Raw genomic sequence first — 72,089 nt, forward strand, 5'->3', positions numbered from 1 at the left:
CCATTTTATGATCTTTCTTTTCACAGTTGTTAAGTGAATTCAACTCAACAACTCAACAACGATAATCTGTATCAAAACAAAACTGTGTGATTTTACAATACTAGAAAAATTTTCAATCAACTGCACCATGCTCATATGTGCATAAAAATATTTTGATCTTATTATTGAAGTATGATTTGCATATACATTCAGAGATCTTGTTAATGTGAGAACATACACACACACACACACACATATACACATACAGAATACACACACACACACACAAACACACAGAACTGAGGAATCATCAATGCCCTCCGAGCTTGATTGTTGGCTAGCATATTTCATTAGATGACTAGGGTTAGAGTTAGGGTTAAGGTTATTGAGTGTGAGGTTTGCTCCTTGTTTACATATAATATAGCTTGCCCTGCCAGTGTTGATGGGAGTGTAGTTTTGTCCTTGGTAATTATTTGATTAGGAACTACTTAATATTGCCTTCTGCTTGGTTGTTGGTCTGATGTTAATCCCTGCTTATCTGGGTGTTGGTTTCTGGAGAGGATGTTCTGGTTTTTTCTTCTTTTTCTTAACCGTTTTATTTCCTCTTTTGAATGGTGTGTGAATGTAGTTTATTTTTATATACCTATTGATGACTGATTTGTCTGAATGCCAAGCATTCATGAGAGTTAAATATATAATTATTCTGGGAATGTTAAATTATGGTACATTTCCTTGGTACTGGCTGCAATGAATCAAAACATTTCGTCAAAGGAAATAAGGGAGTAGTATACTGTACAGAGCAAGCAATCTTTTGAGGGAGCATACTTACTGTGCATTATCCAGGTGAAGTACAATCCACAGCTGATGATTGATGGAATCACTGGCAAGAGGCTTCATAGCTCAATTTACATATCTCCTCAGGCCCGTCCCAATGAATATTGTAGTGATGCATCGGGGGAAACATATGTTACTAGAAAGATCAACCTGTTCAACGATTGACGAAAAAGACGCATGCATATATGAACACGAAAGTATCTGTGCAATTACACCCTTAATTCATGTTATTAACCCAAAGTGCTTAGAACCTCTTTCTTCGACATAAAAGTTTTCCAGTGTGATTTGCCCAGAAATGAAACAACTTCTTATCCTTAAGAGTTAAAATACATGAACATAACTAAAATAAAATTCGAAGGGGGTGGGGGAGACGAAGAGGATGGCAAGAGATGCGATGCACCTTATGCCGGATTAGTGGGCGACTCGTGCGTACAATGCTCAAACACGGCTAGCAAAGTAAGGTCGGGAGCTCAAGAGCAGCGAAGGCGGCGCCCGTTCAATTGCTTGCTCGGACGCCTTCCCGCTTCGGTACTAACTGGGCTTTGACTTCCACGTCTGGAAACGGGTCGAGCAGAGAGGAAAAGCCTTGGTGTAAATACCGGGAAGGAGGCTCAGAGAAATTGTCTCTGTGTGCAGCTCGACCCCTTCCAGCGAGGGCGGGCGGGCGGAAGGGAGGGAGGCGTGCCGTGTTAGGTGGAGGTGCGAGCGAGCGAGCCGTTTGAGAAGTTGCCGGATGGGCGGGTGCACCACGCAGGGCTTCTCCCCGGGGAACGCCGAGCGAGGGGATGGCTGCTTTCGGGGGAAAGAAAAAAAAACCCAAAACTGAGCCTCAGGCGACCGGCTGAAAAGCTCCGCCGGAGGAGCGGCTGCGAGACAGAGGCGGGGAAGAGCGCCGGGGGGCTGTTCCCCACGTGGCGCTGACGCTGAGCCACTGAATCGCCGAGCCGATCGCGGGCTATAAAGTGAACCGGGAGCCCAGAAGGGCTGAGCTTCAGCCAGAGAGCGAGCGCTGCCTTTCTGGAGGAGGAGGAGGAGGAGGAGGAGGTCCCAACCCTGAGCCCCAAACCGTCTCCGTTTGCAGCCGTTTGCATCGCTACGGCAGCGGCGCCCGGTTGAGGGTGTGCGGCGGGGACCCTCCGCTGCCTCCTGGCGTTTCTTGGCGCAGTTAATTAGCTAAAAACGAGGTTCTTCGTCGCCCCCATGTAGGAGCTGCTCCGCCGGGAGAAGCCAGGCTCCTTCTCCGCCGCCTGCCTTCCCCGGAGGTCCTGTCCTCGCCTTCCCTCTCGCGGAGTGAAGGTAAGAAGCAACTTTTGACTCCCGCTCCGCCTGCCGCGAATGGCCTCTTGAGGAACCCCCCCACCCTCGTCTCGGCTGGACTTTGTGGGGGAAATCTGGGGCAGTGGGGGAAGGAAGGAAGAAAGGGAGAGACCCGGTCGCCCTGCCCGTCGGCGATGACTGAAAGGAAGGCGGGGGGCAGTAATGGAAGCTGAGCCAAGCCGCTTCTCTTGCTTCTGATTGGAATCGGTGGCTTTCCGGTGCCTGCAGAAAGAACCAGCCCCGCTGGAGACAGGTGTGGGATCTCCTCCTCTTCCTCTTCTCAGGGTGTGCTTGCCTTAAGTGACGTCAATGAAGCTGGGTTGATGTTGAAGCTGAAGAGCCAGTAACCAGAGCAAGGGGGATTAACTTCCCTGGCCAGCTGGAACACAGCTACCCACAGCACATGGATGGCAATGGGAGCTTGAATGGAAGTGAGGGCGGGCAGAAAGAGGGCCTTCCTTACCCCTTGCCCACTACCTTAGCCCTCATCTTCCTGGCCACGCTGCTCATGATCTTCACCATTTTTGGCAACATATTAGTCATTATTGCTGTCTTCACCAGCCGGATGCTGAAGGCCCCTCAGAACCTCTTTTTGGTTTCCTTGGCCTCAGCAGACATCCTGGTGGCCACCTTGGTCATTCCCTTCTCTCTCGCCAATGAGGTGATGGGCCAGTGGTATTTTGGCAAGGTGTGGTGCGAGATCTACCTGGCTTTGGATGTACTCTTCTGCACTTCTTCCATTGTGCATCTCTGTGCCATCAGCTTGGATCGCTACTGGTCCATTACACAGGCCATTGAGTACAACCTCAAGCGCACACCACGCCGCATCAAAAGCATCATCTTCCTGGTTTGGGTCATCTCCGCTGTCATCTCTTTCCCACCACTTATCTCCATTATGAAGCAGGGTGAGCCCGGTCAGCTCCACGAACAAACAGAATTGAAACCTGAGAACAAATTGCCCAGCTGCAGTATCAACAAGATGACCTGGTACATCATCAGTTCCAGCATTGGCTCCTTCTTTGCTCCTTGCCTTATCATGATCCTGGTCTACATCCGTATCTACCAGATTGCAAAAAGGAGGTCTCGGGTGCCTCTCAACAAGCAAGGGGAGACTGTAGAGAGCAGACAGAATGGGTTGGATAACAAAGATGATACAGCTGCGATAACCAAGCTCAATGGGGGAAAGGCAACATTGGCAAGAGGAAGCCAAGAATCAGAAGCCAATGGTATAGACCTGGAGGACACGTCTTCTTCAGAACACAATGACACTCCTCAGCCTAGGAAAGGAGACAGGCACCCCAGAAGTAAGGGCAAAACCAAACTCTGCCAAATTAAGCCTGGGGACCATTTGCCTAATCAAGTAGAAGAGGAAAGAAATGCCAAAGCTTCACGATGGAGGGGGAGACAGAACCGGGAAAAGCGCTTCACCTTCGTACTTGCAGTAGTGATTGGAGTTTTTGTTGTCTGCTGGTTTCCTTTCTTCTTCACTTACACATTGACTGCTGTTTGTAGTAGCTGCTATGTTCCCGATACCCTCTTCAAGTTCTTCTTCTGGTTTGGTTATTGCAATAGTTCCCTGAATCCTGTCATCTATACTATCTTCAATCATGACTTTAGGAGGTCCTTTAAAAAAATTCTCTGCAGAATAAACCGGAAAAGAATTGGGTGAAGCGGGGATCTGTTTGCAAGGCAAGTCTTAGGTTCAGCTGTGGTGGGCTATTGGAAGTGGGTGGCACCTTGTCTGATTACTGAGCATTGACTCTTCAAAGGCTTCAGGTGAGATAAAACAATTAAAATATTAGTGCACAACCAGAACCCAAGAGGATATGTGCCCAGGGATGGATCAAAAGTCTTATTTTAGTGTGTTATTTCTATGTATTTCAGCACATTGAACAAATGAGGCTGGGAAAGGAAAATGTAAGTCATATCTTTCAGAAGCACTTTCTTTCTATTTTCCATCTAAGGTCCCTGATGTTGTTATGATATTGCATCTTTGAGATCTGTGCATCTTTAACTTTTGTAGGAAAATTAGCTTTAAACTGTTTTAAATATTTCTTGAGGACACACATACTATATGAAAAGCAAAAGAAAGATACACATTTGAGTGGACCCCTACTGCCATCTCATCGATTTCAAATATTATAGTATTAAATTCCAAAATTTCCAATATGGTTCTGGATGTTGGGATATAACAACTGGTAATATAAGCTTTGACACAATGGCCAGTGTTTGATTGTATTCACTATCTATATTTGTTCCCCCCCCCCCAAAAAAAATCATGTTTGTCTTGTCTTTTTAAAATGCAGTATTGTTAAAAGGCCGTATCTCTTATTCTGTACCAATTGAGAGAATCAAATATGAAGGATTTCACACTTAGAAAAGGAACTGTGAAAAAGCTGAGCTTTCTAAGACCTCAGTGGTTTAAGAGAAAGTATTCTTTCTTTGTGATCCTTTCATTGATATGTTCAGTGCAACTTACTTCTTTCTCTAGTTGTAAATAGATACCATAGATGAAATTCTCTGTTTACTTTACAATGCTATTTGATTTACACTGATTTTTTTTTAACATTTTCATTTGTGCTAGCTCTCCTGTACAAAAACATATTTTCATGTACAAGTTCATTTCCCCCCTTTTACCTAATATGAAACCAAACAAATCTTTTCTTCCAACTACAAAATTGGATTATGGAACTCTTGATTAATCACATAATGAATGTTATACATGAGTATAAAGGAGAAAGAAAATGAACAGAATAATTGTAACATGTAAAAAATCATGTTGGTATAGGATAAAATATCTTCGTTAACTATCTTCCTTGTTTTTCCCCCAGAAATACCTATTGCAAGCTAACTTTCTCAGCTCATCAAATAAATATACTGAGTACTATTAAAAGGGAAGCGGAAAACATCAGAATTTTATTTTCAATATTATGACAACATATTATTAAATGTACAATCTATCTGATGATGCTGTAAAAACTCTTCCTTTTAAAGCTGTAAATTCGATAAATTCTTTATGTGAAAATTTTTATATGGATGACAGGGCCTTCTTTAAAAAATGCCACCCTATTCTATGAAACACCATGGATATCCAATCTTCAGACTTGTATGCCTATATTTTGTAATTAAATAATTTTTAAAAAATGAATCTGATACTCCTAGTTAGTCTAAAACTAGAATGCTAATTGAGAAGGGAAAAGAAAATAAGTTATTAGCAACAAAGATATTACTTGTCTAAAAGCTCATTTTTTTAAAAAAGTTAAAAGAGTTAATTGCAAATGTTTGCCTAAAGTGTTTTTAACCCAGACTTTAAAATTTCTTTTTTTAAAGACTCCTTTTCCAGTGCAAGGAAATTCATACTATTTATATGGAGCTGTTTCTAAAATGTGTATTAGTATCCAAGGGCTCAAACAATGGGGGTGTGATGGGGACATGGGGATGAATACACCAGCACACAGTCAAAAATAATGCTGCCATTATAAGTCTATTGCAAAGGTATTGCAATTTAGCAGGATTGAGGCCAGGCCTTATATATGAATCAGGCTGCTTGGTCAATAAACAGTTTTTCCTTGCATTCCGTTTAAAATGAGAGAGTCATTTTCTCCCTGTTGCAAGATAATAAAAGTTCAAAGCCTGTGTGACTTCCCCTATTCGTTGTAATTGGCATTTGAAATGCTGGAATTTTAATACCCACTTCTAACCAGAAAAAAAAAATCAGGACACATAGATAAGAAGAAATTTTTCTTTTGATGGAGGGAATCTGTCTGCATTGTGTTGTATCTTGTATGTCCCCAATTTCATGTTTTCCTGCTATATTTGGACTGAAATTTGCAGAGTTGTTCATGAAGGCTGGGAATTCCAGAGATAAGCCAACACATTTGGAGAAGGCAATTTGGGGAAGTTTGAAGTATTTCTAATGCCTTGAAGGAGCTGAATAAGAGATTTCAGTTAGAAACACCGTAAACAGTTTGTCTTTTCCAGCCTTACAGATTGATTCTATGGTTTGTAACAAGGAATTCAACTGCTAAATTATTTTACATAGTAAACAGGTAGCAGAGTTCCAAATTTACATAGGAAATTAAGAACCATGTTTTCAATATGTTTCCAAATAATACCTTTGCAATGGTCTATCCACAATAGGAAAGGAAATGGCTTCCTTATGATATAAAAAGAATAGCTTAAAATTCAGGCCAGAGTGAAAGGCCAGAATCAATGGCTTAAAACTACAAGGAACTACAGTAGGTTCAGATTAGATGTCAGGTGATTGTCCTCATTACTGTGTTTCCCTGAAAATAAGACAGGTTCTTATTTTCTTTTAACCCCTGAAATAAGCACTTGGCCTTATTTTCGGGGAGGTCTTATTATTTTTGAGGTGCAGGAGGCGGCAAGTGTGGTCATTTCATGGCTGCTGCTGTGTTGCAATATTTTTGGAGAGGGCTTATTTTTGGGGCAGGGATTATTTGAGTCCATGCGCTCAAAAGCCTGATTGGGCTTATTATCCAGGGAGGCCTTATTTTCAGGGAAACATGGTATATGAGCTGTAAGTGAGTGGAGTAAGATGCACGGAAAGTGATAGAATGTGGTAGATAAATAGGCTGGCCTTGAATGACAAAAGGAAGATCTTCAGGTAAATGAAACCTGAGCCCAGACCAAGAAAGTACTTTGAGAAAGTGTCTCAGACAGTGCTCTCCTTGTTAATGTTCATCAAGATGAAAAAGGAAGGTAACACATTCAGACTTAATAAGATACTTTATTGGAACAAGATCTGGGTGGTTTCTGTTTTTTAAGTCTAGCCTATCTGATAGGATTGCCATCATTTCTTCTTTGCCAAAAGTCTTTCAAACAGAAGCTAGATAGTATTCTTTCAAAGATGTTCCAGAGCAGGGCTGTCAAACTCCCAGCTCATGGGCTGGATGCATCACGTTGGCCATGCCTACTCACGGTTTAGTGAAGGGGAAAAAAGTCCTGATATGCTGTGACGATGTGAGTTTGACACGTTCTAGATATTCATACGTTCAGCAGAGTGTTGAATTAGATGTAATGCTTCGATGATAATAAGTAAATACAAGAAAATGAAATATACTCAACTCTTATTTAGCTGGCTGTGTTAATAAAATTGATCAACACTGAGCTCAATTTACACATCTCCTGGTCCTAGGAAAAAAAATGGCTTCTGTACTGCCAGCACTGGGGTGACCTTTTCACTCAGATGAATGGGATTGGCTGTCTCCAAAAACTCATCAAAAAGAAAGCCAGAGAGCCTTCTTATCATCTGAAAAATGACTTAAGATGGAATAAACTGTAAACTTTAGCCATTTGGTCTGAAATAGCACAAGGGAAAAGTTAATTGGCCTTGTAAAAGATCTTGGCTTGAGAATGTGGGTTGCATATTTTCAGGGTTCTGGTATTAAATGTACTGTATGAAACAAGTAAACAAATGCCTTACACTGGAAAAATAAAGTAATTTCTGGAATATCTTTCTAAATCAAAGTTGTATCTGGTATAACAATCCCTGAATACCATGCCATTTGACCTTTTTAAGAAAATGTAACATGTAAACAGAAATAGCCATAATGGATTTATAAATAAATGAATAAAATTGACACCTCTAAAGACACCATCTTTGTCATCTCTGTGTTTGGTTTCAAGACTTAATCAGCAAATGGGAACTGACCTTTTCAAGTACATATTGCCATGGTCCCTTGTATTTAATCATTGTTAAGCCACATGTTAAACAGAACAATGGCTTTATTATGCTCTAAGAAGCTTTTGATATGATTGTGCTTTCTTATAGCAGAGCAAATCCATTCATGTACCTCTTTAAGGCCAAGAGTAAAATCATGTTTGAGGTTTTTGATATTTCTCCCTTTCCAGTTCTGTCCCTTTTTATCATCTCATGAAATACTGTTCTAATCGGGAGTGTACAAACTGTTGAAGGACTGCTGACTAATTAGGTCAAGTGCAAACAGAGATTATTGGCGTAAAGCAATGCTTGTGTCCAGCTAAACGATTGATAGTGTTTAGAAAAGGTAGAACTACAGAACAGATCAGTTATTTCAGTTAGACAACCCCAATTCCGTCCAGATTGTAAGATTTAGCCCAGAAACATTTTATTTGCATGAAAAATGGATAAAAAAATTACAGGCAGTAATTTTTACAATTTGTACTATGTGCTGTCTGTTCCATGTAGTCTCTAGATGCCACTGTGTTACTGGTACTAAACTAATACTTGATTTCTTAATAAGATTTTATATTTAATTAATTAACTGCAAGGAAATGATAGTTCTGTGAAGGGAACTAGGGAACGTATATCCTTAAATCATAATTCCCAATTTACTCATTTATTTAAAACATTTTTACTCTGCTATTTAGCTGAGAAAGGTTTCCAGAACATCTTGTAAAGGTCATTAAGAGAAAAAAAAATCTTGGTCTCAGGCTTAAAGTCTAAAAGTCGTCATGCAAAAATAAAAGGCCTTAACCCTCGAGTAAAAAAAAAAAGAGGAAAAAACTATCTCTACCTATACAGCAGTTTTATAATTTACAAAAGATATAAAATGATCAATTGAAATAAAAAGTGTTCCGTGGAAAGAGGAACAAAAGTCTGTAAAAAGGAACTTCTGAATATATTTCTCTTCTGTTTACAACTTCAAGTTTTTCTCTGTTCTCGAGTGTTCCAAGCTGAGGTTCATTGTCTAGTCAAGCAAGGTACCAGAGATATTTAATCTGCAAATATTTATTACAGGTTTGCAAAGCCAGATCAAGCTCACGTGGGCATGCTCAGTATCATTCCATGGGAAAGGTCGAAACAAAGAAAACAGGAAATAGTTATAATCAAGGGACAAGGAACTGCAGGATTGTAAAATAGGATTGGTTAGAAATTAATTATCAAATTTATAAAAATGCTACTATGCACTTACTATGCTGCTCCTATTAAATGTCACATCCCAACTTCCCTAACTGAAGTCTAACTAATGTCCTCTTGAACCTTAACTGCAAGGCTCAACTCTATTACACAACAGAAACCATTCTTAAAAGCTAGGTAGTTAATAGTGGCTGTGTTTAAAACTCTGGCTATACTCAGGAGCCCTGTGCTAAAACATCTATAATGCTCAAATTGCTTAAATGCTTCCAAGCTGCTCTTTCAGTTGAGCTGATGGAGTCTCTTCCCTCACTGAGTGCTCTCCAAAGAATTGTGTCTGGTAAATCAGTGTAATACCACATATACAGTTGTGGTATAATTATCATAAAGCTCTGCCAGTGAATCTCAGCAAGGGGATTCAGAAGATATTTCTGCCACTCAGAAAATAAAACCTACTTGCCAAATTACTGAACCCATGAAGAAAGTCAGCAGCTGCAATATACTTGTGCTCCCATCTTTGTAAAGTCATCAAAGATATATGCACTGAGCACCATTCTCTGGATTCAGTAGACTCCATCCAGCCAAAATCCACTTAAATCATTGGAATGATTTTGTAGCCAAGGCTGCAGGGTAGCCTTTGGGTTCTAAGCAGGTTTAGCCATTGGGTCAGGAACATAGGTTTAAATCAGTGGTGGGTTTCAAAAATTGTTTGAACCTACTCTGTGGGTGTGGCCTCCTTTGTGGGAGTGGCTTGCTGCCCATGTGACCAGATGGGAGTGGCTTGCCGCTCATGTGACCGGATATGAAGATGCCGACAACATGTATCAGAACCACCTTAAATTACCTCACACACAGCACTGGCATGCATAAGAATATGATGTAAACTTGTTTTTTAAAAGGCATCTTTGGTTTGCGTTAAAACAACTTCAACACACGCAATGTTCTGATTGCACCACAAATGCAGTAGTCATCCTTACCTTTCACAGAGGCACTGAGTTTTATAAATATGAGCATGATAGTGTAGAATAATCATATCCAAGGACCAGTGGTGGGTTTCAAAATTTTTTGGAACCTCTTCTGTAGCTGTGGCCTGCTTTCTGGGTCCACTGGTGGAACCTCTTCTAACCGGTTCGGTAGATTTGATGAACCGGTTCTACTGAATAGGTGCGAACTGGTAGGAACCCACCTCTGGTTTAGATTTGCACTGCTACCATAAATGGTAGGTTTGCAGAATTATAAAAGTCCACTGAAAGCAATGAGGCCCACTTTGAAGAAGGAAGGCCATCTCACCCCCACATTCCTTTATTTCTTTAGAAAAGGTCAGGGAGAGTTAGGGGTACAATTCGGCACCTCAATTTTCTGGAAGCCATCTGGTGAGGTAATTGTATTACAAAAATGGATATGGGGGTTAAACATTTTTTTGAGGTCTTTATTTTGGAATCTTTTCCAAAGTTTTGTATATGCTAATCCCAGTACTATTTCCACTGATAAAAGCCCCCTCAAACCTCCAAAAATGACTGAAATTAGCGTGAATAAGTGATTTTTGACTATTTGAGAGATAAAGGCCTCCACTTACACTGTTGAAATCTGACTGCCAAAATTTGTCAGTGCAATGTCAGGGCACTGCTAAATGAATTAAAATGTGGGGGTATGATTAAATCAGGTTCAAAGTAGCTTTGAAGCTAAAGATTGATACAAGGAAATAAAACAATTATGTTAATGTCACTCCAAACAGCTGTAGTCAGAAAAATGTTTCAGCAATCATCAGATTAAAAAAAAATCTGCTTGGGAAAGGGGGATATGTAACCAATTTAAACATATAAGGTGCCATATGCTAAATAAAATAAAATAAACATATAAGGAAAGGATAAATGGGAGAATAAACAAATCCTTTATTCCAATCCTACTTGAATCTGCACGTTTACAATTCAAAAGATCCTCTCTCTGTCTCCCTCCCTCCATCTCCCTCTTCCCTCTTTTTGAGCAAGGATGAAACAAAGCAAAAACAACAACAATATACTTTACTATAACTGAGACCCAATGTGTTTTGAAGGGACACCCCTTTGTCAGGGATATAGTACAGGCAGATTGCAAATCATGGAAATGCTGAAATTAGATTTCAGGTTCAGTAAGAATAAAGTTTCTTTCCCACTGTTTTATTTCTGGTGTAACTTTGTCTTGTTGCTTCACCAACTTTATCTCTGCTGGCAAAGACTTCAAGTAGGAACATCTAGGAACATCCCATGTTTATGTAGTTGTAGGCTATTTAGAAATAGAGGGGATGAAGCCAGAGTGCTATACTAATATCTGAAACCATCAGAAGTCGGTATATTTGGAGCAATTTTGTCTTAAATTGTCAGACATTACAGCACTTTAATGATTTTGGTCAATCACCTTATGTGCTGACATGTTATAATGAAAGCCAATCTCATGCTTTTGGGGCTGGTATGTCTGCTATGATTTGTACATTTTCACTTACCAATATAACACACAGTGAGGAATCTGACAGTGGCTTTGTTCATGGCAAACTGGATAAGCTTAGCTGGCAATGGAGAGAATGAGTTGAGTTCTAGGAATAATCCATTGTTTTTCTTGTTTATTCATCTTTTGGAAAGTTCAAAGTCCCTGCAGATATTTTTTTTATTACAATCAGCAACATGGCAGGATTCTCAGTTACTGTTTCATTTAATTTTCCACTGAACATCTAATCTATACACTCAATACTTTCCTGGATTAAAGTAGAAGTTTTCCTTCCTTCCTTCCTTCCTTCCTTCCTTCCTTCCTTCCTTCCTTCCTTCCTTCCTTCCTTCCTTCCTTCTTTTCTCCCTCCCTCCCTCCCTCCCTCCCTCCCTCCTCGCTCTCTCCTCCCTTCCCCAAGACAAACATCGGACTGTAGGCAAATTATAGGGGGAAATCTTGCTTCTTTCTTAACTTCACTTGTTCTTCACATGAAATTGAATATCAGCAGTATATAGGCTAACCAAACACGTCATTGAAACTTCATGGGTTTGCTCACTTAGAGTGTTCCCTCCAGGTAGCTTTGAGCTACCATTTGTACAAACACTACAGTTACATGTGAGTTTAAGGATTTTTTTGATTGTATCTGATTCTCCTTGGTATAGTTTGTCTATTCTAAATCGTATGCTACTTGGATCCAGGAATGTGAAAAGCTACTAGACATTGATAATATATTTTTTTAATCACTCTACAGAGCAAAAAATATTTTTAGCAACAGATACTCATTTTAAGAGTCAGCTTGCTGTAATGGTTAAGGCATCAGGTTAGAAACTGGGAGATCCTGAGTTCTAATCCTGCTTTAGCATAAAGCCAATTGGGTGACCTTGGGACAGTCACTTTCAACCCTAAAAAGATGGAAAGAGCAAACCACTTCTAAAAAGCTTGGTATGAAGCTTTTATTGAAGGAGTTCAAAGTGGTGTCAAAGTGGTGCCCACCCACCCTGGCTCTATGGCATCCCATTTAGGCCCTTTTTTCACCAAAATCATATGCGTGGAGGCTGTGTGCATGCGCAGAGGTGGCTGCTCACATTTGCGAACAGTAGCGAAGGTAAGTGTATGCCACCCCTGATCATAAGCCACCAGATTTTATTTGATTCTAACTGATCTTGGTTAAGGTTCTAGAAACAAACAAGCAAACTGTAATATTTTCTGCCAGTCTTTGCACCCATCACAGAACTTTGCAACTATCATAGAAGAGAGAAGAGAAGGAGTTACTCCCTGTTAAAAGGATGTGAACAATTTCTACATGTTGAAATATTTATACATTTTTCCTAAGACATCTGATAGATTGGTGCCTACAGGAAAGCAGGTCAGAGTTCACATTTCAGTATGTACATTCTTTCATACCATCCAGTATCTGTCAGCTTTTTATCATTAAATGGGATTTGATGACTAGATTTCTAATGTCCTGGAGTATACAACAACATTAACACTATCATTTATTTATATAATTTTTATGGTTGCTCTTTTCATTTCTACAATTTTGTGTCATGAACAATAAGATCAGGTTCAGATACAGAAGGTCTAGTCAAGCCTATATTCGAGAATCTAATCAACTAGAGTTCAATACTAAATTGGCCAAATAAGGTTAAATGGAATTCAATAGAAATTGGGTTTAGAATGTTTATGAGGACATAATGACTCAAGGCTGACTACTCTTTTAACTCCATCCCCAGCTCTACCTGCTCTTCTCCTACAGATGGTCAGCATAATAACATTAATAAATGTAGCCAAGATCCTTAAAAAAATATTTATTCATCAAATATAGAAACTGCCCATCTCCTGCACAGAGGAACTCTGGGAGGTATACAAGTCAAATATATCTAAATGCCATATAACCAAACTCATCTAACTTTCTAGCTCTATTCTTGAGGGAATAGCTAAATTTTAAAGCTTTTCAGATTTCCAACAGGATGGGACCTTCCAAATCTCGGGAGAATGATGTTCCACAGTATCTTCCTGAAGAGAGAAAACTAGCAATTCTCTACTTGGCTTTAGCTCCACAAGGTAGATGAGATTTCAGTCTTATGTACGTCAGTACTTCTTTTATCATAAACTATGGTTACAGAATCTTGCAAGTCTGAATGCACTTCCCTTCTCCCTCTGTTATTTTTTTTTGTGAGAGCTAGGGTGGAGCTTGTTCAGATGTTTAATCAGGTTACATCCTGCCTTGGATTCTACTCTTTTATCTGATCATTGTCTTAGTAGTAGCCTTTCCCTGAAAGCCATTTTCTGTCCTTGGATCCTGGGCAAACTGGAATATGTCAGTCCTGCTTTCCCCATTTTTACCAAATAACCTTTGGAAAAAAATCTTCTTCCTGGTGTGGTGACAGAGAGACATATGGTACTGATTCTTGCTGACATTCTGCAAAACAGTCTTAACAGAAGTTAATCTCAATGGCAACATTCACTACTGTCCCAATAAAATAAAATAAACGGCCTGTTCATCATTTTGGTTATAGAAGAAAGGTAGATATTTTTGGAATCCTGAATTTCTACTTGGAATTAGAATAATGGCCAAAGAGGTTAATGAGAGATTTTGAACCAACTGGCAGTGTACATCTAGGTTGGATATATTTTTCAACCAAGATAATATAATGGAAATTGATATGATTTCTGATGAACACTGACAACTTTCATTGTGTGACTTGTGTATGTTATTTTTTGCCATTTATTTATTTATCTATCTATATCCCAACTTTATTATTTTTATAAATAAATTCTTGCCATGGTTGTAGATTACAGAGATTTCTTACTAATAAAATTTCATATTTAATGGAGATTAGCCTACTCAATGTCCAATAGGAAAGGTTAATAACATATTTATGAAATTTAGAGGGCATAAGTGTATTTAGGTAGGCCATCTTTAAATAGGTCTTACCACTTTTAGCTGATGTGATACATAATTTAAGGATATGAATCTGGTTACAAATGAAATGTTTTTGTGTAAGAGTATAACAAAATTTGGACTGCTGAGATTACCTTTTCTGCTTCCTTGTTGCTTGAACAATGCTTTAACGATTTGCTGGAGCTTGAACTGGAGTAGGTAAACAACAGAAGGTTCTGCTATTTTGAATGAAATGTTCCATCAATTTTTTTCTAGGAGATCAGCTTGTTGTAAGCAATGAGGATATGTATACTGCTTTTCTTTCTGGTGGGAAAAATATTTCCAATTATAGGGGGAATAAATTTGGGACAGTGATTTAATTGTCCTAAATTGAATCAGTTTTAACAGACAGATACTAGGATAATTTTATTACAGAAAATTCTCAGTTCCATGCTCACAATGTTTCTTTTCCAGTTTGCCAATATTTTTCAACCCAAAACTGTAAGTCAGTGGGAATTAATTATTGGAGGTATGCTTTTGTTCTGAAGAAAAACTATTGATCCAATTTTATTTTAAGCAAATAAGATCGAGAACTTGAATAATGAAATTCAATAAACAATGTGATTGATGTGAGATTTGCACTTAATTATTTGGGGTCTTGAGACAAGTCTAACATTTCTTTAATGTTAACTCCTATTCCAATTAACACGGACACTTTAAACTGGAATCTCTCAGTGCATTGTAACAATTGAATGATTCACTTTTGCACTAGATTTTGCAATTTAAGTGTAAAATGTGAAATGAATATCCATCATCAGTTCTAAAACACACACACACACACACACACAAACAAGGATCAGTCATAGCAGGCTTCTTCTATCTTTCACTCACTCACTCACTCACTCACTCACTCACTCACTCACTCACTCCTATCTATCTATCTATCTATCTATCTATCTATCTATCTATCTATCTATCATCTATCTATCATCTATCATCTATCATCTATCTATCTATCATCTATCTATCTATCTATCTATCTATCTATCTATCTATCTATCTATCTATCTATCTATCTATCTATCTTTATCCTCCTTTTAAAAATGATCCCAGTTTACATTTTTTTCAAATAAATATGCCATTTTGTGAAGTGTCCTTTGGTATTAATACAGAGTTGAACTAATCATAGGAGTTATAATTAATGTATTAATGTGATGTATAAACTAGCTTTCTCCAGAGACTCTAAGTGCTGCATAAAATCAAAAGTCATCAAAAGCATATTTAAAAGTTTCTGAACCTAATTGCGTATATGCAGCTAGAAATAAACTCCTTTGAACTCAGTGGAGTTTAACATTTAGAAATGAGAAATTATTTATTTATTAAACAAATTTATAAGGCTGCCCAAATCAAACACAAGGGCTCCAGATGGCTTACAGAATTGAAATCCAAAACATAATTCCCCACCATAACACTGTTGCAGATATATTCACACTGATCACTTCATTGGCTTTGTATCGATCAGGTCTGCTAATATTTTCAGAGCCTTCCATAAAAGTAACAAGATAGGGACTAATTTTATTTCTAAGTGAATGATATTCCATAGGGAGGAAGCCATCATAGAGAAGGCCCTTTTTCTTGGTCCCAGCAGGTGTACTTCCTTAATGGATACTTCCACAATATGCTTTGCATTCCTACCCTGGTGGGCTGGGTAGATATAACTAGGGAGAGACAGTCCTTCAAACAACCTGACTCAATATATGGCTTTAAAAATGATAACAAGAACATTGACTGATGTTCAGAAGCAAATCAATAAGCAATGAAATTCTCACAAAAGGGGTGACACAGGCACAAATCTAGGCTTGTGTGAAACTGTGGGTGCTGCATTTTGAACCAACTGAAACATCTGGATACTCTTCTAGTGCAGACCCATGTAGAATGCATTGCAATAATCCAAATGGGAGATGACCGGAGTGTTGGTGACTGTAAGAAGGGCACATTGGTCCAGGAATAAGCATAACTAGTGCAAAACCACACAGTTGGGCAAAAGCCCTGCTGGCCACAACTGCCATTTATGTCTAGAGCTGGTCGCATGAATCCAAGAGAACAATCACACTGTCTGGGGCGGTGCAACCCCATCCATGACTAGAGATGGTAATTCACCAAGAACCAAGGAACCCTGAATGAAGGAGCTCTGTATTTTCTAGGGTTCAGTCAGTTTTAATCTGTTTCTCCCCATTCAATTTTAGCCTGTTGCTCCCTATCTAGACCTCAACAGGAAGAGGGCAGTTGTGTCATCATTTAATTCACCACAGATGTACAATTGAGTATCATTAGCATGATGATGATATTTGACTCTGTACCCATGATCTACCCTAGTGGTTTCATGTAATCATTAAATAGGAACCCTGACCCTGATTCTGCAAATGGGCCAAGGATTGAACTTCTTGCTCCCTTAACAGACAGATAATTGGAGTTGGAAGATCAACACTGAATGAAAACATTCTTGGACAACACCGTGTGTGATAACTTGGCATAATATAAAGGCAGACAGCAAGGAGCTTGAACTAGAGGCTAGTCTTTATTCAGGGCAGCCATCTTAGAAACTACCTTCTGCCTTAGATGACATCATTAAAAAAGTTAACTGCTTCCTAACTTTCTTAAAGAGCCAGGCATAACAATTGAACTTGAAATATAACATAAAACATACACATCATTACATCTCCCTTAAGTATAAAACATCTTTCCAAGTCTTTCCATATTTTGGGTTTAATAGCTCGACCATAGCGAGAGAAAGTTACCGCTGTCTGATCATCAGTAAAATTGCTGTCAGGTTGTGAGTCAGCCCCGGCATTGTCACATGCTGATATGCTTACATTATCCTTGGCTTCTTGGTAGGCTGCATATCCGTGTTCGGGAATTCTGTGCCATCATGCGCTTGCGCTTCATTTTCCTTGTTGTTTACTTCTTCCAACGCAGTATCAGTAGCAGTGTTTGGATGAAGATGACACCTGTTTCTTCTCAATTGCTGTCCACATTCGATTTCAACTACATATGATTTTGGTGAATTGCCTTCTCTGACAATTTGAGCAGGTTCCCATGTTCTCCCAGTAACTCTGTGTCTCACAGCTTGCCCAGCATGAAGAGGCTTGATAGATTTATCAAAATACAGTTTTTGCTTTCTCATATTTATGTTCCTCTGAGCTGTTACCCGCTCATGTGGGATGGAACGAGGCTGAAATTTATGCGGAGCAGTAGGCACTGTAGTCCTCAGTGTTCTCCCCATTAGTAGCTGTGCCGGTGAGCATAAACCCCCAATGGATGTTGCACGATAATTTAATAGGCCTAAATACACATCCTGCCCTGATGATTGTGCTTTCTGTATAATGGCTATGCCAACATACTTCTCTGCTAGGCCATTAGCCTGTGGGTGATAAGGGCTTGTGGGTTTGTGCTTGATTCGCCATTCACGCAGGAAACACTGGAATTCAGCACATGCAAATTGTGGCCCATTGTCAGACACACGTTCTTCACACACTCCATGTCTTGAAAGTAGTGTCTTAAAAGTCCATATGACTGTTGATGCTTTTAGACCTCCCAGCTGCACTAGTTCAAAATATTTGCTGTAGTAGTCTACTATCATCAGGTAGTGGATGTCTTCAAAATGAAAAATATCTGTAGCCAATCTCTGCCATGCCTGTGAAGGAATTCCAGCCTTACATCTGATATTGGCATGTTCACTAGTACTGTATGTACCTGCTCTTCCAACTCAGGTTCATCCCTGGCTTCATGTCCCTATGGAAACACCCCTGGCAATCTGCCATTGGAATTTCCTTCCCAGACTTATGCTTCACTGTGAGATCATACTGCTGTAATTTCATTTACATTCGCAGCAAGTGTGGAGGTGTAGAAGCTAGTGGTTTTTGTAGTATGTACTCCAACGGTTTGTGGTCAGTTTCTACAACTACTGGGCGACCATATATGTACTGATGAAATTTCTCATGTCCATTCACAATGGCCAGCATCTCTTTCTCAATTTGAGCATAATTAGCTTGTGTCGTGGTCAGTGCAAGTGAAGCATATGCCACAGGATGTCCTTGTTGAGTCAGCACAGCACCTAACCCAAACTGGGATGCATCCACTTGAAGCACGGTGTCAGCATTTGCGTCGAAGTATTTCAGTATTGGCCCTAGATGTTTAGTGATCAGTTTCTTCACTTTGTCAAAAGTCCTTTCCATGTTCGCATCCCAACACCAAATGGCATCCTTCTGCAGCGATGCAGGTAACGGTACTGTCTATTGAGCGAGGCCCTTAGATAATTTAGATAGATAGTTGAAAATGCCCAGTAATGTCTCCAGTTCCTTTCTGGAGGCTGGGGCCTTCATGTTAAGAACTGCTGTACTCTTCTTGGAATCAGGCTTCAAGCCCTCTTTGGTTAGTATGTGTCCAAAGCAGGGGTGGGTTCCTCCCGGTTCGCCCTGGTTCGCACGTACTGGTTGGTCAGTGAAACCGGAAGTAATTAACTTCTGGGAACGCCGGTCCCGGTCCTGGCCCCTGTCGCTGCAAAGCGCCCTTTTGCCGGCACATCGCAGCTCGCTCGCTCACTCCCCTGCCCATCTGCACTAAGCCCAGCCTGCCGCTCACTGATTGGCTGGAGTCCAGCCAATCATTGAGTGGGCTGGAGGCGAAGCGAAGCTTTTTTCATGCTTGACCTCCATTTGAAAATTCCCTTTGGCCTTCGCCTTCCAGGAGCTTGCTGCTTCCCCCTCAGGTAAGCAACTAAGCCCCGGTGGCGGGACTTGGGAGGCTTCAGGTGGGTGGCAGCAGCCCAGCTTTCGTGAGGGAAGGCCTTCCCTCGCAAAAGCCGCAGGCTGGCGCATGACACACAGCTGAAGCCGGGTGGGGGGCAGCGGCAGTAGCGGTGGTAGCGGCTGAAGGTGGGGGGTAGCGGCCTAGCTTTCTCAAGGGAAGGCCTCCAGGCCTTCCCTCGCAAAAGCTGCGGGCTCACGTACGCTATGCGGCCGAAGGCGGGTGGGGGCGGCGGCAGCCTAGCTTTCACAAGGGAAGGCCTCCAGGCCTTCCCTTGCGAAACTGCAGCCTGGTGGTGAAGGCAGCCTACCTTTCGCAAGGGAAGCCCCCTGCCCCTCCTCTCCAGCCTCGCCTGGCTGGCTAAGCCTGCCAGGCAACCTGCTTAATGACCCTAGCCTTGTCTGAGGGTCCAGTGTCTTACCTGTTCATGCTGCCTGCCTGCTCCCTGTTGCTTCCATCCGTCGCGACGAGGATCCATCCATCGCATCGGAGTGCTGCTGATTCTGCCTGCTGGTAAGTGACCTGGTTTTTTTCTTTTATTTTTTTAATGTATTTTAAAATAATATTTTATTTAATGCATAGAATTTTTTATAATAGTTTTACTTAAAAGTATTGAGTGTAGAATATTTTAAAATGGTTTACTTTATTTTGGGTAGAATCTTTTTTTAAATTGTCTTAAACTATTTAAAAAATATTCTATCCAAAATAAATTAAAATAAACCATTTTAAAATATTCTACACTCAATACTTTGAAATGTATTGTGCATAGAATTTTTTATAATAGTTTTATTGTAATTTATTGTGTATAGAATATTATTAATGGTTTCATTTTAAGTTATTGTGTGTGGAATAGTTTGAAATTGTTACAGTGTAAATTATTGCTGGTGGATTGAACTAATGGTTACAATATACTATGGCTGGTACAATAATTTAGAATTGTTACTGTGCAAATTATTGCTGGTGTAATACTTAACAATGGTTTTTAAGGATTTCTTTTATTTATAGAATATCTTTTTTTAAAGATGGAGAATTTTATTTTTTAATAAAATATGTTTATAAAATATATTTACTACAAGAAATGTTATTCCTTTTTGCAAATGTTTTTTGTGTGATGCAATATGTTGCTTTTAAGTGTTCAGGTTTATGTGTCTCAAAGTGGCTGCTTTTCTATGGGCAGGCCAGGTTTCTTGCAAGGCAGCTTTGCCAGATTTAGTGTGTTTCAACCTCGTTGTTTAGGTAATTCTGAGGTGGTTGATGGTTCTGTGAGCGCCTGTCCTTTATAATTTTCCACATTGGCTTGATGGTTTTTATTCCAGTGTCTTTGTCTTTCCTGTGCTTAGGCTTAGGGAAAAAAAACTGGTTTCATTGGCAGTCTTTTTTTGGGGGGGGGGATTCTTATTTTTTGGTGTTTTCCTGGCACTGTCATAGTTTGTGTGTGTGTGTGTGTGTGTGTGTGTGTGTGTGTAATGTCCCGCAGTTATCTACGCATTAATAATTATCTAGTAATATTAATAATAACTAGTAATTAGTAATATCTAGTAATAACATCGTCTTGGCCACTCCCACCAGGTCACATGGGTGGCAGGCTGGCAGGCCACTCTCATCTGGTCACATGGGTGACAAGCCACTCCCATCTGGTCACATGGGTGGCAAACCACTCCCACAAAGGAGGCCACACCCACAGAGTAGGTTCGAACAATTTTTGAAACCCACCCCTGGTCCAAAGTATGTCACTTCTCCTACCCCAATTTGCATTTTGTTTGGATTGAGTTTAAGATTTCTCTCATGACATCGATTCAGCAAAGCAGTAAGGTTTCTGTCATGATCTACTTGATCCTTTCCATAGACCAAAAAACCATAAACTATTACTTCAACACCCTGTAGACCAACAATCAGTTCGTGCAATTTCTTTTGAAATATCTCCTGTGTCAATGCTATGCCGAAGGGCACCCTTGTGAAGCGCCATCGCCCCGCAGGGGAGTTGAAAGAAGTGAGGTAACTGCTGGCTTCATCAAGCCACAATTGCCAGTAACCAGACTGGGCATCTAATACACTGAACACTGTTGCTCCTACTAGCTTGTGTGCTATGTTCTCCATGGTGGGGAGTTTGTAGTGTTCTCTCATTATTACTTTGTTCAAATCACATGGGTCAATCCATATGCAAATTGCACCTGTGTTCTTCTTCTCACCACAACCATAGAACTGACCCATTCTGATTTTCTCTGCACTGTGGAGTTTTTTCTCAGGTTGCAGTATGCTTCAAACTTTGCAAACAGTACCTCTGTTTTCTTTTTGTCCTTTGCAGTGATCTCCCCACTTGTTTGCCAGGCTCTGGACACATCGCGTCCTTTCTGTCCCACACATATTAAAAAGTGTGCTGCTTTCTGCTGATTAGTCCATTTGTCTACATCAAGTCCTGCAAACACAAGCTCTATCAGCTCCCTCCACTTTGACCAGTTTTCAAATATGTCCCCTGACTCCAAATCCAGGGAAGGAAAGTTCTTTGTGTTGCTGTTTGCTGCCATGACTCTTCTCACTCCATTCCTGGTGCCATGTGATGATTTAATAGAAATTAAGGCAGACAGCACGGAGCTTGAACTAAAGGCTAGTCTTTATTCAGCGGCAGCCATCTTAGAAACTACCTTCTGCCTTAGATGACATCATTAAAACAGTTAACCGTTTCCTAACCTTCTTAAAAAGCTAGGTATAACAATTGAACTTGAAATATAACATAAAACATACACATCATTACACAGTGCTCTCAACTCCCAGCCTCCAGAGCCATCCCAGAAGATACAAAAGTCAATAACAAAAGTTGCTGAGAGGCCATTTTAGAGCAAAGGCAGGACAGATGCAAGAAGATGCATGATCTCCAATCAGTGGTGGGATTCCCCCAGTTCGCACCTATTAGGGAGAACTGGTTGTTAACTTTCTAAGCAGTTCAGAGAACCGATTGTTGGAAGAAATCTCCTTTTGTTTTTTTTTCCCCACTTTACAGAGCTAACCCTGTAAGGAAGGCAGGAAGGAAACATTCTGGTCATGTTCCTAGCCTAAACTTTATTGCCCTGCTTACAGAAACTGCCTCTCTGTTAACCCTTATTACATTGCAACAGCTAAGGCGAAGCACCCATCGATGTGAGTGATGTTGAGTTGGCCACACTCATCCAATCACATGACCACTGAGCCCCGCCTACCCAGCTGGTCATTAGGGCAGAGAACCGGTTGTTAAATTATTTGCATCCCACCTCTGATCGCCATCCTGCTCCTGCCAAAGATCATTGGAAAACATAAACAATGCCACTTTCAAACCATATCTAGGATTGAATACCAGTTTGAGAAGGTCCAGGTAATCTGTTTCATCCAGGATTATTATGAAGTTGCAGTGAAACCACCTTCTCAATAACTTTTCTGAAAAAGAGGAAGTTGGAGACAGCACAGACATGGTCTATCATAGTGGCATGTAGCAATTTCTTTAGAAGGAGGCAAACCATAGTTTCCTTAAAGCTGCGACACCACTTCCTCATCCAAAATAGCATTTTGGAAGGCTTTTATTAACTGGGGGAGGGGCCATATGTCTAAAACACAAGTGACTGAGCTCTCATTTCCTAGGATCCTGTCCACTTTCATAGGAGCTACATGGTCAAACCACTTTAACCATTTTAACCAACGCATCATAGATTATTAAGCAAGACTCCATGTGATTGCAACTTGCAATTTTCCTGTCTGTGGAGATTCTCAGTGTACCAGGTCATGGTTGTTCCAAAAAAAAAACTTCTTGAGAGATGAAGAAGCTTCTTGCATGAGAAGCAAAACATCTTCAAAGAAAGAAATCAGCAAGTACAGTTGCCTCTTGAAAAAATACCTTTGGGATTGCAATTTTCCTACTGATTTCTAGATGGATTCTGCTTGTCAAAAGTTGGTTGTGAAGGGCATGAATAGTGATCATATGTCTGCAGGACAATGCAATGGTCATAAATATCTGCTGGTTGTAATATATGGCTGCATATATTGCAAATATGAGGAATGATTGCAAATCTGTTTTTCTTAACTATTGTAACTTAAGTCCTAAACAAGGGAGTTGGTTAGAGAAGGCTACCTGCATTATGAGACTTATGAGACTCTTATTTGGAATTGATTTTATAAAACTGAAATGAATCTGCTGCAAATTGTCAAGAAGTAATTAACATATCCTTTACAAACTGGCGTGCCATTTTTCCTGAAGAAGGAGACATATAAAACTTGAATACATCTCTCCTTAATATTAGGGATATTTCACACGTTTTGCTGATCTATTGTCTATGGCCATTTTTGCACAAGGATGACCTGACCACCTGTACTTGTATCTTCCACTCTTACAGGAAATGAACTCTATGTGAGGCTGCCCTTGAGGATAATAGGAAGTCTGAATAGAAATGCAGTATTTTCATCCCTGCACTTCAGTAAACACATTAAGGCAATTGGACCCTGTCCTTGGGTTATCTTTTTCTCCTTTAAATTTTATTTTATTTTATGCCATAATGCATTTAAGTCATGTACATGCTTTAGAAATGAGTGTGGTATTTGCAAGGTTACTATATTCCATGTATTCAGAGTATAAAGAGGAGTGGTTCTGTGGGAGGAAAAACAATAAGGATAACAATAAGAAGGCAACAGCAATCTTTCCGGGGTGGCGGGGGGAAGTAATAAAGTTTTTTGTTTGTTTAAATATCAAAACTAAATTTAACTTGCATACAAAGGTTGACTGTATCCTCAGTCAAGTAGGCTTCTGGAAAATCTTCCCCTGAATTTTCTCATCTGTTTTCAGGAATCTATAGTCCTCTTGTACCTTGCTGCATAGAAGCAGTCTGATTACTTTATACTATTTGTAGATTTATGATTATAGATAGTCCTTAACTTACAACAGTGCATTTAGTGACTGTTCAAAGTTACAACAGCACTGAAAAAAGTGACTTATGACCGTTTTTCACATTTACGACCGTTGCAGCATTGCCATGGTCATGTAATAAAAATTCAGATACCTGGCAAATGACTCATATTTATTATTTACTGATTATATATTTATTTCCTATTTATTGCTGTGTCATGTGTTTGCCTTTTGCAACTTTCTGACAATGGGGAATCCAGATTCATTTTACAACCATGTTACTAATAACTGCAGTGATTCACTTAGCAAATGCGGCAAGAAAGGTTGTAAAATCAGGCAAAATTCACTTCACAAAATGTCTCACTTAGCAACAGAAATGTTGGGCTCAGATATGGTCTTTAAGTCAAGGACTATCTGTATACTTGATGGAGCCAATGAAGAGACAATTACAGAATCTGTTGAAGGACAATTTCCACGTCTTTGAAGGCAACATGGAATGTGTAAAATAAATATAAATTTATGAAATGGAATTCACTGCTAAGAAGGATTGTTTCAAGTAGATTAACATCCGGGCCTTGCTTTTACAAGGAGCAAAGAAACTCTACGCATACGTATGAATCTAAATCTGATCTGCCTTGTACTTTACCCGTGCCTTGAAGCACCTCCAGCTGGTGCCTGACATCCGGAGATGTTCAGAATGATACAGACATTTGAAGCCTCTTTTGGTTGTGCCAGATGTGAATCTATTTAGGAATGTTGGGAGTGAGAGAATTAACAAAGCTGTCACCCTCACCATTAGATATTCTTCTTTAACCCTCAGGCTTAAATTAATGCAGCAGAACATGCCAGTCCTCTTCATCATCATTAGGAAAAAGAGATGCTGCCAAAAATCACTGCACTGGCAGCATCTTTACTTAGTTCGGGTTAAGAAATCTGTGGTTGTTTTGTTTTTAAAGGATTTATACATGATTTGGGACCTTCCTGCCTTTTTTGTAAGTGATTCTCAATACCTGTGATATGCGAGTGCCCTTAGCAATAGAACTATTTCACAAAAATATTGTAAGATATTGTGCAGTACTACACACTTTTGTTGAAATTGTGACGTAGCCAAGAAAGAAACAGCTACATCACACCTAACTCAAGAGGTGCATGGAAGGGAAAAATACCCCCTATGCTAGAATATAGTGTTCTATCTTCTGTATCCATTCCAGGGTCCTTCATGGATGTAATTTTTCTTTTTATTGGTTTTTGTTTTTGTTTTGTCAACTGAATTGCACTTTCTGCTTGGCCCATCTTTGGTACAAGCCACTCACCAGTTCCTGAGTGCAGAATGAGTGATATTGTTTACTTATTCCTAGCTCATTGTAATATATAAATTTCTCTCCCCCCCCCCAATACAGATAATCTGAGCCCCATAGATTAATCTTTCTGTGGGGCTCAGACACATTGATTTTGCACTGATACACAAGCAACGTCAGACATGTCTGATCACAAAATATTAGTTGGTTATGAAAACTGCTAAGCTGTTTTTAATGCTTTGGCTTAAATATGATTTATTTCATACCCAAGCAAAATTATATTGCTTTTATTTAATTTCTTATTTAAAAAAGAAATGAAGATCTTATTGTAATGCAAGTGTTCTATCAAACAAGCAAGACAATGTGTATTCATCTATATTGCTGGATTAAGAAAGGAAACATAGAGGAAAATCTTATAAAGTGAGACATCTAACACACTCATTATGTTAAATCATGTAAAATCAGAGACCACAAATGGTCTTACACCAAGGTATTTTGTTTGATGTATTAGCAATAAAGAGACCTTTAAAATATTATTTATATTTTTCATATTTGTCTTTCCAAACAGGGCAGTTAGAGGGCATATGTTTATTTTGCATTCTGGAAACAATATAATTTCATTAAGTTTACAGTTCATTAATATGCACAGGCAAGTAGTTGGAAATTCACCCTGTGAAATGCTTTGCATTGGTTAATCCTTCTGAAAAAGTTTATGAGAGCTGATAAATACAGAGATTTATTAAGGAGTATTTTAAATGAAAAATATACCATGCTTTGTTGAGCATATGGTTTCACCTGAACAATTCTATTGCATTTCTTTGAAAGCTATACCGTAGATGCTGCATGAAAAATGACATTGGCTATGCTGTATAATCTAGCAAACTGAATGCAAGTTGTTATTTTCTGACATATTCCTAGGAGACCAGCCTCTGATAATAAAATAATAAGATAAAATGTACTCTTCCATAAAAAGGTGATTAGAGAAGCCAAGAAATCCTTGTAAGAGAAAATCTAATAAAATCTAGTAAGATAAGTAATACATAAATTGTATGCCATATACCATGTGTGTTATATTAATTTCTTTTCAAGGACAATCAGAGACACAAGAATTTTCCCTACAATGAAGTCAACAGATTACTTTTACAACTGATAGGATGCCCAGTTCATGGCTAATAGAACAACTGCAGAAATATTTAAAAAGCATGCACAATTGAAACACAGGGAATCTGAAGCTGTCCATAGCTTCAAATTCAGTGCATTTTAATTATGCATGCTTTTAAATATTTATATTAACAAAATGATTTCAATATGCTTAGATTCCTCAAGAAAACAACCACCACCAAAAATGTGTAATTATTTCAGTGCATTTAGATATGCATATGTAAACCAATGCATACTGTGTAGGCAGGAAAATATCCCAGTGTTATGGCTATTAATATTATACAGTGTCTTATATGTATACTTCATACAGTATGTGTATGTATCTGTTTATCTACATGTTTCTCTTTCTCTCTCTGTGCGTGTCTATATGTATTTATATATAAGTGTGTGTATATGTGTACCCATATATGCCTGGTTATTTTATTTCTAAGTTCATACTATTGGGATTTTTATCATGGTTTTACCCTCAGTTGAATATTGAGAACTTTTGCCTTGTAATGATAATTGTGATGATATTTTCATTGACTCCAAAAAGCTCTCAGTGTTTTTCTTTGTAATGTTTTACTAGACAATATAAAGCTTCCTGGTGCATTCATTATTCAGCTCAGGAATGGTTAGTAGAAAGTATATTTGGTTATCAAGTTTTCTGGCAGACAGTTCAATTGCATGGAAGGAGATAAAAAGTCTCTTCTTTATAAATTACACATATTTATCAGAAATGTTGGAGTCCCCCCCCCCCCAAGTCATAAGAGCTCAGGATCACTTTTAGAATGTAGAGGCGGCAGATCTAAAACAAGCAAACAAATCAATTGAGCTCTCATATTGTGAGGTAAATGTTTCTATTCTTATCAAAAAGATTTTTGTATTTTGGGGGTTGAGAAGATAGAAGACCAAAATGATTTATTTTTTTCTGAGTGTACAAGTTCCAGGAATAGACCCAAGAAAAGCTATGTAGCTTCACATCTTTTTCTGTCTCTGTCTTCTTGTTCTTATGGCTTCCTAGAAAGGGAGATAAATGTATTTTCTATGTGTTTGCCCTCCAACATAATCTCTTAATGCTAGGCTTTTCATCAAATTCCTTTACTACCATTTACGTTTCATGGTTCAGTTGAAAATAAGCTATGGTGAATTCCTTTACTTATTTAGCATATTTATGTAACTGTTCATTTCACTAATATGACCCTGAGTAGCATCTAACCAACAAACAATTAAAAATATAACAATCATTCAGCAACAATTACATATAAATAAAAACCAAGATTAAGAAAGATTAACAACAGTCTAAACAGCCACTTTATTGTCTCCCGAAAGGTTGTTGGAAAAACCATGTTTCAAGGGCTTTTCAGAAGGCTAATAGGGATGGACCAACCTCACTTCAGGAGAATAATGTTCCTGAGAGTGGGAGATACAGCAGAAAAGGCATGCCTCCTTCGTTCCATCAGATTGAACTCTTTAGTGAATAGGATCTATGACATAGGTCTCCTGTTGGACTTGTTGGGATGGGTAAATTTAATCAAGAAAAGGTGGCCCATCAGATAACCTAATCCCATGCTATGTCGGTCTTTAAAGGTCAAAACCAGCACCTTGAATTTCATCTGCAAGCAAACTGGCAGCCACTGTAGCTCAAGTAATAGAGGTGTTCCATACTTGTCCATCAGGGAAATGGTATCGGTTTGGACCAGTTCTCCCAAACCAGTAGCAAAAAATTCTATGATTTGCTCAAACCAGTAGTAAAAAAAGGTTCGGACAATCAGCTGTGACAATATTGCATGATTGTCGGAAACATTTTTTTACTTTGGCAGGGTTGATTCACCAGCTCTTTAGCTCCTCCTTGAGGTCTTCCCTGAATTGTCTGGGAGGGGGGGGGCTTCCTTCCTCTTTTCAGGGGTTGGTGGGAAAGATTCCCCATTCAGCCTTGAGAGAAAAGAATCATGTGCTTGCTTGCTTTGAAAGCTTCTCCAAATGGAAAAATACCAAGAGCAAGCACATGCTTCTTTTCTGTCAAGGCTGAATGGGAAATCCTTCCTGCCAACCCATGCAAAAAGGAAGGAAGCCACTCCCCCCAAACAAGCTGGGAAAGACCTCAAGGCTGGGGGGGTTTCACCTATGGAGCTTGGGCACTTTCCTGCGCTAACTGCATGCCTTCTCCTGATGACTTGGTGCCCTCCTGCTTCCTTCCTTTTCTCCTCTTCCCTTCTGTTCTCCACTCCAAAAGCAAACACCGAGGATCAGGGAGGACAAGAGTTCCTCAATGCAGGGGAGAAGGGGGTAAGCGGTGGGGTGCCCATCGCCTTAAATCAGGGAGGGGGATGAGGCTGAATCTGCTAAGCTACAAAGGTAACATCTCTTAGCTCTTAGCAGCTCACTTGCAAGCCAGCTGCCTCTGTCTTCCTTGCTCACATGAAGATGGTGAGGGGCTTGCATGAGAGGATCACACATTGCTTTCAAAAGAAACATGCAGCCTGGCACTCGCTGCTGTGGTGGTGGTGGGAGCAGCTCCAGAGCCTCTTAGGCGCTGGAGGAGCGACACTGGCTGCAGAGGAGAAAGTGGGGAGCTGCAAGAAGATCCAGGGAAACAGTGGCTCCTTCTTCTTTTTCTGTGCTTCAGGTCAGGATGCACTAACAGGCAAAGTGGGTGGGCTGCGCTGGGCCAGTGTGTGCTCGGTGTGTGCTAGAATTCCTGCATAGCTGCCACCATCTGGATGCTAGAGGATCCCTGGAAGCTGGTAGCCAAGGGCACTCAGTGGCATCTGGAGGAGGAAGAAGATGGAGAGGAAGAGAAGAAGATGATGAGGGCAACGATCCTTGGCACATGAAGCAAGGCGTGAAAATACGCAGCAAGCTTGGGGTAAGTGAGAAGTGAGAGCCGAGCGCTTTGTTTCTCTCTCTCTGCCCCTGTCATCTCTTGGACTGGGTGGCCACAGTGGAAAGGCGGGCAATCTTTGGGGCTAGGAAGTGTGGGGTCTGACTTGGCATGGGGGGGGTGTCAGGATGGTCAGATGTTGGTCATTGGAACCTTTTTTTACTTTTTAAAGCATTTTTTACTAGTTAAAATGCTTTAAAAAGTAAAAAAAAGAGTTGGTCACGCCCACCCAACCACATGACTCCCCACCAAGCCACATCCACCATCCCATGCCCACAGTCTGGTGGCAAAAATTTGTAGGTTTCACCACTGCTGTCCATGCAGCTACACTTTGCACCAGTTGACTCCCCACCAAGCTACAAAAGCAAAAAGGTGTATTGGAATCACTTTTTAGTTTAGTCTTTCAAAAGGAGTTTAATTGCCTGTTTATATTTTGTTCTATTGAATGGTTTGGGATGTTCAACCACTGAACTACCTCAATAGATTGTTAGTATATAAAATCAGATCTCCCTGTTTTTATGTGGTTTTTGATTATTTTTTTATAGGGAGGTTGTTTTTGAATTAATATACAAAACTGGTGAATGTTCTCGATGGTGGAAGTGCGTTGAATGCAATATATTCTTCCATACAATTTCTGATTCTTTGAAATATAGCTCTATGTTTATATATGTTATAATGCAGGCATTCCAAATGGAAAGGAAACAATTATTTGGAAAGGAAACAGCATGCCATAATTTCTTTTTGTTTGACATGATCAGCCCATGATTAGGTCCTACATGCTAATCAGTGGTCTGGTTCTACAATACTGTTAGCAAGAGAGCTATTAAAAAGGAGCTTTATTCAGCCTTTATAAACCTTACAAAAAAACAAAGATGCAGATGCCAAATTTGGAATGCTGATTTCTGAGGTTGTTGGGGGATGGAAAGCATATGGCTCCTGAAAGCTTTAGATGTTTTCCAAAGTCCATTTCTTGATCATAGTTGTGTTAAATGAGGGTTCCCTGCTGCTATGTTACTTTATTTAAGTTGTTTTTATTTTGGTTTTTTTTACTCTATTTTCAACTACTCATTTTTGGCCAGTCATAGTCACACAGACAAGATGGGTGGCTATATAAAGAAACAAAACTGTGTATGGAATGTTCCAGCTTCATAAAGACAGGTTTTTCAGTTGCAATATTTTCCCAACAAATCTTTATTTTAAAGAACATATGCTAGTGATAAGATTGATTCCACAATGTGCTTTGCAAATTTTACTATAGAAACATAACATGAATCTTATGCTCTACAGACTACAGTGATCATGGATGTGAAGGGCATGTATTAAAGCAAATGCTACAAGCAGGAAATAAATTAAATTATATAATGCATATCTAAACTGTCAAGTCTGAAAGAAAGAAGCTGACAATTTAGAAGGTCACATTTTTTTTTAAAAACAACAACAGGATATTCAAAAAGTCACACGAAATTTAATTTTAAGGCTATGCCTGCCAATTGGACTACATGGGGACAAAAAGGAAGACATGTCCATCTTTTCCCAGACATCTGGTAACCTAAGCTGATCTTACATTATCTTTATATTGGTAGAGTATCCTTGCTGTTTTTGTAAGATGCTGCTCAATGTGAATTATGGTTACTGTTTCTATACTGTACTGTAGGGTGGGAAAATTCAGACATCCTGGAACAAAGAATAAAAACCTTTCCTGTATTTCTTTGTTATCACCTAGTGGTCATCCAAATTTTTAAAGATATGGTAGCTCTGATGGATCTCAGTAAATTTTTTACATCATGATAGTTGAAATATTGATTGGAAAAACTGGCAGTAAATATTACATGCCTCAATTTAACTGAGACATATATATATACTTCAAGTAAAGAATAGGAGGCCTGAAGACATGTGGATTAGATCCAGGACTCCCTAGTCTTTCCCTGACCTTCAACACCATACATGGATATTCTCTCTGGTTTTCTGAAAGGGTGTATTCATAAATACTACAGTTCAATAAATGAACTGCTGCCCAATCACCTGATCTTTCAAATAGTGTCATAGCCCCACTCTTGCAGATTCTAAATTCAAACTTTTTTAGTGTAGCATTAAGGTAAAATCTAATATATAGATTATTTTTCTTTTACTTGCTATGAAACTCTTATGGAGAATCATTTTTTAAAATAGTGTGACCGGGAAAATCATTTTCATTTCCTGCAAGCATGGAAATAGGGATTTGTTAAAAGCATTGCCCTCCTTGTGCCTATAATTCAGAAAACTTCCTACTTTAAAGTAGAAAAATCCTTTTTTAGTGTGGGAATTACAATACAGTGTAATGTCCTGAAAGTATAATATCACCAAGGAAATCCTATGAGCGTGTTCTTTTTTTAAAGACTGGGTCATGCTACACAGTATAGGCAAAAGGCATGAAGCAGTATACATGACAACTCTATTCAGCTTGTAATGCTTTTTCACTGTTGATGGCTAACTAATTGTCCAGTGATATACAATGGGAAAAACACAATGACAGTCTTTCTGTCAAAGACATCAATCATTCAGGAAATGGCTGAAGGGTGCCTGTTTTGATAAAGAGTATAATGATGTTCTTGAAAACTGAGCAATGCTTAGAGGCAGATAACTGTTGCACAACCAGCTGTTTCTAAAATGTCCTATAGTTCCTGTGGAACTGGAATTGGAGGGTAAACAGATGGTGAGAGATCAATATGATTAGAGAAAACAATCCAATTATTTGAAATGCACAATAAACAGATAATAAATATCTCTCTGAAAAACTAATGTTAGTTAGGCACCAATTTAAATGAAAATTAGCACAGGATGGATTGTTGCATCATTTCCATAATATTCTGAGTTTACTTTGGGAAGAAGATGATGGATCCCCCATTATGAAGCAATACACCCCCATCCTAGGAAAGAATAAAAAACTATAAGAATGCAATTGTGCAATGACAACGGGTCAGTTAAAGACAAAAAAAATGTAACAACACTTACTCAGAAATAGATAGGAAGTTACAAGTTTTGGCAACAAGAAGACAAGCAATAGAAACTGCAAGTGGGGATGAAGGACATGTAAACCTTAAGCAAGATGAACTCTATAGGGGCAAAATGAAACGTAAGCTCAAGTGAGGTGCAACTCCATAGGCCATGGGTGTCAAACTTGTGGCGTCACATTGCTGTCAGGTGAGGTATTGTGATGTATTGTAACATTTTTTTCTCTTTGCAGAGCTAGGGTGGATGTGGCCTGTGCTAGACGCATCTGGTCGTGAGCCACCAGTTTGACACCATAGACAGATGGATACGTAGACTAAAAATCAAGGTAGAATTCCCTAAAAGATAACAGCTTTGAGAAATGTTACTTCCCTATTTCAGGAAGTAAGTTCTTCAATAAAAGTTTTGCAAAAGTTCTTCTCTCGTGTCTGTATCTGATTGGCTTCTGTGCTAAGCTGAACCAATTTTGGGACAACAAAGAGATGTATTCAGTTTGAAGGCTGAAATGGTCTGACTGTACAGCATAATTAAAAGTATTTAAGTATCCATGATGTTACAAATTCCATGACAATTAGGAACATTTGTCATATAATTTGTGGAGAAAATAAAATTTCAGCTTGGCCTGCTAATTGAAACCAAGAGTTGATAGTGGGACTGAATTCCTAACACCTGTTCAAAAATATGCATATACTATTCTCTTAGTTCAGAATATTACGACTTAATTTGCTACATATTTCTTTTCCAATTAATTTCTTCGAACAGCCTATTTTACAAGAGCAGCTTAACTATAGAAGCTAAAATGTTATCCTGCTGTAACAGTGTTAATGTATAGCAAACCACTGCAGGTTTTACATAGTAAATGTACTAGCAACACTACTACATTTTAGTAATATTAAATATAGCATTAATAAATGCATTACAAGTTACTTGAACTGTCATAACTTACTTACTTGAACTGTGTAACTCTTTCTTATCAATCAGTCTATTAAATTTATATGCATCAGCCTGAACATTCTTTCTTGTACCTTGCAAAAATAAATAAATGGCACAATACAGCAGTAACAGAATTGGGCAATTGGTCTGAGGAAAAAAACGCAAGTCCTCCAGGATATTCCCTGGGTGGGGGGGAGAGAAGAGATAGCTGTCTTTCTGCCTGAGGAAGAAAAGAGGGGTTCCAAACCCTGCCTCTCAATGTCTGACACACAAATATACACAAGTCTACAAAAAACAAAAACAGGCACATTTAGTTTAGAGAACTTCACAGGTTGGATGCTGTATTTGAGCAATATACTGTATTTAAGAGTAGACTACATAAACAGAGGGATAGAATCAAAATCATGTGAAGTGTTAATAACACTTTATAAAGACTTGGTAAGGCCATACTTGGAATACTGCATTCAGTTTAGGTCACCATCATGTAGAAAGGATGTGGAGACTCTGGAAAGAGTACAGAGGAGAGCAACAAAGATGATTAGGGGACTGGAGACTAAAACATATGAAGAACGGTTGCAGGAACTGGGTATGTCTAGTTTAATGAAAAGAAGGACTAGGGGAGACATGATAGCAGTGTTCCAATATTTCAGGGGTTGCCACAAAGAAGAGGGAGTCAAACTATTCTCCAAGGCACCTGAGGGTAGAACAAGAAGCAATAAGTAGAAACTAATCAAAGAGAGAAGCAACTTAGAACTGAGGAGAAATTTCTTGACAGAACAATTAATCAGTGGAACAGCTTGCCTCTAGCAGTTGTGAATTCTCCAACACTGAAAGTCTCTAAGAAGATGTTGGATAGCCATTTGTTTGAAATGGTATAGCAGTGGTCCCCAACCTTTTTATCGCCGCGGACCAGTCAGCCTGTGATAATTTTTACCATTGCCCGCTGAGCGCGCGCAGGGGTGGGGGGGCATTGTTCGCGATGACACATTGATTGTTTATAATATAAACAATATAATATATAAACTTTATATATCAGATTGTTTTGATTAAACAACTTTTATTTTATTGTATTTAAACATGCCTTACAAAATAAAATACAATTACATAAATATAAAGTGCTTTAACATTTTAACAGTTAAACTTTAACTAAGCGCTCTAGTTACTAGAATCTAGTGAATCAATGAGAACCCTGAGCTTGTTTTTCTGCAACGAGACGGTTCCATCTGGGGGTAATAGGAGACAATGACACCCGAAGTGTCTTGCTTATGTCCAGTTTATTTCGTTGTTTTGTTTTGGTTGCTGTCAGTGCAGAAAACCCCGCTTCACACAGATAGGATGTTGGAAAAGGCAAAAGGGACTTAAGAGCTGTAGTGGCAATCTCAGGATATTCCGCCATGACTTTAATCCAGAACACCGGCAGAGTTGTTGTCTCAAATGCAGTTTTAAGGCCGCCGTCATTTGCAATCTCCAGCAGTTGATCTTCTTCTTGTACAGACATGCTACATTCGTCTGGTTTGTTGACAAATGGGTCGCGGATCCATTCCTTACCAGTTCGTGGGTCTTTTGTGGTTGGGAAGTAGCGCTCAAACTCTTCTAAAAGCAAAGACAGGTGATTGTGCACCAACTGAGAGAATGAACGCTCAGGCTCAGTCTCTCCTAAAATCCCCGCTAATGTCTGAAACATGTCCAAAATGCCTCTGTTCACACGCCGTCCCCACAACTCCAGTTTGGCTTTAAATGCAGCTACTTTGTCAGCCAACTTGAAAACAGTTGTCATTTTCCCCTGAAGGGACAGATTGAGTTCATTGAGCAGGCTAAATATGTCACACAGGTAAGCCAGTTTTGCAAGCCATACCTTGTCACTGAAATGTGCTGCCAGTGGTGACTTCTTTTCTGAGAGAAATCTTTGCAATGGCTCTCTTAATTCAAACACCCTGGATAGTGATTTGCCTCTGGATAACCATCTTATTTCTGTGTATAAGAGAAGGCATCTGTGCTCTGTGTCCATCTCCTCACAAAGCTGCTCAAATAGACGCGAGTTAAGGGCGTTTGCTTTGATGTGGTTAATAACTTTAACCGTATCATTAAATACACTGTTAAATTCTGGTGACATTTTTCGGCTTGCCAGCATTTCCCTGTGAATGATACAATGTGTAGATTCGCACTCAGGTGCAACCTCCTTAATCCGAGCGGTTAAACCAGACAGCCGTCCGGTCATGGCAGCAGCTCCGTCTGTGCATATGCCGACACAAAAGGACCATTTTAGTTGTCCTGATATATAACCATCCAGTGACTTGAACAGTTCTGCTCCTGTGGTGTTGGTTGGCAAAGATAGTGCACATAATAAATCCTCATGCACATCCTCCCGATAAAGATATCGCACATAAACAAGTAGTATTGCCTTGTTGTCGATATCTGTAGATTCATCAACCTGTAGTGCGTACCACGGTGATGTATTAATCCTCTCCAACAATTGTGTCTCAATGTCTTCAGCTATTTCATCAATGCGCCTAGTCACGGTGCTAGCCGACAAAGGCACATTTGCTACCTTTTTTACAGCAGCCTCTCCTAAAAGTTCATGACAAATGTCTTTAGTGGAGGGCAAGATCAATTCTTCACCGATAGTGAATGGCTTTTTAGCCTTAGCAATACGGTTAGCCACCAAATATGATGCTCTCAGAGCATTCTCCTTTATTGCTGTGGTGGCCCTCAGAAATATCTTCTGTCCTTCGTGTTCCCTTTTTTTTCTTTCAAAATACTGCAGGGGTTTGTCTTTTAATCCAGGGTGCTTGGCATTCAAGTGGCGAAGCAGTTTTGAGGGTTTCATTGCCTCATTAGAGAGCCGCTCACCACAAACTATGCAGAGCGGGGTTGGCACGTGGGAATCACCTATCCCGATAAATCCATATTTCAAGTAGGACTCATTGTATTGTCTGTTAAAAGTTTTATGTTTCTTTGATGCTGAAGGCTCTTCTTCTGTCTCTTCACTGGGCCTTTTCTTTTTCCCAAGGAAACTTTCTAACGACATCTGTTTCGCTAATTTGTGGGTTAAATTTGAGCAAAAACAATATACACCTACACCAACCACTGTAAAAATGAGAAAGTACCAGTGAAAAGCGAGAAAAAGATGCAAAACATCAGCTTGCCCTCCCCCCCAAAAAATGTACCGACCCATTTTTGTAGTTTTGTTATAGCTGGAGTTACCCTAGTTGGGGAACACTTGTCTAGGTAAGTATTTTATTAATGTAAAAAAACTCCCAGCCCGGAGTACCCCTTTAAGTAATCCATATTTCAGTAAACTGATCTACCGTCAGGCTGTTGCTTGTAAACTGGACTAACTATTTCTAGTTAATTTCTAACTATTTGAATGGAAGATTATATGCTTATAGTTTCTATTCTTTTGTTAACACACAACCACATTTTTATTCTTCTACAGACACCATTTTTAATTACCAGGATAGTACACCAATGACAGCACCATGATCAGAAAATGTTAGATGTTGCATTATTTTCAATATGTATTTGTAAATATATGCCAAATAGATTGCAATCGCTTTCTGGACTTCCTTTAAATTTGCAGGTAAATGCTGCAATAGATATATAGCTCCCATCAGATTGATGATCACCCAAAAATGTTATTCATTGAATTCACTGTGAATCCTTTCTTAGTAAGTGCATTCAAGCCAGCCTACTACTAGCTGGTAGCCTCTCTGTCCATTCACCAAATTATCTGGGACAGGGGTGTCAGAGTGACATCGAAAATGTCAAGGTAATAGCCATGACTATGAAATTAAAAGCCTATTTATTCTTTTATTTGCATCACATAAAAACCAAAATGGTTCCCATCTTGAATTTTTCTAAATACATCCTACATACAACCATGATGCAGGAGTTTTCATTCAGCAAGAAAAAGGAACCGGTGACTTGAGCCAAGTCAACATCTGGAAATCTTATCCCAGTCATATCCAACCTAGCTTATTTTTTGAGATCACCTCAAGGTGAGCTGGAGCGGGACGCGCTGCGCCACGAGTTGGAGAGGCTGAGCGCGCAACTTGGAGAGCTGCGTCTCCACCGCCTGGAGCCCGAGCTGGCCCGGCGGCAGCAGCAGCTGGAGGGGCTGTGGGCCGACTGCGTCGCTCTGGAGGCGCTGCTGGAGCAGCTCCTGGCCGAGCACGAAGGGCTGCAGGAAGCGCGCAAGCAGCGGCCGCCCGCGCTGCTGTCTGCCCCGCGCGTCCTCCGGGCCGGGCGCTCCGAGAAGCGGCAGCTGGCCTCCGACTACGCGCTGGTGCTGAGCTGGAGCTGCGCGCAGAGCCTGGAGCGATACGAGGCCGAGTTGCGGGCGCTGCAGGAGCTGGAAGGGGGCCGCCTGGGCCAACAGGACCTGCGCAAGCTGCGCGCGCAGAACCAGGAGAGCCGCCGGCGCCTCGAGGAGCTGTGGCGCCGCTGCCGGGAGCTTTGCGCGCTGGACGAGCGGCTGGAAGAGGAGCGGCTGGCGCAGCAGGAGAGCCACGGCGCCCAGCTGCAGTGATCATGGCCCCCGGCCGCTGCACGGCCCGGTGCCAGGTACTCTGCGGCCTGGCACTGGTCCGCGGACCGGGGGTTGGGGACCACTGTGGTATAGGGTTTCCTGCCTAGGCAGGGGGTTGGACTAGAAGACCTCCAAGTTCCCTTCCAACTCTGCTATTGTATTGTATTGTATTGTATTGTATTGTATCGTATCGTATCGTATCGTATTGTATTGTAAGAGTCTTTGAAATGAAATTAGGATTTTAAGAGTAATTTATACTGCAGCTATTTTACCATGCAATAGAAAATATATTCTGTAATCAAGACTTTTTAGGAGACATGGTGACTCAGTAGCTAAGATGCTGAGCTTATCGATCAGAAGGTCGGCAATTTGGCAGTTCGAATCCCTAGCGCGGTGTAAAGGAATGAGCTCCTGTAACTTGTCCAACTTCTGCCAACCTAGCAGTTTGAAAGCATGTAAAAATGCAAGTAGAAAAATAGGAACCACCTTTGGTGGGAAGGTAACAGTGTTCTGTGGCATTTAGTCATGCTGGCCACATGACCATGGAGACCATGTCTTTGGACAGCACTGGCTCTTCGGCTTTGAAATGGTGATGAGCACCACCACCTAAGTCGGGAACGATTACCACATATGTGCGAGAGAAATCTTTACTTTTACTAATCAGGATTTTTTTAGTACTTTTTCAGTTTATTTAAAATAAAAGCTGAAGTACAGACATACAGTCCTACATCCAAGGACTATGCCAATTAAGGAAGTCTTACAGTAAGTATATAATAATAGACTTTTATTTTCCTTTTAAACAAAAAAGGACAATTAATTTGCAGGACTTCTGGTGTGTGATATCATGCAGTGCTTGTTGAAAAAAAATGACAGCTAGAATTTACCAAAGTTACTTTCAGTTTGTGACAAAGGAAGAGTGAATGGAAGGCTTAGTAAGTTTTAGATTCTTTTCAAATACTCTGAAAGTTGTATTCATATTAATAATCATGGAATGCTATTATAAATTTATTAAGCAATTGGTTTTCAGCCCTTGGAGGGTTTTATCTTGAAAATATAGTTGTTGCAGAAATAATAATGATCCAGAGATTTTTCTTTAAAAAAAATCTTTTCCTTTTCCTTTTCTCTGCCTCCATCCCTCTTTTTTGCATACTGAATGTCTTTGTCCTAACGTAATAATATTTTGGGAAAATGTTATTAAACTTATGAAAGTGTTAGGACCACAGTTTTTGTGGTGCCATTATTAAGTTATGCTGAAAGAAAAAGGCTCTGAGCTAATATGCAATCATTTAGAAAGTGCAATTCTGAAGAAGAGAAAATAGCACATCAGTGTTTAGCTGAACAAGATTTGGGACAGGATAGTTTTGTGGGTACTTCACCAATGCCACAGACATGGCATTTCTGTCTTAAAAGTGATGTACTCTTTGAAAGCTGAACCCTATGACCTAAATTGTTAATCATGAATAATTAATTCGTTAATAATTTAATATCACTTATTAATTATTTTATATTTCTTTTCTTTTTTTGTGGAGTCCTTAGTGCTCTCTGAGTTTGGTTGTTTGATTGCAGATATTTTGTTCCCAGCTAGGAAACATCTTCAGTGCTACAAGGGAGTGAGGTTTGCTCTTTTTTATATACTGTGCCAAATCCTTGTCAATGTTAGTGGATGTGTTGTTTTCTCTTTGATAGTTCCTTATTTAGGCTTCTGTTTATTGCTTCATTGTTTGTCAGAATTAATAATTCCTTGATTAGAATATTATTTACTGCTTGATTGTTTGGTGTTAATGCTTGCTTATCTGGGTGTTGATTGCTGGTAAAGTGTTTTGGTTTATTTGGTTTCCTTTTGTAGTTTTTTTATTGTCTCTTTTGATTGGTGTATAGATATTGTTATCTCTATGTGCTTGTTGATGGCTGATTTGTCTCAGTTCCAAGCTTCTAGGAATTCCTAGCATTTTTAGATTGAGCTTGGTCTAGGATGTTCTCAGTTTGCCAATTGAAACTATGGTTAAATTTGTCCATGTAATGTGAAATTAAGAAGTTTCATTCTGTCTTCTGACTGCTAATTGGAGTTTATGCATGCTCCTCTACTAGTCTTCTGCCTCTCTGTTCTACATAGTAGTTATTACAGTCCTTACATTGTCATGTTGTAGGTAACTCCTATTTTTTTCTTCTTGGGCTACTGCGTCTTTTGGTTTACTTAAGATGTTTTGGAAGGCTTTTGTTGGTTTGTGTTCTACAATGATGCCATATAGTAAGAATCTTTTATATGCTTCCCAGATGATTTTGATTATGACAGCACAATCATAGCCTTTTCATAGCTGATTGCGTTGAGTGGTCAGGTACTGTTGATAAAGTTGCATGGGTTCATTTTGTTAGAAGATGTTGCATAGGCAGTCTGTTTCCTTTTCCTAATAATCTGGATTGCTGAGGTTTGTACTCATCTGAATGATGTTTGTACACAACTGCTCTTCAGGGAAGTTGGGTTGATACTTGGTAATGGAGGATTTGGCTAGTGATAAGTGATACTACTGATCAGATGAACTCCACAATGTGCTTTGTAATTTTTACCATAGAAACATAACTTAAATCTTGAGATTTACAGACTACAGTGATCATAGATATGAAGGGAGGTGAATTGAAGCCAAATGCTCAAAGCAGGAAATAAATTAAATAATGTATATCTAAGTTGTCGAGTCTGAAAAAAAGTAGCTCACATCTTTTTAAATTGTTTAAATCTGAAGCAGCTACTCAAACAGCAATGCTTGTATTTAAATCAATTTTCTAAGTAGTTTTGATTAAGCATCACAGAAATAAATCCCAAGTAGTTTGTTTTGTGTTAGAGTAACAGGGGAATGGACACTCTTTGCAGTTCCTCCTCCCTGTGCTACTGCGGAAAAGTAATTGGAGAATAAACTGCAGAAACATGAGAGATAATACTAAGTGTTAAGGGGAAATGATGGCCTTTTTACCTTTGACTCTAGTAAGGAATCCTTTGGATACAATGCCTTTTATGGATAGGAAAAGGCCTTCTATTTAATGAAAGGTAAGTTCAAATCCAATGCATTGTATTAACACATTCTTCATCCAAACAATTAGATTTTGAAATAAAAATAAAACTGAAATATTATCCTAAAAATTCTCCTTCCCAAGAATTGTGGTGTATATGTTCTAACACAAGGAGACTCATAGTTTCATTCAATTCATTTAATCTTCACATTCCATAATCTTTTAATTGTCTATCCTTAAAAATATAAAGCTGTCGTAATTTTTTTCCATGTTGAGAATACAGTATCTCCACTGATCATCCCTATGGTGCTTTAAAATCAAAACAGCAGTTTGAGAGAGTCTACTAGGTTTGACTCATAAAAATTTGTTTTGGACCATGTGCAGCTCACACTATTATCCCATCCTCCTCAACCCAGTAATTATCCTGATAAACATATCATGTGTTCTCTCCATGTTAACTGATAGGGTTTGTGAACTAAGACAAACAATCAGTGTTTCTACTTGATTTTCTCTAAAGCTCCATGATGGTTTCTGGCTGCTGGCTATACTTAGTTCTAAAGTTGTATCATTTAGATTTCAAATAGCAAAGGCTTGGATCTTTGTAGTACACAAACTCTTGCATTAGAAAAGTATGTTTATTTGTATTTTGAATAAAAAGGGAGAAAAATGTCTGACTGAGTTATCCTCTAAGAGAAAACATTAGCAATTTGTGCTGTGTAATTATATTTGCCAGTTTCAATCAATTGCCTCTGATTTGTACCGTTTACTAGCATAACTCTGTTTCTCTCTCTCAAATCCTGCTTAACAGCAGAGCAAGTCCCTTGGATGTAATGCAGATGATTACTGATTTACTCTGAAAGCAACAATAGGAATCTTTGGCTGGAATTTTGAATGATGTTTTATGAAAATGAAATCTCAGCAGAGATTTCTTACTGTGCACAGCTGGCAGGAAAGGAAAGCAACATTCTGAAATGAGAGCACAATGTTATGTTGCCATGTCCGCTATTTCAAAGCAGTGATGTAAATAAATGCTTTACTGTCTTATCCTGGCCCAGGCTGTCCTAAATCCTTATGAAAGCATAGCTTTCCCAATATAAATCAATCATGACCACTGCAAAGAACCTCTTTGCTATTCCTTTTCATATTAATCTTATTCTAAAAATGCATGGATGGCACAGCTGAAATCCTTACTATGTTACTCAGATTGTGTACTGCATATATTTTCTCTTACTAAGTGGCTGAAAATAATAGTGCTTCCCTCCCTCCCTAATCCATAAATTTAGGGTTTATTTGTGAACCATTGGAAAATGCCTAAAGTGGTTCATCTCACCCATATTATTTCTCAAAAGGCATTGTATTTTATTTTAATAAGTAGGCCTCTACTGCCTTTTTAACAAACCAGAAGGCCCTTAACTGACTAATAAGGAGATGAAATGAAGTAGAATAATTTGGAGCAAATGTTAAGTATATTTAGAATTCCTCTAACTCAGTATTTTTCAATCACAGCAATTTTAAGATGTGTGGACTTCAACTTTCAGAATTCCTCAGCCAGAGTAAGACACAAGAGAGAAGCATGTGCTGTACATTTCTAAGTCAGCATAGTTAGCCATATTCTCTTTACTAGGGTACAAGTAAATGATTATTATGTCTGGAGAAGTGTAATGAATTGCAACAGTACAGCAAAAGGAAATACTACCTTATTTATCTAAGACTTTTCTATGTGGCAGACATTTGTCTGAGCACAAGTCCCCAAACTCCACAACTCAAACTGGTATGGTTTAGTTGAAAAGTGGGTTGCTCCTGGTTCGGCCCAATTCGGCCAAACTGGAAGTGGGGGCAGCAGGAGGCTCCACCCATTCACCCGACTGCTTCTGTGCATGTGCAGAAGTGTTGCGCATGAGCACAAGTGAACCAGTAGTAAACCGGCTAACAACCCACTACTAGTTTAGTTGTGAAGCCATTCCCATAAAAGATCTGTCCGATCACTGAAGAGCGAGAGGGGAGTTCTCTCCCATGCAGAAGCAGACTGCCTGCAAAGTACTGCAGATGCAAATGCTAGTTCTGATGTGATTTCAATTGTACAGCAGCTGAACTGACAACAAATTGGTTCAATTATGAACTGTGCCAGTGATGCCATATCAGTCGCATCTACAGCTGTTTCCAAAATGAAAAAAAGTGGATTTTACCTTTCATTTTCCTTCCTCTTGTTTCACCAAATATGACCCTTGACACATTCCTCAAAATACATCAGCCATTCTGAGCTAAGTTGTTTCCTTGTTAGCACTGATGATGTTACCTTGCTCAGGTAATGAAATGTCTGCAAGAAAACAAGCACCATCAGAGAGCGTCAAAGACCCCTCATTTCAACCCTGAACTAAAAATATTCTTCCTTTATTGGTACATCAACTGCTCAAAATGTGCAGTAAAAGAACATCTTAACAGTATTTATTTTAGTATGAAATGTTGGAATATAAATGGGAGAACATCTAGTCTATCCTCTTGTCCAGTCCAGAAGCACTATTATTATCTCCAGGAGTTATTATTATATGTAGTAGGTTTTTTTCTTCTCCAAAACAGGTCCTTGCAGTGAAAAGGTTACTATTCCCATAATTAACCTTATATAGAAATAATCCCAAATATAGTAATGTCCATAGTTAAATGGAATCATAGTTCTCATTTTCTCTTCTAATAACATCAAATAAAGGGAATCCTGTCCAGAAAAAAAATCTGATTGTGCAACAACTGTTTAAAGCCAGGAAACATTTTTAATCAAGTCCATATTGCAAGAAACAGTTCTGAAAGCCAAATTCTGTCAACATATAAGAATAACATTAAAATTAATTCATGTTTTGGTTTTATATTCTTATATATGCAAAATGATAGCACCTTTTCTCTAAGCTGCTTGTTGTATGGCGCCTATTTGTTAAATGCATAGGGGATATATATATATATATATATATATATATATATATATATATATATATATATATATATATATATATATATATATATATATATATATATATATATATATATATATATATATATATATATAGTGTCACAACCCCTGGTATGCCCCAATTATGGGAGGAAGCTAACTGCTTCCATTATCTGTCAATCGGCTCGTCACAAGAGTCCATCACGACATAAACCCAATATTTTTACTGTTGCCTTTGTTATATTTGTGTTATATTTGTGCTGATAAATAAATAAAGGGAGACTAGTATAGATCTATTTCAAGCTATTTAGCTCTCATCAGCTAGCCATACCCTTACTGGGATTCAAACCTGTGCTATATTACATCTTAGGCAGACGTCTTAGCCATTAAGCCACAGGTCCTCCTCCTTATCAGCTGAAGCCAGGGAGGAAGGTATATATTTAGTGTCACAACCCCTGGTATGCCCCAATTATGGGAGGAAGCTAACTGCAGTTAGCTACAGAAGCGGATGAAACCTTCTCAATTCTGATGCCTTCCTGATGTGTTGTATGTCTGCACATCTATTGCTTGAAATGATGGGTAGAAATGTACTTTGTAAGCTAACAGCAGTTCTTACTACCCCCATGGCTTCATATTTGCTTTATTCTTGGTTTGGAAGATGCTACATTATTCATGTCAGCATGCACCATAGATGACCAGGACTTCTGATATTCAGAGAGGGCTCATGCCATTCTTTTATATGATCGAACATCATAAATGATTTTGCTTAAGAAGAGAAAATGTTCTCTACATTTTAAGCTATTAGTTAAATTGTAGAAAAAGAAATGTAGTGAATTCTTTTTTTCTTTTTTTCTTTGTAGAGGAAATTATTATCATTGGCTTTTATACTTCCTATTCCGTATATCACACTACATTAGTTTCAAATTCTAGGGTTTGTTCTCTTCATTTAAAAAAGATGTATGCCACAATGAAAGCAAATAAGTTTTCTAATGTGTGTTTAATCAGCACTGCCAAACTGGTTCACATTATATAGAACTCAGAAAAAAAACCTTTAGGGATTCCTTAATACCTTAATTCTATTTGTATGATTATATCATTTGAGTCATGGAAATATATATAATATAGCTAGATATAAAAATCAAATTTTCATACATTTTAACCATAAACACTAGATTATGAGCAGATTTATGAACATTTAAGATTTATGAGCATCCTTGGATGCTTTCATTCATTTGCTAAGCTATGGGGTGGTATTTATATTTGTAAATGGGACCTTCCAAAAATGTGGCCATTTGGGAGTGCTTCTATTCAACGTGCTTACTTCTACTTTTTTCTTTTTACCCCCCCCCCCCCAGTTTTGTAGTTTGCTTTCTAAACAGAAACTTTATCATTCTCATGGATTTGTTTCAGGTTATGTTCTTTTGGAGTGTTTATCTTTTTTTGGCGGGGGGAGATGTTCTTCAAACCTTGAACTTGTCTCATACTAGTTGATACATTTCTCTTCTGGATGGATTGCACTACATAGAAGTAGGCCAGTGGTGGGTTCCAGATCCTGTTCCAACCAGTACGGTTGGAGCGGGCCTGACATCACCCACATGGATGCGTGTGGCCATGTCCGTGCGCAGTAGTGCTGAAGGTTTAAAGGACAGGTAAGGAGCTTGGCGGGCAGGTGTGCCCTTCGGAGCACTGTACCGGAACGGTACCTAATGCTCTGGGCAGGCTCCAGTACGGCCATACCGGGGTGTACCGCCTGCAACCCACCACTGAAGTAGGCAGTCCACTCTAAGCACTAGAAACTCTGGAGCGATTGGAAAAGCTGAGTGGGAATGCTCATTTACAAACATTTGCAGCCTCTTCATTTGAAATTGATAATCTGTTTGGCAAAGAGGAATATGTTGCATAATATACAGACAACAAAAGATTTTGCCTTTTGAGATTCAGTTTTATATGATTAGGACACATATATATTATGACTAGGATGATTAAGCAATGAATATGGCCTTTCTAAGCAGGCATCTATTTCTTATAATGGCCCAAGATGAGCCTCCTGCTATTCACATGATGCAGCCATAGATGGCTTACCACTTCAATAATTACTGAATTATCCATCTGCCAGTGTTGTTTTATTCACTGGCAACAAAACAGAATTTCTCATCAGTAAATGCTGCTGCAGATTGGAAGAGTTCTATTGACTTGTGTTCCAATGAATGTCATAATTTCTTATTGGAAAACACACATAGCTCGCTTATGTCTCAACTACTGTGAGCCTACTGTGGTGGCAGAGAACTCAACTATGAGTCACTATTGTGTAGTGGTTAAGGTGTTGCACCAGGTGCTGGGATGCCTAATTCCAGTCCATCCTCATCCATTGGGTCACTTTGGACCAGTCTGTCTTCCATAGTTCAATCTTCCTCACAGGATTGTTATGGGGAAAAAATAAGGGAAACTGTGCTCTATATGATGCCTTGAACCCCTGAATGAAAAACAGGCTGTAAATCTAGTAAATCAATAGCCATCCATGTAAAGAGCTTGGAAGGCAAGAGGGAAATTTCCTATGAAAAGTATCCATTTATTTTCATCTATTTTATTTTTTATGAGTGTCTTTTGGCACAAAACTGAAAGAGGGAGACAAGGCATTCTGCAAATGCCGGTCTAGCAAACATTGATAGGCTGATCATTGACTCTGCTCATATATTGATGAGTGGGAATAATGAGTTTACAGTTTTTGCAAACTCTAAAAGCTTACAACATGGAAACATTCCTATGTTCACAGAGCATTGATGTCTGTCAAAACAATCAATCAAAACAATCCTGGTATTTTCAAAAGGCAAAAGAGTTGTGTGCTGGAGAGTCTGATTATTTGAAAGTCGCCTCTTTTCCAAATTATTATCACTGTAATGCAAAATAATAATAGCCTGAAAATATAATTGTAATGATTTGTTTCGGAATTACTGCATCTTCTAACAAAGTGCATCAATGCATAATTTAAAAAGTCAAGGTAAAGGACACAATATTGTATGACTGCAAGGGGCACTAAAAGGAAGGTGCTAAGAAAAAGGCATACTGAAATACTGAAAATGAACCACCTGAATAGAAATTTTTCCTAAGATGAAGAGAAGCCAAACTTTTATGAATTGAATCTATAATATATATAATAGCAGTAAAATTTCAAATCCTCATTATTGCTTTGCTCTTCATCTGGTTAAAATAGGATACAATTTGTAGCTTTTTAGTCCTTAACATGCTATAAGATAAGAAAGTGAAAAGAAATCTGAAGTATAAAATTCATTCCTGCCTAGAACCAGAAAAATTCATTCCCTGCCTAGAACCAGAAAAAGTGAGCAATTAAACTGCTGAATTTATTCACTGTCCTTTGAAAGTTTTTATCTACATTATTTCTCTGGAGTCATCATTTTCATGATTAAAATGTGTGCAATTTTATTTTGAGCACCTGGGATATAATTCTTGAACAGATGCCAATCTGATTCTTTAAGCAACGTTAGGCAGCTGTGTTTAGGACTCACTCAGAACAAAATAAAACAACATCAGGAACAATTATATAAATATCAGTATATAGTCTTCACCTGCTTGAAAAATCTTCAGAATTCTTTTGCTGCAAGTTGCACCATAGAATTCTACAAGGCCTCACCTTTCTATCTTGGATTTTACATAAACTCGGCAAGAACCGAGGTGGCGCAGTGGTTAGAGTGCTGTACTGCAGCCACTTCAGCTGACTGTTATCTGCAGTTCGGCGGTTCAAATCTCACCAGCTCAGGGTTGACTTAGCCTTCCATCCTTCCGAGGTGGGTAAAATGAGGACCCAGACTGTGGGGGCAATATGCTGACTCTGTAAACTGCTTAGAGAGGGCTGAAAGCCCTATGAAGCGGTATATAAGTCTAACTGCTATTGCTATAAACTTAAATTGACAAATACCAATGTATTAACTGTTACTTTTATTCATAGCACCGCCATTTCTTATCCATAATTATTCAGATCAGGGGTGGGTTCTGGCAGGCACTACTGCCAGTTTTCTCATGTGCATGCTGTGTGCCATGTGCGCTTGATGCACGCCATGTGCGCATGTGCAGTGCAATGAACTTTCTTGCAGTGCAAGAAACAAGATGGCGGCAGCTATGGCACCTCCCAGAGTTTGGCGTTTGGCAGGCCTGGGTTGTTGTCGGTTCCAGTGACCCAGGCTGCCAAACCACTACCGGTTCGGCTGAACCAGTAGGAACCTACCACTGATTCAGATGTAGTATGAAGTCCAGCCATAATCTTCACTTCTATCAAAACCTGCAATACTAAAAACGTGCATTGCACAGCATGAACCAATCAGTGCTCCCTTCAACTGACAAAAATGGGTTTTTAAAAAAACTTTGTTGCCCATTCTGAATAAGGAGTAACAAAAATTGCCCTTTCCATTGCTCACAAAAGGAAAAAAATTACTAGCTCCCCTGTAACCATTTATAATATATGAGTATAAATGCTTCCAAAAATCTTGATCAGTTGCTCTGTGGGAATGACACCAGTCTGGAAAGCCACTGCACCTCCTGCATTCAATCCCTCTTGCCACTTATCAGAATTTAGCATGACAGAAATGTCACCACTGGAAATTTTCCTAATAGTTTTATGACTATGCTTGTGCATTGCTCCGTCAGACACTACACTAAAAACAGTATCTCCGGGAGAAGATGAATGTTGGAGGAGGAACAGAAAGAGAGAGAGGAAATAAGTGTCTTGAATTCAAGAGGAAAGACAAAAGCAAGGGAAAAAAATGATGCCTACAAATTGTGCAGAAGCATTGTGCATCAAAAGGAAAAGTGGTCATTCTTCAATGTTGAAATAAGCCAGTGTATAAATTCATTAATACACTGACAACCAACCAATGTTATGTGATCAGTTAGATATAGCATATTCTAAACTGACACAAAATCCTTGTTTTCTTCCAACACTTTATGAATAGCAACACAGACACAATTGATAGGCCACAAGTCACACTGGAGCAAATTATTCTTAAAAAAGATGTCATATCATGCTATACCATGCCATGCAATGTCTGTGTTAACTTCCATCTTGGATCTAAACTCTTTTGGCATACCAGTAAATTACAGTTAAAAAATTAAACTGAAGACTTTTTTTAGACAGAACTAAGATGTAGACATAAAATTTAGATATTTCAATCATTTAATTTGTTGAGGAGGAAATTTAAGAGTGCTTTGATCCATTTTTATCTAAGGGCTTAATGTATTTTATTACTTAATCTGAGATCTGAAAATTAAGTTCTGGATCCCAGCTGGATGATTTTATATTTCTTTGCTTTATAATACTAACAAGATTTCTTAACTTGCACTTAATGTATTTTGCTTTTGCAGTTTATCTTTTTTATTTCTCCTCCAATTGTAAAAATGGTGTTCTTCTTTATTTCAAGGGAGGAATTTATAACTCAAAATTAATTCCTAACAGTCAATGCATTGTAAAATGTTCAATAGTAATTTCCTTTTTCATACTCAAGGACCTGTACTGAATGCATTGCTAGCCTGCAAATATTGTCAGGATATATTGCTTCAGTTGCCAAGATGGAAAATTAAAGTGAAATTCTAAAAACTAATTTCTGAAAGAAATATGAAGAAGGAATATATATATATTGAAATGAAATGAAGCTGTATATATTTGTGTTTGTGTGGTTATGTGTATGTGTGTGTGTGTGTGTGTGTGTGTGTGTGTGTCTGTATATCTATCTATCTATCTATCTATCTATCTATCTATCTATCTATCTATCTATCTATCTATCTATCGATCTCAGATTCATTCTCACTAACTTTATAAATGAGTTTTAATATGGCTTTATAACAGAACAATTCCAAACTTCTGCTAACAATAGTCTGAGGGAACACTAGGTGTGGATTTACAAAATGGTTGTTCTGGAAGTCCTCCCATAATACTTATAGAAAGCTCAAAAGGTGTAAGATTATTGAAGGTGATATATTATTGGCAAGAAAGAGAGTGGTATTATAAGAATAAATGGAAAATGGAATAAAAAATAAACTCTACTTGAATCCAAAAAGGAACAAATTGGTTGCTTAACTTGTATCCTGAAGAAACGGAACTAATTCTGGCCAATATTCATCTTCTTCAGGAAACTATAAACAAATGAATGAAAGTGGATTTGAACTGCATTTATTAACTGTGTCTTTAAATTTTTTAAAAATGTAGAAACTTATAGGAAAGCTGTAACAGGTTCCAAGAAAAGATTGGCTTCAAAGCTAAGTTTTTGATATGGTTGATTTTTTTTTATTTTAGTGGAGAAGCAAAGTCATTGGTTATTAATTTCAAAATAAGTATAATGTTTTTCCACTGTGAATCTAACATAGGATATTTCTTGTATATTTAATTTAAAAATTGGACTGAACCTTTAATGATTTAGGAATTTGTCTGTAAAACAATGTAAACTGTCTATTTTGTCATTCAGACTGGACAAATTTTAGATCCACATAACTCTCTTCATCTTTTTTTCATGTAATACAGCTGGTGTAATTATTCCCCTCCCAAATTGGTCTCATAACAGCAAGGAAAATCAGTGATAAATTTAAAATTGGCAAGTGTATCTAGATTTACTAGAAAATAGTGAGAATATTCCGGAGAAAGGAACGCAGGAATACTAAATAAATCTATTAACTCAATATTAGCAATTTTCCTTGGCATCAGCTTTTCGGAATGTTAACCTGGACTTTTTCTCAGCCTTGGCTGAATAGACTGGAGACTGAACTTTGAGTATTTATTAAGCAAAGTATAGTAAAATACAACTCTTTCTCCATAGTCTACAGCATGAGTTTTATTTATGCAGTGAAGTGAGATGGTTTATAACCTAGCAACAATAAACCCAATGTAAAGCATAATAATAATTTACAAAAGAGGCTCAAGTCCATCTTCGTACCCTAAATCTGTCAACCAGTAGGCTCTTAACAGCTTTGTGAAAGGCACAAAGGTGGGGGCTCCCCCGTTCTTTAGCACCAATATAGAGCGCCTGACAGACAAGGCGTACCTCTCAGCAGTTCTTTTCAGGATGCATAAAATAAGCTAATCCTGGCTGAGAGAGATGATCCTGCAGCTGCACCACTCTCAGCCTTATCCTTTATGCATATCATTACAATGTCATCAAAATTTTCTGAAGATCACTTCACAAGGAAGACAATATATTTTTAATATAATTCTGCACATGAAAAGTTATTAAAATAAGCTACACTAAGTGTGTTTGTGCTTATTAACCAATTCCTTTCATTGCCAGTGCATTTCCAGTATCCTTATTGTTGCTGCTGTTATTATTATTATTACATTATCTTTCTCTTCCCTACAGAGTGATACCTTATGAACCAGCAGTGTCTATGAATCATAGATTGGGAACCACTGGCTAATGTTATAACATCCTTGTTTACTATGAGTATACCTCCAGAGGAAGTCTATTCAGGTGATCATTTTAGTGAACATTGTGTGTGTGGGGGGGAAGCAATAATTATGGCTTAGTCCCGATTCACTGCTAATCTTGTTTGCCTCTGTTTTTTAATTATGAATGTTTGTGGCTTCTTCTACTTGTTTAGGATGAGATATAATCTAAAAGAAAACCTACTTTCCCAAAGTTCAAAATAGAAGGAGATCTGAGAGATTCCAAAGACTATATTCCACAAGACTTTGGCCTCATCCTGTGGGTAGGAGATGGTATAGATAATAATAGGAAGTGATGAGCTAACCAGTTTGCCCTTATTCTATCCCCTGTGTTCATTATACCCATGTATTAAATACATGAAAGGGCTTTTGATGCTCTTTTGTGCTGTACTGAAGTTCATAGCAGTGCAAAAAAGAGGAGGAATAATTATCTTAAAACAATATATGTGAATAGGAAATTAGTGTAGGAATTAGCAATAATACAGCAGTTGACTGTTGGAGTTTTGTGTGATCATTTGGGAACGAAGGTCATACGCTGGTATTGAATCATGTACTGCATTTTTAAAAAGGGCATAGTTGTGGAGATAATTCTTAAAATGCATGTCTGCATTCCTTCCTCCAGGAGAAAGGAGGAAGTTTAAGTAAAAATAAACAAAAAAAGCTATTACTAGCAGTAAACTGGACTACTGAATATTAATAATGCAACTTAATTTTAGTGACAAATTCCAGTAGTTTCATAAGAAGGCCCTTGAGGGGTGGGGATTGGGGGGCGGCAGGGGACTATAATAGGACATTCTGGGTTGTTCACATCTAATAATGAGAAAAAAAGAGGAAATAAATCTAATGGAATGTTTTTGTCAAAATTTAGAGGTTTTCATCTTTCTTTGAAAAGTTCAATCCCCAAATATTTCCCTGCTTAAATTTCAATCTGATCTGGGCAGAATATAATGGCAGAGATTCTGATTGTCTAGGGCAGCAGACCATGAAGTCTGAAGACAAATAGAAATCCCAATTTAGTTTTACTACAGGTAAATTCTTCTTTTATCCCTAGGTAGATGCCAGAAGTTGGCAGAAACATCTGTTTACATTAATTTCTAATGCATCAACTTCATATTCAGTCTTGTATGTAAAATGATGAACACGTAATTGCTAAAATGCATAACTTTTTTTGAAATTTCTCTCTCCTTTCTTCCTTTATTTGCAGTTTAATATTTAACAATTGTGGATTAAATGACCATTGGCTTACCTGAATAGTCATTCTCTGTGCTGTGGGAAGTCCAAAAGACTGGAGCAAATTAGAAACTGAATAATTCTGCCTCTGTTATTTGTTAGCACTTTATCCTTTTCTCTTGAGATTTATATATATGTATAGTGATTTCCCCCACTCTTTTGAACATGTTTAAACAGCTATTCCTTATCAGAGATGGGTGCATGAAAAATTATAGAACTTTCAAAAATTGTTCTAGTGGTGGTAGAGGAGGAAACAGGAAATGTACAATAAGATGATACATTTGGAATATATATATATATTCCAAATATAGTATTTAGTATATATATATATACACACACATACATACATACATACATACATACATACATATGTATATTACAAAAAGAAGTTGGTGTAGGTGGTTTTTTTATTGAAGAGTTTTAATAAATTTTACAAATATTTCCCCTTTCCCTTCCCTCCCCCCACTCCAACTCCCCCCCCTCCAACCCTCCCTCCCCCAACTTCCCAGAGTAAAATACAGGGTATAAACATTTAACAATCATACACTAAGATAAGCTAACTAACTATAGCATCTTACCTCCCTCTTGTACTTTAACTCCCCTTTTGTTAAACTAAATTTAGATAAATTATAATATTCCTTGTTCATTCATAAGCTAATTGGAATTTATTAGTCCGATATTTATTTTGAATGTAATCAATCCATCTTCTCCATTCCAACTTATATTTCTCATCTGAATGGTCCTTTCAGATATGCTGAGATTTTGGCCATCTCTGCTAAATTTACTACTTTTAAAGTAGTAGGTGTAGGTGGTTTTATTGACTGACCCACTGATGTATCATCTAATAATCTCTCCTTGATTTTTGCCTGCTTGTAATTTCCAGGAATGGCAGGAACCCTGCCGGCTGTAGCATGAGCCAACTGTGTATTTTTTCTTGCCACCTGGCTTTTGAGCTAGTGAGCTGTCTTTTGCCTGGATCAGACATCTGCAATCTTTCCCTAGTCCCTTAAGTGACTTGGTTCCCTGTACCAGAAAACGTGCAAGTCTCATAGCAGTTTACTTGTAAAATAAATACAATGTTCCAATCCTTCTATGAAAGAGCTCTGAACAAGATTCAAGTAGATTTTCATACATACAAGTGCCTGGGGAAATCAAAACTCGTATATGCTAATGTCAGTTGCGTATGTGGGCAAAATTATCTTGTGTTAATCATATGCAATGAAAGTGGAGAAAATCAGGATTTTATTTATCAAAGTAAATAGAATGTTCTGCATTTATTGAGTTATAAATAGATAGAGGGAAAATTTATTTCCTTGTTTTTCAAGGCAGGTCTCGACTAGGTCTAGGACAATTACATCTCATAAATGGAATGATGCCTTCTGAATTATCCTTGTGAGTCATAATATTCAATCTTTTTAGTTATTGCACCGGCAATGATATTCTCCCAATTGGTGGAAACATTTGCATTTTTAATTTTAAAAAATTAGAATATTCAACATGGATATAATTATTGAGTCAAATATGGCCTGTCAAAAACTGATAATGTCCCGGAACACTCCAGGAAAACAATTCAGAGACATTTTGTGAACTTAGTTCAGACTTTTTTGGGTGAGGATTCCGAAAGTATTCTGAAGTTTATGAATATATTGAGGGACATTACTGAATCTGATACAAATCATAATCCAAGACAGAATGTATTTGACTAATCTAAGAATTTAGCACATAGTTTTAAAGCTTCATTTGCAGGAGGTGTGAAGGATTACCACGAGGAGACAAGTTATGCAATGGTGATGATAAAGCACAATCTTGCAGACAAGTAGGTTTTACAATCACACATTTACTATACATGGACTGAAAGAGAAAAATAATTGCTGACTCACTTATTGTCAACATCTCAATGGAGGGTCTTTGCTGACTGAATAACACCAGGTAATCGAACATAAGCAATCGTCTGTAGACAAATATCACTTGGTTTTTTCCCCTGTATAAATATTAACTTGATTGTCTGTGAGAAAGGCTTGCACAGCAAAAATAAACATATCTTCAGATTTAATAGCATTTTGATGACCATAAATAAGAACAATTTTTATCCCAGTGACATGGGAAAAAATAAAAGTGAGAATTATTATTGGAAATGATTTTTATCCCACTGAGAAAATTCCTCTTGGTCACCTTGACAATTTCCTCTCTGGTTAACTGAGCTCATCAGTTAACCTGGGTAAGCAGGTGGCTGGATGCAATTTTTGAGTACTGTACGTTCCTTCTTTTGCTATGTTATATAACATGGAGTCAGATTGAAAGACATAATGTACTTAATTGCAAGGAAAAGAATCGTCTGTACAAATATTGCTTGATGTCAGAAATTGAAAGTGCAAGCAGGATTTAGAGATGTTAAGAGTTTATGCCCCATTGAAGATTAAAATATCTTTCATCTCTGAAGAGCTTGATAGATATTAAGATTATTTAAACAAATTAGATAATTTTTTTAAAAAAATATCCTGGGATTATTTTTTATCCTGATTGTAGAAGATAAAAATAGTAAATGGAAAAAAAAGAAAGCCAACTACCCAAATAGTATGAAATAAATCATTTTATAAAAACACCACATATTGGTATAATTTTAAAACAACCAATGAGGCAACATCAATAGACAATACTAAAAGTGAAAGAAAGCCATCAGAAAATAGCAAACAGTACATCTTGGCACATCTATTTCAATGGACTCAAACAAATCTCATGAATGTTCCATAAACAAGTGAATTTTATTTTGCCACTTAGCAATAAAGTTATCTCTAGCTACACCCATATCCCCTCCCCCACCCCAGCCTCCAGCTACCAGGACTTATAGTCCCACTGTACTAATTTAGCATGAAGATTTCTATAGAATCCGTCTTGCTGTTGATTAGGAGCATAAATTCCCAAAAGTAATGTCTTTTTCCCTTCTAAGATTAGGTCTAGCGCGATATATCTCCCAAAGGGATCTGCTTCAATTAGTTCAGCCTTAATGTCTTTTCTTAAGTATACAACTATACCATTTTTCTTTTCCGTAGCAGAGGTCACAAAATGTTGACCAAGTTTGGGGTTAAACAAATATTTTTGATCAGTTGATTTGATATGAGTTTCTTGCAGACAAATTATATCATTCTTGAACTGTTTAAGATAGTGAAATATTTTCTTTCTCTTCTGTGGAGAATTCAGTCCATTGACATTCCATGTCAAAATCTTAGTTGTCATCTCTGGTTGCCTGAAGGTTTTTTAGAGCCTCCTGCATGGCCTGTTTAACCTTTGGCCTAGCTCCTCCCATGGCTTCTGAGCTTGTTGCTGTGACTCCTTGATCAATGGCTGGTGATTGTTGAGGTTGTTGGATTGTGGCTTGTTTTTCCATTCGTCTGGTAATTATACGGCTAGGTCTTTGTTCCATGACACCTTGCCCTTCCAGGAAGGGGAGGTGGTGCGTCTTGTCTGGTAGTTGTGTAGTTTGCTGTCTATCTTGTCCTTCTTGTGGTCTTTCTCCAGATCCAGATGGTGCAGGGTGTCCCACCTTCAGAATATTGTGATAGAAATCTCGAGCTTTCCATACAGAGTTGAGATGATATCTTTGCTTGTCAAATGTAATTATAATACCAAATGGCACATCCCATCTATACTGTATCTGATGGTTTTTGAGTTCTTCCACTAGAAAAGCATAATCTCTCCTGGCTCTTAGCATTTGAAGTGGTATTTCTTTCAAGACAATCAAATCCTGTCCGCCAATTTGAAGCCTGGTGTTATAGGACTCTTGTAGTATCATGTTTCTGAACTCTCTTGTGGCGAAGTATATAACTACATCTTGGGGGAGTTGCTTCTGTTTTGCCGCCCAAGAATTAACGCGATAAATTTTATCGATCTGCCAGTCAAAGTTGGACCCCGGTCTTCCCACCAGACGGTCAAAAGCCTCTGAAAAAATCTGTTTCAAGTTTTCCTGTTTGTCTTCACGCAGCCCCCTGACTCTTAATGCAAGCTCCATCTGCTTGTACTGTATCATAATAATTTGTTTTTCAGCGTTTTCAACTTTTTGTTGCACCACCTCACTTTTGGATGTCAAATTGGTGTTAGCTTCATTAAGAACCTCTAGATTATCTTCAATTCCAGAAACATGTTCTGTCAATACAGTTACAAGTCCCAGCATATCATCATTTATTTTGGCAATCCTAGTATCAAGTTTATCATATAAGTCCGCCTTAAACTCTTTTATCTTGTTCTTTATCTCTTCTCTGAATTCTCTAAAAGTTTCTAAATTCTGCTCTCTAAATTCTCTAAAAGTTTCCAAAAAAAGTTCTTTCGTTAGCAAATCTCCAGTAGGGGGCATAGAGGGTGGAAGCTGCAACTTTGTGCCAGGTATGGGGGATGTGCTTCTAGGAGGAAGTTTCGGCCCAAGATTTAATTTTGATGCCATTATGTCTTATCTTCAAGCAATTAATCAAACTCTACTGGCCCGCTGTACAGCTTACGAGAAAAAAAGTATTAAGTCACCCCTTTGTTAGTTCTTTAGGATTTTTCAAAAGGTTTCAGAAAAGGGCGTTGTAACAAAGCAGCTCGGCATATTCAGCGCCATTTTGGACTTCTCTATATCAGAAATATATATTAGCAAAGTTGATAAGAGGAAAGTCTTGTAAACTCTTCAGAGAAGTGAAACTAATTAATAAGATACTGCTAGCTGACTGTTCCTCCCTTTTTGCAGAAAGTTTGCAGAAGGTTTCAAAAAATTAGCATTGTAACGAAACAGTTCAGCATATTCACCTCTGTTTGGAATGTCTCTATATTAGCAAAGAGTCTTTTAAAACTTTGAAAGTGAAACTAATTAGTAAAGATCTGTTGGCCGACTGTAAGGTGAAATTTCCCTCCCTTTCTTTGAAGTTTTGAGACTCCGTATAATTAGATAAACAATATTAGTCAGCAATTCAACTGGCTCGTCGCCATTTTAGACACTTCTTTAAATAGGTAAAGTAACGGAAGAGGATTTTGTAGCAAAGAAGCTAGATTTAAATAGACAATTAATGATCTCGGATACGAATTCTGCTCGTTTTGGAATCAGGTAATTCAATCTTGAACTGAGTGGGAGGGAGGCTTACTTGGGGCTGCAAGGCAGCCAGAGATTTCCAGCGCGGAGCAGTTCTGCCTTCATCTGGCCCCCTTCTCTTCACAGACACAAAAGCTGCAAAGATCAGAAAGGCATTTGCTTGACAAAACTTCTCTCCTTTCCCTTCTTTTCCCGAAGAGGAAGGTGTCTGTCAGATGTCTGATGGGTGATCATCTTAACAGGTAATGCCACTGTGTTTAGCTGCTACCATCAGTAAGTCCCGCCCAGGAAGCCCCTCCAGCTACCAGGAAAAGCCAACTGCAGCATTAATTGAGTTACCTGGGATGGAGATAGATAATGGAGTATCATCAAAATACTGAAGACACTTCATTCTTACCCAGTAGTATCATATGAATATTAAATTTGTTGCTGATATAAGTTTTTATGAAGCAGATCAAGACACTGAGACTTAAAATGTTTAGGGTTTTGAAGTGAGTAGATTTTCACAGATTAGATTGTCACCTGAGAATGAATTCTCTTTCAAACTCTTTCAGATTTGTGCCTTAGGACCCTTGACAGATTTTCCTAAGAATGATTACCCAGCTACAGTTTGTACCAACTTTAGCTTGGGACAATGCCATATAATTGCTACCCATAGTATGAGCCATCAAGGAGAGATTATTTAGGTTCAATAATTGTTGAAGATGACAATAGAAAACAGACCTGAGAGCAAATGAGCAAATGAGAGCAAATGGGTTACTAAGGTCTTATGCATTAGTGGGTTACTAATGCCTTATGCCCTGGTACAGGCGTACTGGTGCCTGCTGGGAGCACCAGGTACCGTTCCAGTATGGTGCTACAGAGGGCCCGCCTGTGCTCCTTACCTGTATTTGACCTTACCTGTATTTGACCTACGCGCGCTCCACCGAGCAACTGGAGCATTGCAGAACGTTATGGGTGATAAGTATGCATGCGCATGCTGTGTGTGTGTGTGCATGTGCTGTGCACATTCATGTAGTGGACGTCTGGCCCCGTTGCACCCTACCAGTTGCAACGGTATCCGGAACCCACCACTGATTTGGACCCAAAATGACAAAATTAAGATTAAAAAAAGAGAAAGATTTGAATTACTCATTTAGGCATAGCAACTGGAGATGGACCTATTCTGTTTTCAGGTGGGAGAACTACACATTCATAGAACCTGCAATTGTTGAATCATTGCAGAGCTGCCAGAGATCCAAGACTGATCGCTGAACTGGTAGTCAGAAGGCATGATGAAAATACTTTAATTTCACAACATATAAACCAATTTTACCATAGTTTCAGTTGGGAAACTGTGACAATCCTAGACCAGGCCAAATAAAAAATTTCTAGAAGCCTGGCACTCTGATTAATCAGCCATCAAGAGACACATGTATATTAACATCTATAGACTATGCTAAAGAGACAATCAACCAGTTCAAAAGAGAAGAAGACTCCAGCACCAGCATAGATTTATTCCAAGGTCAACTTCAGACCAATAATCAAGTAAGCAATACCCCAGTCAAGAACCTGCCAAAGGGCCACCAATAAATAGCCCAACCAAAGATTCTCTAAGACCACCCTCACCCACATAGACAGACAAGACTCCAGAATATAAACTGACAGCAAACAGCACTCCTTACTAACACTGACGATGCTATCTAGTTAGGATAATGAAATGTCTGCAAGAAAACAAGCAAGCTCAGAAAACACCAAGGACTCTTCATTCATCCCTCCCTTTTAAGCTCCATGGAATCTTACCTATCTGTTCCAAAAAGAAGGTAAGTAGTTGGGAGAGATTTCTGTATTTCATTGTATTTTATTTTATGAATACAATAAAGTAGCTAGTTTGAATTCTACTTGTGGAGATCTGATTGTTTGTGCCTGACACTGGCCTACAGCTCATGCAAATAGCTCATCAAGGCATCATGATCTAAAGCCCCTAGTAGGGACTCATCTGTCTTCCAGGAATCAACTATCAGCATAAACACTCATTTTCAGTGCTGCATTTAAATTTGAAGTGAGATTAAAACCAATCAAGGTAATTGCTAATATATAATTAAATAGAATTATATTGTTAGCATTTCTGATCTTAAAATGTTAGTTTTTAAACTAATTTGCATATTTTGGAGGGCTATTTCTGCCTACACTAGTTTCTGTTCCTTTCTGTACTTTTGGTTCCACAATTCTGGGTCTGCCAACATGTGTTTATTATCGACTAAATCTTCAGTGTTATCTGGAACAAATGTATCTTTTGATTGAGATCAGGTTTCTTAGACTTACAGCATGCTGTGATGAATAATGTATGAAAGGCATTGCTGAATCTTTTCTCATAGTTAATTAAAACTGAAACCTAAATAAAATAGTTCTCTATGACTCAAGGAAATTGTCAAAATGTTTCTGCTTATGGAGCTGCTTTATACAGTAATGTAATATTTGAATATTATCCCAGGTTAATTAATCCAGCTGTATTTCAGTATTCATAGCTGACAGGTCTACAGAAATCAGACATGAAAATCATATCAAGCATTATTCTGTTTTTGGAATATAACAAACACAGTCCATGCTAGAAATAAACTACAATTTGGCAAATTACACTGGTAGTTCCCTCATGTCACACATAGAATCATAATAGCTCTGATTTCTGTCTTTTTGCATACAACACATCATCATGCTCTTTATCAGCAGTACTGCTTCCTTTGCTATTCTAATAGTTTCTGTGTGAAATTTAGAGAGGGACTGTGTATCCCTTTAGTCCAGTGACTGGTGAGGCACTGACACAGTGGTGGGTTTCAAATTTTTTTAGACTTGTGGACTTCAACTCCCAGAATTCCACAGCCAGGCATGCTCAGTTCCGAATTAAAGTGACAGCATTTGTTTTTCACCTTTGCAAGAAAGTTTCCTTCATTCTTTTTCTTCTCCCTCCCCTCCTTCCTCCCTCTCTCCCTCCCTCCCTCCTCTCTCAAACAGACACACGTACACAGAGAAGTTGGATTGGACTATCTCTCCTACCCCCTTCCCTCTCTCACTCACTCTCTCTCAAACAAACACAAACCTAGAAGTTGGAGGAGCCAATCCGAGCCTTTGATTGCAGGCGGAGCCACGTTGCCTTTTAAAACTTGTAATCGGTGAAACTGGGCTTATATAGTTTTATCCAGCTGTGTGTGTGTGTGTGTGTGTGTGTGTTTGAAAAGGCAATGTGGCTCTGCCTGCAATCAAAGTACACTTGGGGAGGGATCTACACTTGAGGATGAAGTTTGAATTCCTCCCCCTCCCTCCGACCCACACATACCTTTTCCAGCTGTTTCAGAGGGGATTTCAACTCTGCTCTTGCCTGTCATCATGAAACGAAAAAAATGTAAAAGGAAAAAGGCAAGAGCTGCGTCAGGCTGAGCTAGTTGCTGCCAGAGTCACCGTGGATGACTCTGCTTAACTGTTTAAAAAAGCCTCTTAAAAAGCACCCTCTACAGGAGGAGGCAGGAGAATGACATGCCTCACCTATGTCAAGAATTTTTAGGCTTTTAATCTTGCTTAACTCTGCTCGAGTGATCATAAAACGCCTAAAGTCAGACTTGATGAGGCACGTCGTTCTCCTGCCCCAGCCTGTAGAGGGCGCTTTTTAGAGGCTTTTTTAAACAGTTAAGCAGAGTTATCCACGGTGACTCTGGCAGCAACTAGCTCAGCCTGACCTCAGCTCTTGCCTTTTTCCTTTTACATTTTTTTTTTTTCATGATGACAGTGGTGAGGCTCTGCCTCCCCTGACTGCACGTCCCTGCTTTAGTCCAGATATGAACAGAAGAAATGTAAAATTATAAAACAATAAAAATACAACAAAAACTGATCTCAAATTGGCAATGGCTTGGCGCAACAGCAAAAGTAGGCATTATATTCAATAATAATTATACAAATATCTGATTTCATTATAATCAACTCAAATACAGTGGGGGATGGCGGAGAAAATATTTCTTGCTTCCCAGTGTAGCTGAAGCAAAGAGCTTAGTCCAAAGATACCCAACCAATTTTCATACTTAAGGGAGGCCTGGACCCTGGGTTTTCTCATTTGTAGTTTAGTGCACTTTAACCAATACACTGCTCAGTCATTTTTTCCCCCATCTCTCCTCCCTGATACATCTTGTTGCTTTTTCACTCTTAGGTCAAGATTATTACTTTTATTACGGTTTGATCCTCAGCCCAGTCTAGCATTCAGAGTAAATCCTAGTTTGCGTCAGTCATATTCTGAAGTGAGTTTCAGGGTATTTGAGAGATCCTGTCTAAGATTGTTCCTTAAATATTAGGTGTCAGAAGGATTGCTTGATGCAAGCACTATTGTGTAACATCACAATATACAAGTTTCTCATGCTGGGCTTTTTATCTTGACAATTAGAACATGTTTCTCCACTTTCAGGTTGACAACAAATATACTCTTTTATCAGTCATTTAACTATGCTCTTTCTTTTGCACTCAGTTTCTTCATGTTAAGTTGTCAGTATGGTTTTCCTATGCAGTAAGGATTGTAGTAGAGCTGAGAAAATGGGAATTAAAAAGTATTGTTTTCTGTTTTGGATTCCAGCTTCCTATGTATTTACTATGCACTTTGATGTTTTAAAAGTAGCTTTTGTTGCTTTTCTTGTCGTGGGTTTTGGATGCAGCATACAGGTATGGACTCTGAGGAATGGATGTAGTTGGCTCTGCCTGCTAAAATCTGTTAAGTCTGTAGCCATAGTTATTTTGCTTTGGGCACATTCACACCACAGTTTCTACTTCTCACAATCTCACAAAGTAGTTTGAACTGGATCTGAAATAATCTGTCAGCCTCAAAATGTTGAGAATACAAATGGATTACCATGAGCTAACCAGTGTTTATCTTCAGATAATCTATTGGTGGATACAAAAAAATATTCTATTAGTGTTCCAACACTTGGACTTTTATAAATCCTACAACAAACAACATACCCAGTCCACATAAAAAGGGAAGCAAGTGAATTGCTTGAATTTTTCCACCCCCACAGGCATGCTTTTAGTTTCAGAACTTTTATCCGATTACTTGTGAAAAAAACCCAACCCAATTCAAATAATGTAAGAGTTTACTATGAAGGGAAAAATCCTGCCTGCAGCTTTATTTTACTACATTTGAAGTGTGCAATAAAATGACACTATTTTAGCATTTTACAATAGGCACTTTGAACTATCCAACCCATCCCACAAGGTAGTAGTTGTGGGGGAAATAGGAAGAGGAAGTAGTATTATATATTGCATGTTTGCCATGTTATTTAAATCAATAAAGGCAAGATTAAAAAAGCAGCATGCAGCATTCTTGTCAAAATGATTAATTTTCATAAAGAAATCAGATACTTAAATATGAAACAAGCCTATAATATACATTACTTTTTAAGACCTCATATCTATATTATAATATCCTAGCAAAATAGATCACCTTTGATACATTTTAAAGTATACTTTGTTACTGAAGCTGATCATATAGGATCAATATAAAACAGTAGCATTACAGTGACTGTGACTACTGACTATCATGAGGTACTATATAACCAGTTTCCTTCTTACTTGAACTTATCAGGCCCCAGTAACCCTAACAGATTAGCTATTATTGTAGGTGGCTAATGAAATGCCTGCAAGAAAAACTCAGAGAACACCAATAACGTCACAATTAAAAAAAATATGTCCATTGGCTAATTGGCTAGAAACAGAAAGAAAATTTGATTGTTACATAGAAAGTCAGAACCAAAACAACCCTAATGGTTGTCAAGATAGAACAATGACATTCTGGAAATCCACTAACTAAAATTATGAAAAGATATGTAATCTGAAAAAAGATTATATGAATTAATCTTTTTTCAACAAATAATATTTTTAGCACCACGTTCAAAATTTTTGGAGCTATTTTGTTTATAATTTCAAGCTCTTTTTTCTATTTTTACTGCTAAACTTACTAAACTTGTGGCTTTGATTTATTAATGTTGCTATAATGGTAATAGTAAAATAAGTGATACACTTTCATTCCTCATCCACTTCAGACTAGAGGGTTATAAGTGTTAATATGTCAGAGCTCAAGACTGCAGAACAAAAAAGAAAGGAGACATATTTTTCATAAAGAATTTATAGACTGATCTTCCTACCAGCTGCTGATTCTCTGTCCAAACAAAGCTTTAAAAGCTAAATGCACTGCACTGTAGTCATCAGAGGCAACACCTGTAAGTTTCAAGACTGTAAAAAGGGCTAAACATATACAGCATACTCTAGATCAGTGGTCCCCAACCTTTTTATCGCCGCGGACCAGTCAGCCTTTGATAATTTTACCGTGGCCCGCTGAGCGCGCGCAGGGGTGGGGGGCGTTGTTCGCGACGGCCCAGGAGCCTTTGCGCTGCAGCGATCATGGCCCCCGGCCGCTGCGCGGCCCGGTGCCAGGTACTCCACAGCCCGGCACCGGTCTGCGGACCGGGGGTTGGGGACCACTGCTGTAGATGACTCGGTGTTGTTTTCTTAGGCTAGCGGCTCTTTTGGTTTATTTAAGATGCTTAGGAGGGCTTTATGTGGTTTGTGTGCTATGGTGATGTGGTGTGATTGTAATAATCTGTTGATTGTTTCTGAGATGTTTTTGATGTATGGCAATGATATCCTTTTCGTAGCTTGTATGGGTGTGTTGCAGTGGATTGTATGATCAGACACTTTTTTGATTAAGTTGTATGGATATTCATTTTGTTGAAAGATGTTGTATAGATGGTCTATTTCCTTTTTATGGTATTCTGGGATGCTGCAATGTGTTTGTCTTTATCTATATACTATTTTTATGAAGCTCCTCTTATGAAAGTTTGATTTGTGACTTAAGTAGTACAGCACTTGTTTAATGTGGATTGTTATTTTTTAAAAAACAGACTTGTGTTTCTAATTTGCCACCATTTCCTCTGCTGATGAGAATATCCAGGAAGGGTAGTGGATTGTTTTCTTATTCACTTGTGCATTTTATTCATTTGGAGATGGTGGTTGTTTCTCTAGTTATTTCTTGTTTATTTTGACAAAAATGTCATCTGCATACTGGATCCATACTTTTGTTTGTATGCATGGGAGTGCTATATTTTCTAGATGCTACATTACAGTTTCTACTTTGATTTCTGAAAGTGACAATCATTTGATTTGTTGGTATATTGCTCCAGCTAACTGAAAGTAGGTTGTGAGCCAGAGATTGGTGAGGTCCACAATTCTGGATATTTTGATGTCAGTGTATTTGGTTAAGTTGGTGTTTTGTGTTGCACATCTGCCATGATTCTTTTGTTAGTTCTGAATCTACAGATGTAAAGATTGCTGTGTTATTGAATGAAATCATAATTACATCTTCTATCATTATTTGATTTTCTGTTGCCATTGTAGTGGAGAGATGATAGAATATTCATTCTCCACTCTGAGAAATACAAACTTTTTTGTAAGTTCTTTAGTATGTTGTACATTGAGATCTCTGGAAATGAATAAAGTGACATGTTGAGCTTGTATATTTTCAGGTATCTATAGAAGCCCCAGTGAATGGTTTTTCATACTTATCCTCTGTAGTGGTAATACATGCTGAGATACAATATGAAATTATGCTTTGGTTTATGGCATGTAAATTTGGAAATGGCATAAGGAATTGCTGTTTGTGAAAATTTTGTTTGGGGGAAAAACTGCTTCAGCTCTTGTAACTCATTCACTGATTCTTTGGCTCTTGTTTTCTTTTCCAACAAAAGAAAATTTCATATATTTTAATTCCATGGTGTGTAGAAAATCCTATGTGGTTTTATTTCATAATAATGTAGAAGGTGAATGCCATTTCGATTGCAGGAGATGTGTTGGAATTCTCTACATATGGCATTTACACTTATTTCAGAGCAGAAATAATTGGTAAAGATGCCCAAAATAATATGCTTCTGAGATAAATTTAATTATGATAAGATTTATAGAAGAAAGTAATTCAGTTGCCTGGAAGAAGGGATTTTAAAGGAAAGCAATCTGGCTTATTGAAAAAGCAGGTAGTGAGATCCAATATAATAATAATGCCATATTTCAGTCTCAGAATGCTGTCTAAAATATGATGTATATTTATTAGAATTTTGCTGGCTTTCCATTTTAATAGGGTACATAGCAAGCACACTTAAATGAACATGTTATCTAAATGGCAAATTAAGTTTGATAAGAAGACATCTATAAGACCAATGAAATAGCATGGAAGTATTGCTCAGTTAAACTGGAGCCCAGATTCAGGTGCCTATTATAATTATGATGATTTTAGGTTTTTTTTTAACCTTCTATCCAAGGATCATCCATCTTTCAGTTTTCATTACTTTCTCCAAAATAAATGTTTATCTTCTTGATGAGCTTTAACTAAAAGACAAAGGAACTTTATGTTATCTTCATATTTGGCTTTTATCAATAAAAAATAAATAAAAGAAGCAGGAAGAAGTCAATATATATATATATATACTTGACAATGCAAGAAGATAAATATGCACAATTAATTATGAGTCATTCCTACTGATAACAAAACAGCAAATCTTTATATGCATTCCTTTAAATGCATAAAGGAAAACATAAATCACTGGGAGTGAGTGGGAGGAAAACTATGAATGAGAAAATAAAATCCATCACTGGATAATTTAACTGAATAATTTAGTATAGCTCTTTAGGTTTTAGGAGAAAAAAAATCTAATCCAGAGTAATAAAGCACCTTATGTGGCTGTCTCTGCAATTATTGTAATTATCCTTTACTAAAAAAGCATTGTGTGAGGCATGCTTAGATTCTCCCATATTTTTTTCTAATAAAATAGATAGGGTTTGAATCTGATTTTAATCAAAAATGCTTTGGAAAACAAATCTTCTATTTTGTCAAAAGCTTATCCAAAACACAGTTTTCATAGCTTTTACTACAAAAATATGAAAATTAGTGTTCTATTCCGAGACTGTGATATTGAAGGAGAAACTTGATTTCTTGTAAGACAGTGGTGCATAACCATAACTGTACACACTTCCAACTCTTAAAATTGCCACTAAATTACAATTCTGGTGAAACATAAGGAGGTGTAAATTTTAACAGGATTAATAATGTTTGCTGTTTCTAATACATAGACTATATTAAATTTAAACACATTTAAGTTTTAATCTAGGTATCATACAGTATTTTTTCACTAACAGGGCCAAGAGTGCTAGGAAGAACTATGTGTTATAGCTATAAAATCCCCTAATCCCAAATATTTCCATTTCAATTAACTAGATACCTTTTACATTCATCTATCTCTCTACGATGAAGGCTTACAAGGAAATATTTGGAATAAATTCTTATTACTTACATTTTTGTAATATTTATTCACTCAAATTCTCAATATAATTTATAAAAGCATTTCAATTTATTTTCAAAAACTAAACTTTAGCTGATTTAGTCAATGATATGAAGAGTTTCCATTAGTTGCTAAAGAAGTATTGTTGGTAATTAAATGGATGGTGGTAGAAATATGGCCTCAGACTACAAATTATTTTTATTTTTCAGAGAATCTATTTATATAACAAAGCAGATACAGCACACTTTATTTTCTTTATTTCTTTAGTTAGATATAGAAAAAGCATATATTCTTCATATGAGATTGATTTCAATGGGACTCCCATTCTTTCATTGTTTTGTCCACAATCATTTGGCAAAATTAAACATGGCAGGTAAAGACCCATTCATGTACATTATTTTCTTTTAAGATAATTCAGAATCCATGTTGTGTATACAATGGTTGGGAAACCCTAAGAATAAGATATAAAGATGATACATTTTCTATGTGGTGATTGCTAACGACCCATTCATCTATGTCAGGGGTTCAAATTCACATCATCATGGCGGTTTCATGTGACATATCAGGACTTTTTCCCCCTTTCGCTAAACTGGGCTTGGACATGGCCAGTGTGTGATGCATGAGATCCATGGGTCAGGAGTTTGACAGCCCTGATCCATGTGTTCTAGGCTAATAATGTGGAATTTCTAGATAGGTTGTAAGCCTAAAAGCACATAGCAAGGAATACATGTTTTCCCTTAATATTTCTTACTTATTTATAACCAAATATTTTTTTTTTATTTATTTGCCAAAAATAGTTATAAAGTATTTTTACTGCCCTGTTCAGCTGAAAAAAGCTCTCAGGGATTTTTACATCAATCATCATAACCATTACCAATGTTCTTACAGTAAAAAGACATGATATAAAGGAAAATAGTGATGGGAAGACAGAAGAAAATAAACTAATATATCAATCCATAATGTTATCATTTTTAACTAATGACTGGGCTTGGCTACAGTACAGGGAGGGGAAAAATAAAGACAAGGTTTGCACTGGGATAACCCTGCTTTTCATTTTTCAGTCTTTTGTGGAAATTTTACTATCTGCAATAAACAATGCTTAAGCAAATGCAGATTCATTATAATTACATTATATTAATATATTTAAAGCAGGAATACATAGAAAAAATAAAGTGACTTAAAGTTCTGAAATTATTGTCAAGGCAGAAATAGAAGGTTATGTAATGAAATAGAAAATGGCCAGAAACCCAATTGTTTGTTTCTTTCGACCATGGAAAATTGCCACCTGTCATATTTACATCAATCACCGAGCTGGAGCAAAATAATTCTGCCGAGAGCAGAATACAAAACTTCTAAAGTAAGATTAGAAGGGTAAACAGCCTTCATAACGTAAGTAAGAGTTTGTAGGTATCACGGTCATATTAAAAAAAGAAGCAGATGGCGGAAAGTATAAAATAAGCAGATGACTGATCAAATAGCAGTGATACAACTAGGGTGGCCATTTGACCAACTGAGCAGTGCAATCCTTTATTTTTAAATTCCTATTCAACTCAGTGGGATTTAATCCTAAATATGTGTGCTAAGGTTGCTGCCTTGTTTATTAAGCAAACTTCTTGAGGATATACAAGTTTGTCAGATAAATACAGTCTGCAGTGTGGGAAACTGAGGAGGGAAAGAAGGATTTACTGTAATTGCTCTTATGTTGCTAAACAAGTTAAAAACTCCTGGTAGAATTTCTGCTTTTTGTTCCTTCAGCTGAACTTTAGAAAACGTGGGATGCCTTGAAAGTATTTATTGGAGTTGTCTGTGCACAGGCAAGAAATGTGTGTATATAAGAGAGTCTTAAACCTTTTGCCATCATACCTTTCTTTAATGTCATCTTAGTATACAGTACATATATTTCCTAATAATCCAAACATCAAAATTAATGCAAATGAACAATGAAAATAATAGAATTAAACTCTGGGAAAGATGGATTCATTGTAAGAACTAAAAGGTTCTTTACATCTCTTCTGGAATCAGTCTCCACCTCCCAAAGGATGTACATCTCACAGTTTGGGAAACCAAACATTTATGTACATTTTGGAACACGGAAGAATCAAATGGTGTTGAAGGAAAGATAGCCAATTGCCTCCTGTGTAGATTTCATGGAAATGCTGGTGATGTACAGTTAGGGACAGGAGGAGAGGTACATTGTGGTGGAAGAAGATTGCTGATATAACCAAGACCTCTGCATTTACTTATTTTTTCCTTAGTTCTTGCAGAATCTTTTCAAGTTTTCAGGGAAACCTAGTGTCAGCTGCAACTTCATTTAGTAATCAGGAAAGAAACCACTCAACTCCATTTGTTTGAAATCAAGTGTACTTTTACTAATTATAAACGAACAGTAGCAAAGCTAAGCTGAATCTGGTTAATTAGGCGCGAAAGCGAATAATATCATGTATAATTCAATCCCCTCCCCTTGGCACCCCAGTCCATAGTCCAATTATAATGCACTCAACTGTCAGGTGGGAGATAACTTCAAAAGTCATCACCAGGATGGAATGCTGGACAGTTAACCTTGGCAGGAAACTCCTTTCCTCCACATGCGCAGTCAGATGGTCAGGTCAGCGTCTAGAATCTTCCTCCAGCACATCATGATTCCCCTCCCAAATACCATGCCCCCCTCCCCATTTCAATGGCAGCTGAAGCAGCAGCAAAGCCGAGGCTGACATCTAGGAAGCCACAAATATCAGTTTGAAAAAATTTAGTGTAGAAACACATATAATAGGTTTCTTTTAAGTCCATAAGGTAGCTGATCCTTCCTTTCTTCCTTCCCTCCCTGTGTACACTCTACCCAAATCATCTTCCTCTACAATATTTGTGATGTACTCTTCTGATCCTATAAAGGTCCAGAATACAATCACTTAAAAAGTAAATAAAAATACTGATATGTTGTCAGCAATCATGTACATTTAAAGAGGTAAATGCAACTCTTTTCCAGTCTGGAAGCTTATTTCTTCAGATTAAAAAAATAAAATCCGTAAAAAAAATTCTTGAAAACAGCAAATGTTCTTTGTGTATTCTGAAGTTTCCTTATTTTTCATTCCTAACAGTTTTCCAACTTAACTGTGAACATATCTACTGCAAATATGAGGATTGTTTTTAATGTGTAGTTGTTCCTGTCAAAGTTACAATTAGTATTTACATATATTGACAACTGATTGTTCAGGGGGATACATACTACATTTTATAGTCAGTTAGTATAATATGCAGTGAGCTATTACAGAGGTTTTCAACATGTGCTATGCATCATGAATCCTAATGGGCATTTTGTTACAAATATAAATATAATTATAGCACTGAAATTGCATTATATTGCATGCTGCAAGCAACAAGGGGAACAATAAACTGTAAAGGACAGAACCATTTCAGTTATTATGACTGCAGGACTATTTTATCTTAGTGGGGTTTTTTTTCAAATGTTTTGTTCACTTCACTTTCAAGTTACTCAAGTAATTGACAGAACCCCACCATTAGGAAATGTTTCCAGTCTGGCTTTACTTGTAGTTTATTTCTTGTTCATGGATTTACAATAGCAGATTTTAAAATGTAAATAGTACTAGACAACTCAGGACCCATTGGATAATTCTTTTGATATATAATAATTAGGCTTGCACCTTTTACCCTCCAGTGATCAATCATGACCCTCAGGATATCCTGGTGAAACTGCCACCTCCTCCTTTTCCTCCCTCCTCCACAACTGGTTGCCACTTTGTTAGGGGGAGGGAGAACAAAGGAAGATGCAGATCATAATGCTCCAGCATATCCCCAAGGGTCCCCTCTCTTCAAGGAGGAAGAAAGTTCACCAATTAAGTGACCTATTCCTAAGCAATTAATGACCATTAGCTTGTCAGGCTATGACACCAGCTGGTTGGGTACAGGGGCCAGAGGGAAGTGGGGAAGAGGATGGGATATGCCTCTCCCATATTTCCATCAGTCACATAACCTACAGGTTTCCAGGAAGTGTGTTTGGAAAGTATAGCGGTACTAAAGTGGCCAGAACTTTGTCAAATCCCATAGTCAAAGGTCCCAGATTTTAGATACATTCTGCATGTTGCCCATTTGATGTATGTTGATTCAAAAATTGAAGGTTGCAATCTATCAAAAAGACACAAGACTTTTAGTGTATATAGATGATTTAGCAAGTACGTTATGGGCAAGGACAACATTATTCAGTGACACTGAAATAGCTACCCAATTGTTAATACTATGGAAACAGTCAAACTATATTGTGTAAAATAAACACCATGAATCAGTTATTTAAATATATACAGGAAAGGGTAGAAAATGAAATTTGAAGCCATTCAATTAATTGGAAATGTAAATAATATACAAGAAATTGGACCATGAAATATCAGTTGCTACTGTGCTCCAAATATGTGAAATAAATGTTTAAATTTATTTTTATGATCCTCAAGAAGACTTACATTTTGTATATTTTTTTATTTTAAAAAATTAATGTCTTAGCAAACTACAGTTACTTTTTTTAGTCTTTTTCAAATGCTACTGTCACGTTCTGAGCATGCTCAATAAAGTTGTGTTTAAGCGGGAGTTATTCGAGAGCTGATTGGCTTACCATCTGACAGCTCCGAGTATAAAAAGGGAACTGTCAGATGAGAAGCCGCTGTTCCTGTCTGAAGCCGGTTCCACACTGTTAGCTTGTTACTTTAAGGAATAAACTTGTTAGCCTCTTTATTCCTGCCTCTGCCTCAGTCATTCCGGCCATAGTCCACGGTCCTAGTACACAATACTGGCGACGAAGGTGGGATTGCTGAACTGAGGCATGAGTTAGCTGGTCACTACCACTGAAGTCTCTAGCTGAAGTCACTAAGGAACTGAGCTTATCCGTCGTGACGAGACATCACTACCAATCTGACAGGAATGGTCACGTTAATGTTCACACCATTCAGCCAGGGCTCTGAGACATGGGAGTCCTATACGGCCCATTTTGAATGTTTCTTGGTTGCACACAACCTCACCGAGTTGATGGATGAGAGGAAATGTGCATTTTTCCTGTCAGTGTGTGGATCTGATGTGTTCCATACGGCAAGGGCTCTCACAGCCCATGACCCCATCAAGGCAGTTCCTTGGCAAACACTGATGGCCAAGCTGAAGAGCCATTACGCTCCATCGCCATCCAAAATTGCCTGCCGGCACGCCTTCCATCAGCAAAACCAGAGTGAAGGGGAATCCGTCAACAACTATGTCGCTGCACTAAGGTCAGCAGCCCTCCACTGTGAGTTTAGAGACCTTGACGAGGCCCT

General features: G+C 38.2%; 1 protein-coding gene and 1 pseudogene across 6 annotated transcripts; one reads left to right on the top strand and one right to left on the bottom strand.

Annotated features, from left to right (window-relative positions):
- The first annotated feature begins 1,872 nt into the window (after nt 1-1,872).
- On the top strand, nt 1,873-7,743 carry ADRA2A (adrenoceptor alpha 2A). 6 transcript variants are annotated; one of them, XR_001313492.2, is made up of 3 exons: nt 2,502-3,906; nt 4,015-4,047; nt 4,962-7,743. XR_001313492.2 is itself a non-coding variant. In XM_014065518.2 (2 exons), exon 1 carries the CDS (start codon nt 2,534-2,536, stop codon nt 3,797-3,799), a length of 1,266 nt encoding a protein of 421 aa, XP_013920993.2. In that variant the 5' UTR covers nt 2,501-2,533; the 3' UTR covers nt 3,800-3,819; nt 4,015-7,743. The 6 variants fall into 6 exon arrangements, 1 of the variants encoding a protein (XP_013920993.2); XR_001313493.2 differs by having other exon boundaries at nt 2,502-3,819; XR_015698066.1 differs by lacking the exon at nt 2,502-3,906 and adding an exon at nt 1,873-2,109 and having other exon boundaries at nt 4,015-7,743.
- Nucleotides 7,744-34,294: 26,551 nt separating this feature from the next.
- LOC148043654 (SCAN domain-containing protein 3 pseudogene) lies at nt 34,295-36,666 on the bottom strand (annotated as a pseudogene).
- Nucleotides 36,667-72,089: the final 35,423 nt, after the last annotated feature.

The sequence above is a fragment of the Thamnophis sirtalis genome, unplaced genomic scaffold (assembly GCF_051295495.1).
Source record: "Thamnophis sirtalis isolate CommonGarterSnake01/CBP01778 unplaced genomic scaffold, rThaSir2_p1.2 scaffold_11, whole genome shotgun sequence".
Lineage (NCBI taxonomy): Eukaryota > Metazoa > Chordata > Lepidosauria > Squamata > Natricidae > Thamnophis > Thamnophis sirtalis.

Bases quoted from the DNA above. Each gene is read 5' to 3' on its own strand.
- ADRA2A (XM_014065518.2), top strand. From the start codon at position 2,534: ATGGATGGCAATGGGAGCTTGAATGGAAGTGAGGGCGGGCAGAAAGAG.